The following is a 72,089-nucleotide window of genomic DNA, read 5'->3' as shown; positions in this document are numbered from 1 at the left end:
TCACTCCCTGGACTGAAATGAGGGAAGCCTAAAGGGGACATCTGAGAAGCAGCCATTACCTGGAAGTCGCAAAAACACTTACTTTACAGAGATATTAGAATTATTTGAGACTCATTTCTACACAGCCTTCAAAAAAAAAAAAATGGTTTCAAGAGCAATTGACAAGCACATTCAAAAATAAATAAATAAATAAAACAAGTTCCTGCAAAGAAATAAAATGAGAAAGAAGCAAAGCCAAACGGCAATTTTAAAGTGAGAATATGATAGCAAACATCTCAGTTGGGTGGACCTGAGAAAAGACAGAAAAGATGCATGTAGAGTGTGTAAGGCAATGTAAGTTAGTGGATCCAGGAAAGGAGAAAAAAATACACATGTTGGGAAAAATATGGATCTGGGGGAACCTGTGTGACTGCATAAAGGATGATCTAAAGTTTATATCATAAAAATAAGTTCTCAATGAAGAAGGAAAAAGTATTCAAAGGTACCGAAATAACCAAAACCATATCTGTGAATCAAGAAACTAATGGAGCCATAAACAAAATTAATGCAAAGAAATCCACATCAAGATTCAGCCGGGCGGTGGTGGTGCACACCTTTAATCCCAGCACTCGGGAGGCAGAGGCAGGTGGATCTCTGTGAGTTCGAGGCCAGCCTGGGCTACCAAGTGAGTTCCAGGAAAGGCGCTACACAGAGAAACCCTGTCTCGAAAAACAACAACAACAAAAAAAGATTCATGTGGGCAACTTTCAAAAATGAGAGGCAGAGCAGTGGTCCAAATGTCTTCTTCTGCTCTCCCACTTTTATCCTTGGGCCCAAAGATCGGAACTCAACGCTTGTGGGTCTTCCAACTGCATCAGGCTCAGGGGAAATGAAGGGTGTTTTTTTCTCTTGAAGGATTCATTTCAAGATGGAAATTACACCTTTCCACAAAATTCTAAGTAAACTTTATTTCACTGGGTCAGAATTGGTTCTTTGCCGAGCATTCCTTGGAGTTCTCAGCTTTCGCTGGGATTTTCTAAACCAATCTTTACAGCCAAAAAAAAACAACTTGATTAGTTATTTAAAAAATTAAATTATACTCTGCTGCTCTGGTAAAATAAATTCCTTTCATTTTTTTTTCTTTTAGCAATCAAGTAGCCTGTCCATCAAATATCAGTCCTCCCACTTTGATAATCTGGGTGAGCACCTTGGAAACAAAGCTAGTGTCCCCTCCTTAACTGATGACCAAGTGTTTAAACGGCCTTTTCCTATCAAGTTGACTTTTCTATATAGGCTGCCTATAAGTAAGTTTTCTCATAAAGTACTCAACATGTTTCCTACCGTGTGGATGGAGTTCCAACCTCTGTCTGGCACACTTGTATTCCTTTCTCTGGGTATCAGTTTGCATTATACAACAAACACAATTGTTTTGGGTTAAAAGTCATGTGCCAGGGGATGACGAAATATTTTAGTTTGTAAAGGGTTTGCTAAGCCAGCATTGGGACCTCAATTCAATACCCAGCATACACACACACACACACACACACACACACACACACACACACACACACACAAATGCATGCACACTTGCACACTCACACACAGATAAACAAGCATTTTTTTAAAAAAAATAATGTGCCATTCCTCATTCCCCACACACCCTATTTCCAAAAGGAAACAGCCACAAAAAAAGTATAATTTATCTAACAATACATAAATGGGACAATGCAGATCCATATTGGACTAACTTTAAATTTATGCCTATCTTCACTATACCTCCAAGATTTTTGTCTACCAAAACAAGTTTAGCTCAAATTTGTAAATACATCATAAAAAGTACTTTTACAAATTGAGAACCTCCTTTTAATTCTTCATAAACACAGTAACAAAACAGATTTGCTGCTCACAGGATGCCATGATCACTTGTAGAAAGAGTAGAAGATAGACCTCTGGATCTTATTTATGATGGTGGTTCATAAATTAACCATCAAATGGTCCCCACACATGGTCTTCTGAACCTATGTAATCTTTTAACGAGAAAAGAAGTTTGTGTCTCCTTTGTGCAAACCCCTGGAGCCTGAGATCACTGAAAACGAACCTGAGAACTGATGGGGAACTGATGACCTGGAGGAAACAGTACAGTTTGGGGACCTCTAAGAATAAGCATCTCTTTGAAGGGCATCAGTTAATTCCAGGATAAGAGGTATCTGTCACCACTGAGGCTGGTTCTGAGACACTTCTGCTAGTGGATCACTTGGTTCCTTGGAGCAACTTGCTCTTTGTAGGCATGACGTTTTCAGCAACAAATCCTTGACATTTTCTGTGAGTGGCAGTCATCCAGTGAATTGCTAAAAATGCTTCTAATTCCCCCAGAGCCTTGAGGAGCTGTGTGCCCACCTCAGCAAAAATGTCTCTTTGCCTGCACTAGTAAAAAGCAAGAGAAATATTCCTGATTTGTCTTCGATTTTGTTTTTGTTTTGCTTATTAAACAAGATCTCTACTTATGCTAGCAAGGGCTACATAATAAAAGTATTTAATTACCAAGTACAATCCAAAGCTACTCTGTGGTCTTCTATAAAGTACAGAGAAAAACAAAATGGAGATTTGTATCCCAAAAACATTGCATACAGACACCAAGCAAAAAGTCTAAATCTCTCTGCCCAGGTTGAAATTGGATTTAGATCCGTCTTGAACAACCAATTCTAATGACACCCAGGGAGATATTTAAGGGAGATTTGTGGCAAGCTGTGGAAATCTTTGCCGAAATGTTTAATCTAGATTCAGAGTGACAAATGGTCTATCTACATTTCCCTTAACCACTCATAATGTGTCTAGGAGAAAATACAGCCTCTATAATAGCCAAGGTGCTACACTTGATAGGTGGAAAGGTTCATAACTTCAGCAAATAGTTATACATTATGGAAAAAGCCCGTGGCCTCTGATTAACTTAAGAGTGTTCCAGGGAGCTAGACAAGAGTTATTTATAGAACATTCTTACCGTGTGCTGACAAGATTCCTGTCACTGCAGATAAAAAATAAACAAAATAGGGAATATATCTATCCTTAAGAAATTTATATCCTTATAAATGTGTGGACAGGGCAGCTAATGCACCCAGAAAATAATAAAGTTCATCACTTCAGATATTAGCAAGAGTTATGCTTCACATATGAAAATGTGGTACTGCAGAGTGGTCGATGAAACCCTCTCAGGGGGTTGACATCTAAGGCAAGACCATTCATTAAGGCAGCGGGAGCTGTTAGGGTGGAAGACAAATGTCTAGCAGAGCCTAAGTTTAAACCACGTTTCCCGTTCCAAAACTTAGAGAAAGCATTGCCTTACAGCCTTTGCTGTGTCAGAGAGAAAGGAAAGTAGATGCAAGATTCCTAGGGTCATTGCTGTCAGTCCCGGGAATAAATATAACCTTCAATAATCCCAGCAAAGACAGCAAATCTAGGCACTTGGTTTCTTTAAGAAACTGGCAAGATAAACAAGGATCCAGGCTATGGGGAATGTCCTTTGTTACAAAGAGCAGATAGATTGAATTTCTGACTTGCCAAAGGTAGTCCAGATTTTCTGTAAAGCAAAGCAGAAGGAGAAGAAGGAAATCCAGAGCCTTGACTGCTCACATTTCATGTAACAAGTGAAACATCAGAGTCGAAGAAAATACCAAGGAGCTTGATGCCGTGAGGTTGAGGTCGTCTGCAGTGATACTCTCAGATGGTGACCCACATGGACTGGGCACAGCAGAGGACTGAGCCTGATTTTTTGCTTGAGCTCCAAGTCACCACTCTGAGAATGTGAAATACAGAAAAAAAAATAAGCTAAAGAAGGAGATAACAAAATTTCCAATGCATTAAAAATTGCCATAAATATATCAGGGCACTTAATTAGTTCCAAAGAGAATAATTCTATGGTATTATATTGTTCTATTTAAATAATAAAATTCTACTTTTTATTTTGTATATAAATCCAAAGCAGGTCCTGGAAGGATGTACCTTCTCCTATCAATTAACATCTCTGACATCAGCAGACCTGGCTATCCCATTGGACATTGTGTTTACCTTTAACGTGGAAGTAGGTTGTAAAGATCAAACCTCAAACTCTGGAACCATGGTGCTAAAGACAAAAATTCAGGAGTCTCTAAAAGCATGCTTTAAAATCATTATTATTAAATTTAACATAATGAAATGCAATTTAAGTTTGTTTCTCCAGTAGATATATTTCAAGGAGTCCGTAGCCACAGGTGGGTTGTAGCATCTTCACTGGGATGTACAGAATACAGCATTTCTATCAGTCATCCTAATCTGCAAGGTACCATTGGCCCAAACGGTGCTTGCCTGTTTCATGACAATCCTACCATAACCTTACCACACACATTCTTTCAAAATCTTCTAAACATCTCATTTGTCCAAATCTCATTTTCATTTCTTAGCTTTAATATCAGTCATTATTCATTATAGAATAAGAAGTTTGGTTATATATGTGATTTAACTACATTACTCCAATATCATCATATACAGATGAGGAGATACCAACCATTCAACAAAATTTTCCTTAGTGCCTATCTGTCCATATCAAACTCCAGAGCTTACAGGAGCAGACAACTGGAAAGCTGACAAGAAATGCATAAACCTTGGGAGTTAAATCATTCAGGACAAAAGGACACAAAACAAAGGTAGGAGGAGCCAGTGGCTGTCGCTCCCATAGGGAGGGAGACCAGTCAATCTTCTCTACAAATGTAAGAACCAAAGCAGACCTAGGAAGGTGAGGGAACCAAGGCTGGAGCTAGAGCATTCTAAAAAACACTGCAAATGGCAAGAACAATGGCCATAGGGCTGTATGAAGCTTCCCAGATTGGAGAAAGAAAGAAGAGTTGCTGGAGAAAACTACTCAAATGACAGAAGGCGAAGTCTAAGAAATCGCCAGGACCGGTAGGCCCACGAATTAGTTACCTACTGTTTCATAACAAAAGGCTCCAAAATTCAGTGGCTTTGAAACATTATGTCGCAGTGGTGTAGGTCCTGGTGCAGATGGACTGGGTTACTTAGTTCAGAGGCTCTCCATCTGGTCTGTCTTGACTCATAATTTTTCATTCCCATGCTCTCCTTCATTCTACAGCCAAGGTAAGATCAAAGCTGCCATCATCCAAAAGCACATTTTCTGAGAACTCACCTCCAGGCACTTTCACCTAGTGGTTGTTAAGATTCCAATTCTGTTTCTGAGTTCTTAGTGTGGAGGGCCAAGGGCTGGCTGCCTTCAACTCCTTGTCTTCAACATGGAAATTGGCTTCCTTAGATCAAGCAAAGCATCTTCTAACAAAATGGAAGTGGTAGTCATTTATAACCTGGACATGGAATAACGCCCCACCAGTTCTGTGTTATTCTCCTTGGTAGAGCAAATAACAGCTCAAGACCTACATCAGAAAAGATTGCACAGCAACGTGAGTAAAAGGGACGGACCACTCACTGTGGCCATTAGAGAAATCTAGGTCCCGGCACAGGAGCTAGAGAAGGAATTGGCATTTTATCTTCCGGGTGATCAGCCGGGCCTTGGGAGGCTTCCATTGGCTGGGAAACAGTTATAACACCATCTTTGGTGCAAGAAGCGATGTCCAAAGCCAGTGTGAAAGTAGATAGACTACTACAAGAACCTAGTTCACTTGTTCATCCGTGTCAGGCACTTAGAAAGTGTTTTTGCTAAAGAGCATCAGCTTTTCCTTATAAGGTGACTGGAAGCAGGCCAAGGCCTGACATATCTGCCTCTATTTCTCTCTGTCTCTGGCACTCTGGATTAGACTCTTACTTCTCTCTACATGTAGGCATTTTAACTATTCAAAGAATGTCTGTCTACACACTGGTGATGCTGCTGTCTTAAATCTAAAGGCACAAAGATAAGAACAACTGAGGTATCTTACTATCAGCTTTTACAGTGTTTTGTTTGGGATCTCCAAGAGGCACCTGGACATTTCCAGACATTACCCTAAACGTGCAGTCACCTGGAATCCCAGGAATAGCAGAGTTTGGCAGACACTGTTCCCCAGCAGGAGTAGTCATCTCATCAGACCAGGCTTGTCCCCTCTGGCAATAAGGACTTTCCAAACACTTTGTATAATCAGAACTAAGACAATGATCAACCAGACTGCAGTTTGACCAAGACTGCTGAATCCACATCTCTCTTATCCTGGCTCCAGTCCTTCCTTTGTTTAAACCCAAAGTTCGTGTTAGTATCTAGATGACAAATTTCACATCAGTGGTTCACTGTATCTGTATTTTCCAATGTGGTCACATTAATTAAAATCTCCTTTCTCTTTTCTTTTGATGTTACTCATCTCTTTAGTTGGCAAATTGGGATAAGTAGCTGAGCCTAGTGAGTTGATACTGAGAGAGCTGGACTTTTTTTCCTATAACTTCAGTACCAGTGATGGAGCTATAGAAACTGTATTATGCTGGTTTAATAATTGAACCTACAGTATTTGCTACTAAAGTTAGCTACTGGGGGCAAGGGATATCAACAAGAAAACTTTTCATTCACAGCACAGGAAAGATGTCTTTAAGCTTCTAAAAGGAAGACATTCTGTTTTCTTGCCCTGCCTCTGTCTTCTAACATTCTGATTCTGCTCTGGTCTTCACAAGTAAATTCCTAGATTGATGTCAGAAAAATCCAGAATTTCTACACTTTTCTCAAATTGCAATATGAAGTTTCAGCAGTAAATTGTGTGGGAAAACTGCAACATAAAAAGGAATTGTCTAACTCATTACCAGATATGTAATAATATCATCTTAAATGTGAGTCTGCCATCTTCACCAGGTGATATAGCAGCCTTCACCATTCTTGTTTTTTCACAAAGATGTAAATTTTTCAAATTTTCAAATTTAAAAATTGCTGTTTAGAAGTAATTTCCATGAGGGATCTTTTTTATTTGCAAGCTATTTATAATAATGTCTTAATTTAAACATGCCAATAAAGAAAGAAGATAAATTGATTTGAAGACTATAGGAAGAATGACTGAGTGTGCTTACATTTGAGCTTTCACTGACAAATCACTGTCTTTCCGAAGTCACAGTACATGACCTCCCAGGGTGTGTTTGACTTACAAGCCCTATCTCTTATGAAACCAAGATCCCAACAGACAAACAGAACCAGGCAGTTTGCATATCGATGACCACCTTGGCCCATTCAAAGGCATTCATCATCAAAAGCTAAATTTATGTGCAGCCAAGAAAGAGATGAACAAAACCTAGATAAGTCATGGTAGATAAAGAGCAATAGAGTCTTCCTTCTTGAGTTTTAATAATTAACCCAAATGCTTTAGTGACTAAAGCAACTGATGCCATCTTTGCCCTGAGCAAAATAATGCAATTTCACTTTACAAGTGGCTTCCCTTCCCTTCAGGTCTTTGATCTCCCCACCCACTCCCTGGACACAAGGTTCTTTTTGCATGAGTATTTCTTGTTGGGACTAGGAGTTCAAATAGTCAAGAACCACACACACACACACACACATACACACACACACACACACACACACACACATACACAAACACACAGGCTTACCTAGAGGCAGATTTTATTCAGTATTCATTCTCAATGCTATCACCAGACAGGTAACCCTGCAGGTAGTGAAGGCATAGCATCTCCATGTTATAGGAATTACATATGCCTGTCCATGCCTGAGCCAGTTCCTGAATCTAGTCTATCAACAGTCAATGAATCCCAGTAACATGAAATCTCACACACATCCCAAGAGAATAATGGATAGACATGGAAATGGCAGAGGGGATGCAGCAAGAACAGTCATCTCAGCTTCAGCCTTAAAGAATTAATGAGGCACAAATAATTAGAAGCACACAAACGTTGGAAACACACACACACACACACACACACACACACACATTTAGTCTCAGAATGCTGCTATAGGCAAAGATTTTAAATACAGACAGAGCAAGTGAAATTCCTAAACTGACAGGTATGGTGATATTTTGTTTGTATTAAAATGTTATTTGTATGTTAATAAATAAAGTTGCCCGGGGTCAGAGCTATTAGCAAGCCATAGGAAAGCAGGGCAGTGGTGGCATATGCTTGTAATCCCAGCACTTGGTAGGCAGAGCTAGGTAAGTCTCTGTGTGTTCAGGGATACAGCCATTATTGGATACACATGCCTTTAATCTCAATACCAATCATGGAAAACCTGGAGGTCTATACAGACAGGCAGTTATGTGGTTGGGTTTACAACCAATGAGAAGGCAGAACAGAAATTCGATATAAGGACTTTAACACAGAAAGTAGCTCTGGTTCGGAGAGGTAGGACCACCGCAGGAGGAAGGGTAAGGTTTTAGCTCTTAGCTCTGACCTCTTGGCTTTCTTCTTTGCATTGGTTCTGTGTTTCTTATTTAATAAGAAGGTTGGTTACATCTACAGACAGGAATATTCTGAATAACAGAGGCCTCCTGCCAGCCAGGCTGTGTGTACAGGTTACCTGTTGAGAGGCAGAGCTACCATACAGGGGCCAGTTTAAAGAGCAGGTTGCATCAATGCCAGCCACCCCAATGCTCCTCCCATGGCAAACATCCTTATTTGCAAACTTCTGGAATAAAGGGTTTGATGTGTAAGGAAGGTATGATCCTACTTGGAAGAAATTCAGTTTGCATATAAAAATGAACTTCCTGCCTGTCAGCATCTTTGGTTTAGTTCCCAAGCTGATCAGGTCAAGCCACAGTTCCTCTTGTGACATATTTCTTATCTTTGCATGTTTTCTCCAAAAAGAATACTAATATAATAAGTATAATGACCTATGCAATAGATAGCATGTTAAATCCTTTTTTGTATACTAAGGAAACTCTTCAGGAAGTTCATTTTTATTTGCTATAGGAGAATAAAGTGCCCGAATCCCCTCTCTCTAAATCTGCTTATTTAGTTTATTCACTTTTTTTTGTGTAACAACCCAAAGACACATGAGGGTATGTTTGTTCTTTGTCGGTTTTCAAATCACTTCAGAAAACCGTCATACATCGTGTTTCTTTGTGTGTTGTTGGAAGGCAGCTCCAGAGGCTGGAAAGAGACAAAGACATCCAGTGAACACTGCCATTCCTCAAGGGGAAAGCTTTACCCATCGAACAGCCATTACAGGCTGAAGATACATTACCGCAGGCTGCAATTACCCCATGAATCCCAGTTTGACTGACGTATCACCTCTCAGGGGTGCAATCCTATGATCACATTTCTCTTCCAGGGGACCTAAACCCTCACTCCGACTATTAAGGCTGCTGCAGGCAATCTCAGACCATCAAAGTTCCTCTCCTTTTCTGAGTAAATAAAATTACCTTTAAAAGCAGGCAGTTTGAAACTCACTAAAACAACAACCTACAGGGCTCCCAGCAGGACAATCACAAAAAAAAATCACTAATTATGGCCATATAGTAAAGAAAGATTGTATTTACACATAGGATATTCAAAGCATCCCTTCTGTGTGGCACTGAAAGAGATGTGGAAAGAGTATGCCTGTAGCTTTTCAAACCTGAAGATTTATGAACCAATAATGCCAGTCTTTATGTAGCAACTATTAGTTACTATATTTGTCTCCTGAAATGAATGTTCCCAAGGCCTTAATGCCTTTTGCAATTGAAGGGATGAATTTGTGCTCCCAGATTTTCTGTCTTTACCTGTGGTCTTCATCTGCTTCAAAAAAAGATGACAAAAAATGTTCTCATTAAGAGAGGAAGGAGGGGAAATTGTGATAGATACGTAAAATAAATTTTTAAAAAATTTAAACACACACACACACAAAGTTACCCTGATGAGATAAGGCAGAGTATGAGGGGGGAAACTGTTACTCACACTAAACTAAAAGCAACATGAGGACAGGGATTTTGCCCTACAAAATCCAGGTCTGTGTCCCATAGAATCAGCATAGTTCTCTGAAATTCACAGAACCCACAACCAGCCCTAGAGTGGATAAATGCTGTGTCTTATGCACACACATGAGAATTTTTAAAATATGTGTAGATGGTGTTAGAATAAGTTGAAGTCTTTGACGAGAGAGATATGAAAAATAAAAAGGAGAGAAAGAGCAAAATAACACACAAGAAACCTGCGTTACTTATGATGTGTACCCAACCACATTGTATCCATATCCTTGGACATGATATGAGCATGTGTATCAAGCACAGTCTTTGACATCTTTCTATGAACGTAAATCTACACTAAATAACAAGCATAATATCAGGTACTAACTTCCTTTTTCAGTGCTCTTCTGGGGCTGGAGAAGTGTCTCAGCAGTAAAGAGCGCTTGCTGTACAGTATACCACCTGAGTTTGTTTCCTGTCATTCATGTCAGGGGGCTTCCAACTATCTGTAACTCTAGCTCTAGGGGACTCGACACCTTCTTTTAGGCTATAAAGACAGGCGGTGTGTAGTCATACAGATGGGTACACATACACATAGTTAAAAATAAATCTTTAATTTTTTTGTTTTGTCTATTTCACCTCTTGTACCAAAGGTAAAGCCATTTTTATTGAAATGGATAACGAAATGGCTCTCAAAATTAGATGACTGCAAGTTATCGTCTTTACAAAGGTGACCCCATTGACAGACGCACAGGCAGATGTTCTCCTTTATCCTCACTTTTTGCAGACAGATCATCTGGACACTTACATCTTTTTCCTAGCACCATGGAATCAAGAAGGCATATGCTCATAAAGTCAGCACTTTTCTAATTCATGGACCCTGGCTGAGGTCAGGTGACCAGCTTCTTTGATTCTATGCATCCATGGTCTTGATAACTGGTTTCCCTGGGAACCCATCTTAACACTTCTATCAAGGTGAGAGCTTCAAACTCTCTAACCATGCTATGGAGCACATCAAGATTTATCTGCTACCCACAAGAGACAGCCTCTGCACTCACTGTTTTGTAATCCTAACCCCAGGAAAACTGCAATCCTTTGTGTTCCATTCCACACCCCTGTAGGCTTGAAGACACGTTAGCAACATGTGTCCCTGCTCAAACACATTTTTCTTTCTCTCTTCTCAATTTCTCTCCTCCCTTCCTACTCCTCCTTCTTACCCCTTCCTTTTTCTCTCCCTCTTTCCTTCCCCCTTCTCTCCAAGACAGGGTCTTATGATTCCCAGTCTAACCTCAAATTCACTATTTCCAAGAATGACCTTGAACTTACCATCTTCCTGCCTACACCCTTGAACACTGGGATTATAGATTTGCACACATTTATGTGATCTGGAGGATTAAATCCAGGGCTTTGTGCATACTAAGTAAGATGATATCAACTGAGCCACACCCCAGCCTTTCTCCCCTCACGTCCTGGCCATCTCTTATATACCTGTGAGTCTCAGCATATTTTTTCATTCTGTCTTCATGCTTTTCTATATCCTATCACATACCTAAGAACTTGTACTCAACAACAGATGAGAAACGTATTTTTTTATATCATAAAGCTTAACATTTTCATTTCCATGCTAGGACAGAGCCATCTCAACCTTGATCACCATTATATAAACAATGCCTAGCTTTAGATTTGGAGAATCAGTGACTGTTGGTGCAAAGATATATTGGTGTGTAAGGGAATGAACAGTTGTCCTTAAATCTGTGTGAAATTAAGATGGCTATTTGGGGAAAAAAAATAAAGACTGGGCATGTAAGGACCATTCTATGGCAGCAATACCTCATATTACTAAATTCAGCTTAATTTGATACGGGACAAAGTCATCATAAAAGTTTGTTTGCAACTGAAATTATCTAGCTATGGTTTAAAGAAGAAAGTTTAAAGCATCCATTTTTGCATTTATTTAGTTGTAACAAACATGGGACTCAACCCTCACAGAAGCAAAAACTCATTGTTTTCTCCCTTAAAGAGTTTTGGTATTGGCTGGGGGGTACTATATAATGAAACATTTTAATAGGGGGAAAGAATCTACAGCAAAATAGTGGATTTAGTTGCAGTATTTTCATACCTGTCTGACTTGACCCTATCTGTGTTGTCTTTTAAAAACCATTTTTATAATCAGCCTTAAAAATGGGGACTGAATTTAAGGCATGAGGTGGTACTTAGTCTTACTGCAACTTGATCTGCCATGATAACTGGTACTCATAAGAGACCTGCCCTTTGCTGGATGGAGACAGAAAAGGAGGGAATTGGTGGGGGGGTGGGGTAGGGGAGAGGAACTGGGAATTGAAGAGAGGAGGAAGGGCTGCGGTCCAGATGTAAAATAAATAGATGAATAAAAGGGAAAAAAAGGAAAAATTGGGGCTGAAAAGGTGGCTTGACAGTCCAGAGCACTGGATTCCAAATGACCTGGGTTTGATTCCCATCACCTATACAGAAGCACACAACTGTCTGTAATTCCAGTTCTAGGAGATCGAAGGTCATTTTCCATCCTCTACAGGCACCAGGCATGCCCATGGTTCACAAACATATATGCAGGCACAGCAATATATATATAAACATTTTAAGGTATTTCAAAAATAGTTTGGGCTAGAGAAAACATGAATTTTTAAAGTCTAAATTTAAAAATACCTTAGACACATAATATGTTCAGTCTTACCAATTCTGCAATGATTAAACAATGCATTGCCACCTGAGAAAAGCAGCCAATGTAAGGATAGTATATGTGAGATCTGTGAACTCAAAATGGACTGAGCAAGGCAGGGGGCAGAGCCTACCAGTGGCGTGCCAAGTGCTGCACCCCACCACACCACTGGATGGTGGAGAGCCACACTACAGCGGCAGCAGCATAGACACAGGGAAGCCTAAGAGTCAGCCTTGCGATTTAGGAAGCACAGAGGGATGGTGCTCTCCAGTGGTCAGGACAAAGTCTGAGAGTCACCGGACAACTTAGAGAAAGGGTCCTGTCGTACTGACCACTAAAGAAAGAATGCAGGTCAGCCGGATTGTACAAAGGCGTCGGTCTCATGAAGGAAAGCAGGCATGCTCGAAGGTGCTGGAGGGAGTTATCAAGCAATGTGGCTGCAGCAGAGATGGGAAGAACTGGAAGAGGAGTTTCTTTTAAGTCCCTTTATCTCATCCCAATGTGTGATTAGATTAGAATGATAATAGCTGCTAAATCTGGTTTGTTCCACTTACTGTAATCATCTACAGCCCCATCCATTTTCCTGAATATGCCATGATTTCTTTCTTCTGTGCGAATGAACAAAATTCCATTGTGGACTTAGATGTAAATTTGTGACTGTGTGTATTTGCATGGGTGTGCATTTGCAGGGCATTAAAATAACAAAGGAACTCTGAGGAGGAGAACTAAGGAGGGCAGTGAAATAAAAGAAGCTAGTGGAATACATTTAACATGAAAACAGAGCGTAGGACTGAGACAGAGGAAAATGACCAACAGAGGTGGGAAGAGGGGATGAGAGAAGGCACAGGCAGTGGGAGATGAATAAAGATGAAGTCTGACATATATCTGTGAAAATATCACAATGGAATCTACTACTTTGCATTCTAATTTAAGATTTTTACTTCAAAGTAACACAAAAAAAATGCTGATGTGAGATTGAAAGACTACATTTCATCATCCCGTTTTCTACCACGAAGTAGCTCTTTGTGTTGGAAAAAAGGAGAAACCAGAATTCTACAGGTGACCTCAACTCAGTCTTCATTTCTCTCCTCTTTCTACCCCTCAATCCATCCTTTTAGACTGAATTACTCACTTTCCCAATGTGATTTTGTAGAAAACAATACAAACTTGTGGACTAGCTCATCTTGGCCCAGTAAGGTGCTAGGAAATATATAACAACCCACTTTGTAGGAACAGAACTGCATCAAGAATATGATGTATGGATACATTAGAAGAATAATTGACAACAGATAATAATCATGATCATGAACATAGATAGATGGGTAGATAGATAGATAGATAGATAGATAGATAGGTAGATAGATAGATAGATAGATAGATAGATAGATAGATAGATAGATAGATAGATAGGTAGATAGATGACAGATAGAAAGTATAGATAGGAAAGAAATATAGATAGACAGACGTATAGATAAATAAATAGATGATTGATAGATATAGATAGAAAATAGATAGATAGATGGATAGATAGATAGATAGATACATACATACATACATACATATAGGTAGATGATAGATAATAGATACTTAAATAAGAAATGTAGATAGATTGATAGAGATAGGCAGATAAATAGATAATTGACAGATAGATGATAGAGATAAACAGATGATACATAGATAGAACATAGATACATAGATACATAGATACATAGATAGATATAGATACATAGATAAATGATAGGTAAATATAGATTGATAAAGACAGGTAGACAGATAAATAGATGATAGATGATACATAGATAGACAGATGACAGATGACAGACAGAATAGACAAATTGTAGGTGACAGTGATAGACTGATGAGATAAATAGTTGAAATTTAGCTTATAAATAAATTTTTATAGATTTTACTTAAGTATATGAGATATGTATAATACAAGTACAAAAATAATGAAACATACAACATTCAGTTTATTTTCACAGAATACTCATCTCAATTCTGAAGAACTCTTGTGTTCCCAGGCAGCTATGGTTGAATCAGCAAAACTGATCTCACAAAATTGGGTTATATTTAAAGCATTAGTCTTTAATATTTTCTTCTGTTAATAATTCTTATTTATTCCTTGAGAATTATATACATGTACATATGTTATTTTAACAGATATGCCTATATATTAATCTTTTTCCCTTGCAACTTTTAGTACTCTTTGTTTTGCACTTTTAATGTCATGATTAGTATGAGACATAGGGATTCCTTTTCTGATAGTCTAATGTTCTGTAGGCTTCTTGTGCTGTAATAGCTTCTTTCGTAGGCTAGGGAAATTTTCTTCTATGACTTTTGTTGAAATATTTTCTATACCTTTAACCTGGGTTTATTCTTCTTCCTCTATTACTATTACTAATAGGTTTGATCTTTTCACAGTGTCCCAGATTTCCTGAATGTTTTGTACCTGGTTGTTGTTTTTGTTTGTTTGTTTGTTTTGCTTTGTTTTTTTAGATTTAACATTTTCTTTGGCTGAGCTATCCATTTCTTCTATCTAATACTTTATATTCTTTCTTCCATCTCTCTCTTGTATTCTGTGGTGAGGTTTGCCTCTGAGGTTTTTTTGTTGGAGTTCCTAAACATTTCATTTTCAATTTTACCTCAGTTCGAGGTTTCTTTAGTGATTCCATTTCTTTCATTTCTTGAACTATTTTCTTTGTTTCATTCCATTGTTCATGTAGTCATAGATTTCACTAATGTATTTATTCATATCCTCTTTAATATCTTTTGTTTTGTTTTGGTTTGGTTTTGTTTTGTTTTTTCTTTTTTATTTATTTTTTATAATTAATTTAATTTTACACATCAGCCACAGATTCCCCTGTCCTCCCTCCTCCCAGCCCCCAGCCTTCCCTCCCAATCCCCCCCATTCCCACCTCCTCCAAGGCAAGGTCTCCCCTGGGGAATCTGCCCACCTTGGTAGATTCAGTTGAGGCAGGTCCAGTACCCTCTTCCCTATACCAAGGCTGAGCAAAGTATCTCAGCATAGGCCCTAAGTTCCAAAAAGCCAGTTCATGCACCAAGGACAGGTCCCCTCCCTACACCAAGGCTGAGCAAAGTATCTCAGCATAGGCCCTAGGTTCCAAAAAGCCAGTTCATGCACCAAGGACAGGTCCCAGTTCCACTGCCTGTGGGCCTCTTAAATAGTTCAAGCTAATCAACTGTCTCACTTATCCAGAGGACCTGGTCCAGTTCCATGAAGGCTCTTCAGCTATTGGTTCACAGTTAATGTATTTCCACTAGTTTGGCTATTTGTCCCTGTGCTTTTTCCAATCATGGTCTCAATATCTCTTGCTCATGTAATCCTTCCTCTCTCGCGCCGATTGGACTCCTGGAGCTCCACCTGGGGCTTGGCCATGGATCTCTGCATCTGCTTCCATCAGCCATTGGATGAGAGTTCTATCATGACAGCCAAGGTGTTCGGCCATCCCATCACCAGAGTAGGTCAGCTCAGGCACTCTCTCGACCATTGCCAGTAGTCTACAGTGGAGGTATCTTTGTGGATTTCTGGGGACCTCTCTAGCACTCTGTTTCTTTCTATTCCCTTGGGGTCTTCATTTATCATGGTATCTCCCTCTCCATTCTCTCACTCTGCTCCTGATCCAGCTGGGACCTCCCGCTCCCCTAAGCTCTTTCCCCCAACCCTTGCCCCTCCATTACTCCCCCCACCCCCAGTTTGCTCATGTAGATCTCATCCATTTCTCTGTCATTGGGCAATCCCTGTGTCTTTCTTAGGGTCCTCTTTACTAGGTAACCTCCCTGGAGTTGTGAGTTGCAGTCTGGTTATCCTTTGCTTTATATCTAGTATCCACTTACGAGTGAGTACATACCATGTTTGTCTTTCTGAGTCTGGGTTACCTCACTCAGGATGATTTTTTTCTAGTTCCATCTATTTGCCTGCAAACCTCATGATGTCATTGTCAAAAAATGGCTGGTCACTGCAGGTATGCATAGATAAAACCCTCTTGCCTCCATTTCAGACAACTCTACAGGGCTCCCCCAGCCCCAGAACTACTGGGAGGTCTACTGAGACTTTGTGTCAAGTAGCTCTGTCTTTCAACTTCTGCCTCCACCCACTTCCATTTTCTTAACTCTCTCCATCAACTCAAGCACAAAAATTCTACCTCTGTTCCCTGAGTGTCCCAGTATGTTGGGATGTGCATAGCAACACACATATTTTAATACCATTCTGTGTCCTGAAAAATACTGAAATTTAAAGCAAGAGCTGAACACCAGCAAATAGAAGAGATGAGCAGCAGTGATGGACTATTTCATAGGACTGCCTCAGCTATTAAACTGTGGTCGTTAAATGCAGCTTTATAAAATATACATTCGCTTTAGTAAGAATTTTATAATTTTATATATAAAGAAATCTGTGTAGCCAGGTGGTGGTGCTGCACACTTTTAAGCCCAGCACTTGGGAGGTAGGGCCAGGAGGATCTCTGTGAGTTCGAGGCCAGCCTAGTCTACAGAGCGAGATCCAGGACAGGCACCAAAACTACACAGAGAAACTCTGTCTGGAAAAAAACCAAAGGAAGAAGAAAGAAAGAAAGAAAGAAAGAAAGAAAGAAAGAAAGAAAGAAAGAAAGAAAGAAAGGAGGGAGGGAGGGAGGGAGGGAGGGAGGGAGGGAGGGAGGGAGGGAGGGAGGGAAGGGAAGGAAGGAAGGAAGGAAGGAAGGAAGGAAGGAAGGAAGGAAGGAAGGAAGAAATCTGTTTGTTTTTAGTGTCTATGCTATTGAAGCGAGCATCCATGAATTTAGTTTCCAAGATTGGTCTTACAAGAGACAAAAAATTCTAATGTGAACAGCAGACTGTACTGGGATATTTAGTCATTTGCATTATCAGTGGAGTCTCTGGAAGTTAGACTGGATGGAAATTGGCTATACGAATGAAAAATAGCTCAGTTAACATTAATAATCATTAAAGAATGAAAGTGACCTTAATTTCTTAATAGGAAGGGCATATTTAATGACACTGTATTAGCTGACTGTCTTATACAGCTATAGAGAAAGCTCTGGATGCAGACAATACTCAGTGTGGCTGAGCAATGGCCAATCTTGGGTGAGCAGCACTTTATGTGTACAGTCCCTTCACCGAAATAGGTTTTTAACTCTAAGACAGGAAAAGACAAAGCTAGAAATGGCTCTCTTAAAACTCCACCAAATTAGCCATGCAGGTGGCTCAATGACCTTGAGACATAAACTAATCAATTCCATGGTATTGACACAATTCTTAACACACACACAAAAGGAGAGAACAAGTGACCTACAACCAAGTCATAGATCACTTAATTAAGGCTAACCCCTACCAGAGTAGGTTCAAGGAAACACACTTGAATTTTTGAAGATATGAGAAATTATGTTCACATCAAGGCCAAATTTGAAACATTAGTATGCCTAAGTAAATGTAATACAGACTGAGTAATTTAAGATAATGGTTCTCATTACTTTTTCCATACTTGACATAATTTATAAAATAAGCTCTTTTAAACTGTTTCTGACAATTAAAACTTAGGGTTTTCGCCGGGCAGTGGTGGCGCACGCCTTTAATCCCAGCACTCGGGAGGCAGAGCCAGGCGGATCTCTGTGAGTTCGAGGCCAGCCTGGGCTACCAAGTGAGTCCCAGGAAAGGCGCAAAGCTACACAGAGAAACCCTGTCTCGGAAAAAAAAAAAAAAAAAAAAAAAAAAAAACTTAGGGTTTTCCCATCCATCTGGAAAACAGTGATTTCAAATGCAGACACACCAAAGGGAATCTTTTCTAGCAAATTAGTAACTTTAATGAAGTTTTTTTTATGGCAGATGAATATATATATAATCAGTGTCCAACGATGCTTTTTGCTTTTATACATTCTAAATACATTTTCTACCTGGCTAAAATAAGAAATAGCTCCCAAATAAAGCCACATATGCTACAAATAAACAGGAATCCTGCAATGTCAATGTCATATGCTGCAACTCACCACATCCTCAACACGAATGACTTTGCATTTCCTTTTCAAGCACAAAATGGAGACAAGAATAAAATTGCGTTTCTTCTTGAGGGTCAGCATAGCCTAGAAGTTTGCCTACCAGGTCTGTCTGGGTTGTTGCTTAGATTAGAAGTTTTGCTCCAGAATTAGAACCCTAAAATCAAGGAAACATGAGTATAAAATTGCAGGAAGCCAGGCTGGAAGCTCTTTGCGGGTTCCTTTGCAGCATAGAAAGGCAGTCCTTTGTCCTTAGCTTCTGCGTCTCCATATGGCCACCCCCTTTTCACTTTCATGTTATACTTGCAGGGCTAACCCTGAATAAACAGGAAAATATAAACCTTAAAGAAAGGTGTGCCTGACGGGATCTGCCAAGTCCGAAATGGAAAGGTTTCATTCTGAGCATCTCCAACTGGCCCTCCAGACTTAGTGGCCACTGTCTCACATTACAGGGCTCTCTTGCCATTTTTATGCACTGGCTGCACTGAACAAAATATCCTTCTCGACTCCCTTCATCTCCTTTTCCTGGATTTTCCAATTTGGGAGTACAGTATGTTATTAAATGCTATCCTCTTCCTACTTCATCAAAACCCATCCAGAAGGAAATACTAAATAATTAGCCTCGGCACACATCTATTTTGAAGAGAGATGTAATGTAAACCATCCCTTTAGGATTTGCAGATATTGACAAAACAGACACAAACTGGTCTTTTTAGCACTAGCTGAAGCCACTTCAGAACCTTAGCCTAAAAATGACTGACGTCTAAGAATTCTTCAGAGTGAGTTGTCAGTCAGCTACAATGACTCCCACGAACAGCTCTGAGGGAAAGGAGGCAGTGCTTCTCCTTCACTGCAAGCTAAGGGAGCGATGTTTAGGGAGACACATGACAATTGAAACCTAGGAAGAATAGATGGGTCACCTGAGTGAAGCAGCATTTTCTCCTCCCAGAGAAGTTTCTCTAAGTCCACAAATGAATTCTCCTGAAGATCGAACCTTAAAATAGGTCCCATGGAAGTGTCTACTGGAAGAGAAGAAAGGGTAGCTATAGAAGGGTGGGTGGGCAGAGGAGGGCAGAGTCATATACTTGAAAAAAAGATAGATAGATAGATAGATAGATAGATAGATAGATAGATAGATAGATAGATAGATGGATAGGTGGATGGATGGGTGGGTGGGTGAGTGGATGGATGGATGGATGGATGGATGGATGGATGGATGGATGGATGGATGGATGGATGGATGGATAGAGGAGAGAGACAGAATCACAGTTGGACAACCCAGGCAGGGTACTGTCTTCACAGGTGAGCATCAGCTAAGAAGTCTCCAGGAAAAACACAGTTATGGCATCCAGCGATGACTACATCAGGGAAAAGGAATCTTCTGGGATGGCTTGCTTCACCCAGTAGCAGGTACCCACAGAGATCATCACTGAACCCCTTGCTGGTAACAGCCCTATTGAGAACCTACCCAGAAACAAAAGGTGAGGCCCACTCAAGAGAAGTACTAGGGAGCTTTGGGGCCCAGGTTAACTTGTACTGGGGGAGGAAAACAGTGAAGAAAGTCTTGCCATTTAGGTTCTCCTGGGATTGGGTGCCATCACACTGGGCTGGTTGCTTTCACGCTAAATGCCTGCAGAGGTGGATAGTGTTTAGTTTAGTCCTGAAATTTATCATGTGGGGCTTCTCTTCCATTTGAAAACACAAGTTCGTGGTTTCCAAATCCGAAGTGGAGCCTGAGCAGAGGACTACAGAATGGTGCTCCAGGAACAACGTCCTCTTTGGAGAAGTGAGATGAGCTTTCAAACTTCAATGATTCTATTGCACACATCCTGCCCTACAAAGAGGTAAAGCTACTATTGAAGAGCACGGTTTACTAAAAGCCTGATTACATCATGAAGATATGAAGTTGTCTATTACATATGTGAATAGGATAATAAATCCTATATATATTTCATGTGTATTTATGACCTCAGTTGTACATAGACAAATTTTTTTCATTGATCCTTTGTTTATTATTTATTATTATTATTATTATTATTATTATTATTATTATTATTTACATACAAACCTCAGTTTCTCCTACCTCCTCTCCTCCCAGTCCCTGCCCCTACCTCCCCTCTGGCCCCCCTATCCACTCCTCCTCTGTTTCTCTTCAGAAAAGGACAAGCCTCACATAGATATCAACCAAATACGGCACATCAAGTTACAATAAGACTAGTCACCACCACCCCCCGCCCCGTATTTAGACTGGACAAAGCAACCCAGTATGAAGAAAGGGTCCCAAAGGCTGAGAAAGAGTCAGAGACAACCCCTGTTCCCACTGCCAGGTGTCCCACAAGAAGACCAAGCTATGTAACTATAACATATACAAAGTGCCTCGGTCAGTCCCACGCAGGCTCTCTGGTTGTTGGTTCAGTCTCTGTGAGCCCCTATAAGCCTAGGTTAGTTAAATCCAGACACAATAAACCTGACAGATGAGAAAGTGGGAAATAACCTTGAACGCATTGGCACAGGAGACAACTTCCTGAACAGAGCACCAGTAGTGCAAGCCCTAAGATTGGCAATTAACAAATGGGACCTCATGAAACTGAAAAGCTTCTGTGAGGCAAAGGACGTGGTCAGTAGGACCAAACGGCAGCCTACAGAACGGGAAAAGATCTCCACCAACTCCACATCTGACAGAGGGTTAATTTCCAAAATACATAAAGAACTCAAGAAACTAGATATCAAAAAATCAATACAATTTAAAAATGAGGCACAGACCTAAATAGAGAATTCTCAAAAGAGAAATCTTAAATGTCCAAAAAACACTTATGGAAATGTTCAGCATCCTTAGGCATCAGGGAAACACAAATTATAACAACTCTGAGATTTCATCTTACACCTGTCAGAATGACTAAGATCAAAAACAAAAAATTTAATAATTGTGGCTTTTACATAACAAGTTCACTATACTTAACACTTTAAGTCATCTTAATTTTTTTTTAATTTATTTTAATTAATTTTGCAATACAATTCAGTTCTACATATCAGCCACGGATTCCCTTGTTCTCCCCCCTCCCGTCCCCCTCACCTTCCCCCCAACGCCCCCCCCCCCCATTCCCATCTCCTCCAGGGCAAAGCCTTCCCCACAGACTGAGGTCAACCTGGTAGACTCAGTCCAGGTAGGTCTAGTCCCCTCCTCCCAGGCCGAGCCAAACAATCCTGCATAGGCCCCAGGTTTCAAACAGCCAACTCATGCAATGAGCACAAGATCTGGTCCCACTGCCTGGATGCCTCCCAAATAGATCAAGCCAATCAACTGTCTCACCCATTCGGAGGGCCTGATCCAGTGGGGACCCCTCAGCCATTGGTTCATAGTTCATGTGTTTCCATTCATTTGGCTATTTGTCCCTGTGCTTTATCCAACCTTGGTCTCAACAATTCTCACTCATATAAACCCTCCTCATTCTCGTTAATTGGACTCCCAGAGATCCACCCAGGGCCTAGTCATGGATCTCTGCATCCAGATCCCTCAGTAGTTGGATGAGGTTTCTAGCACAACAATTAGGGTGTTTGGCCATCCCATCACCAGAGTAGGTCAGTTCGGGCTGTCTCTCAACCATTGCCGGCAGTCTGTTGTGTGGGTATCTTTGTGGATTTCTGTGGGCCTCTCTAGCACTTAGCTTCTTCCTGTTCTCATGTGGTCTTCATTTACCATGGTCTCCTATTCCTTGTTCTCCCTCTCTGTTGTTGATCCAGCTGGGATCTCCCGCTCCCCCAAGCTCTCTTTCCCTCGACCCTCGCTTTTCATTACCCCCACTCATGTCCAGGCTGTTCATGTAGATCTCATTCCATTTCTCTGTCATTGGGCGATCCCTGTGTCTTTCTTGGGGTCCTGTTTTCTGGGTAGCCTCCCTGGTGATGTGAGTAGCAGACAATTCATCCTTGTTTCATGTCTAGTATCCTGCTATGAGTGAGTACATACCATGTTTGTCTTTCTGAGTCTGGGTTACCTCACTCAGGATGATTTTTTCTAGATCCATCCATTTGTCTGCAAACCTCATGATGCCATTGTTTTTTTCTGCTGAGTAGTATTCCATTGTGTATATGTACCACATTTTGTTTATCCATTCTTCAGTTGAAGGGCATCTGGGTTGTTTCCATGTTCTGGCTATTACAAACAATGCTGATATGAACATAGCTGAACAAGTGCTCTTATGGTGTGGTTGAGCATTTCTTGGGTATATGCCCAAGAGTGGTATAGCTGGATCTTGGGGGAGATTGATTCCCAATTTTCTAAGAAAGCGCCATATTGATTTCCAAAGTGGTTGTACAAGCTTGCATTCCCACCAGCAGTGGAGGAGAGTTCCCCTAGCTCCACATCCTCTCCAGCATAAGGTGTCTTCAGTGTTTTTGATCTTAGCCATTCTGACAGGCGTAAGGTGGTATCTCAGAGTTGTTTTGATTTGCATTTCCCTGATGATTAGGGATGATGAGCAATTCCTTAAATGTCTTTCGGCCATTTGAGTTTCCTCTGTTGAGAATTCTCTGTTTAGTTCTATAGCCCATTTCTTAATTGGACTGTTGGGCATTTTGATGTCTAATTTCTTGAGTTCCTTATATATTCTGGATATCAGTCCTCTGTCAGATGTGGGGTTGGTGAAGATCTTTTCCCATTCTGTAGGCTGTCGCTTTGCCTTGTTGACCGTATCCTTTGCTCTACAAAAGCTTCTCAGTTTCAAAAGGTCCCATTGATTGATTGTTTCTCTCAGAGTCTGTGCTACTGGTGTTCTATTTAGGAAGTAGTCTCCAATGCCAATGCGTTCAAGACTACTTCCTACTTTCTCTTCTAGCAGGTTCAGAGTAGCTGGATTTATGTTGAGGTCCTTGATCCACTTGGACTTAAGTTTTGTGCACGGTGATAGATATGGATCTATTTGCAGCCTTCTACATGTTGATATCCAGTTTTGCCAGCACCATTTGTTGAAGATGCTTTCTTTTTTCCATTGTGCACTTTTGGCTTCTTTGTCAAAAATTATATGTTCATAGGTGTGCGGATTAATGTCAGGGTCTTCAATTCGATTCCATTGGTCCACATGTCGGTTTCTATGCCAGTACCAAGCTGTTTTTATTACTGTAGCTCTATAGTAGAGCTTGAAGTCAGGGATCGTGATGCCTCCAGAAGTTGTGTTATTGTACAGGATTCCTTTGGCTATCCTGGGTTTTTTGTTTTTCCATATGAATTTGAGTATTATTCTTTCCAGGTCTGTGAAGAATTGTGTTGGTATTTTGATGGGGATTGCATTGAATCTGTAGATTGCTTTTGGTAAGATTGCCATTTTTACTATGTTAGTCCTGCCTATCCATGAGCATGGGAGATCTTTCCATTTTCTGACATCTTCTTCAATTTCTTTTTTCAGGGACTTAAAGTTCTTGTCATATAGGTCCTTCACTTGCTTGGTTAGTGTTACCCCAAGGTATTTTATGTCATTTGTGGCTATAGTAAAGGGTGATGTATCTCTGATTTCCTTCTCCACTTCTTTGTCCATTGTATATAGGAGGGCTACTGATTTTTTTGAGTTGATCTTGTATCCTGCTATGTTGCTGAAGGTGTTTATAAGCTGTATCAGTTCCTTGGTGGAATCTTTGGGGTCGCTCAAGTATACTATCATGTCATCTGCAAATAGGGAAAGCTTGACTTCTTCCTTTCCAATTTGTATCCCCTTAATCTCCTTATGTTGTCTTATTGCTCTGGCTAGAACTTCAAGTACTATATTGAATAAGTATGGGGAGAGTGGACAGCCTTGCCTCGTTCCTGATTTTAGTGGAATTGCTTTGAGTTTCTCTCCATTTAATTTGATGTTGGCTGTTGGCTTGCTGTAAATTGCCTTTATTATGTTTAGGTATGTTCCCTGTATTCCTGATCGCTCTAATACCTTTATCATGAAGGGGTGTTGGATTTTGTCAAATGCCTTTTCTGCATCCAGTGAGATGATCATATGGTTTTTTTCTTTGAGTTTGTTTATATGGTGTATTATATTGACGGACTTTCGTATGTTGAACCACCCTTGCATCCCTGGAATGAATCCTACTTGATCATGGTGGATAATTGTTTTGATGTGTTCTTGGAGTCTGTTTGCCAGTATTTTATTGAGTATTTTTGCATCAATGTTCATGAGGGAGATTGGTCTGTAGTTCTCTTTCTTTGTTGTATCCTTGTTTGGTTTAGGAATTAGGGTAATTGTAGCCTCGTAGAAGGAGTTTGGTAATGTTCCTTCTGTTTCTATTGTGTGGAACAATTTAGAGAGTATTGGTATTAACTCTTCTTTGAAGATCTGGTAGAATTCTGCGCTGAAACCATCTGGTCCTGGGCTTTTTTTGGTTGGGAGACTTTTAATGACTGTTTCTATTTCGTTAGGGGTTATTGGACTATTTAAATAGTTTATCTGGTCTTGATTTAACTTAGGTATGTGGTACCTATCCAGAAAGTTATCCATTTCTTTTAGGTTTTCCAGTTTTGTCGAATAGAGGTTTTTGAAGTATGACCTGATGATTCTCTGGATTTCCTCAATGTCTGTTGTTATGTCCCCCTTTTCATTTCTGATTTTGTTGATTTGGATGCTCTCTCTCTGTCTTTTGGTTAGTTTGGATAAGGGCTTGTCTATCTTGTTGATTTTCTCAAAGAACCAACTCTTTGTTTCATTAATTTTTTGTATTGTTCTCTTTGTTTCTATTTTATTGATTTCAGCTCTCACTTTGATAATTTCCTGGCGTCTATTTTTCCTGGGAGACTGTGCTTCTTCTTGTTCTAGAGCTTTCAGGTATGCTGTTAAGTCTCTAGTGTGAGATTTCTCCAACTTATTTATGTGGGCATTTAGTGCTATGAATTTCCCTCTTAGTACTGCTTTCATAGTGTCCCATAAATTTGGATATGTGGTGTCTTCATTTTCATTGATCTCTAGGAAGTCTTTAATTTCTTTCTTTATTTCTTCCTTAACCCATTGGTGATTCAGTTGGGTATTATTCAGTTTCCATGAGATTGCAGGTTTTCTGTAGTTTTTGTTGTTGTTGAAATCCAACTTTAGACCATGGTGGTCTGATAGAACACAGGAGGTTATTCCAATTCTTTTGTATCTGTTTAGATTTGTTTTGTGGCCAAGTATGTGGTCAATTTTAGAGAAGGTTCCATGGGGTGCTGAGAAGAAGGTATATTCTTTTTTGTTAGGATGGAATGTTCTGTAGATATCGATTAAGTCCATTTGAGTCATGACATCAGTTAAGTCCTTTATTTCTCTGTTAAGTTTCAATTTGGGAGATCTGTCCAGTGGTGAAAGTGGGGTGTTGAGGTCTCCCACTATTAATGTGTGGGGTTTTATATGTGATTTAAGCTTTAGTAATGTTTCTTTTACATATGTGGGTGCCCTTGTGTTTGGGGCATAAATATTCAGAATTGAGACTTCATCTTGGTGGATCTTTCCTGTGATGAGTATGTAATGCCCTTCTTGATCTCTTTTGATTGATTTTAGTTTGAAGTCTATTTTGCTGGATATCAGGATGGCTACAGCCGCTTGTTTCTTAAGACCGTTTGATTGGAAAGTCTTTTCCCAGCCTTTTATTTTTAGGTAGTGTCTATCTTCGAATTTGAGATGTGTTTCTTGTATGCAGCAGAAAGATGGGTCCTGCTTTCGTATCCATTCTGTAAGCCTATGTCTTTTTATAGGTGAATTAAGTCCATTGATATTGAGGGAAATTAATGACCAGTGATTGTTCATTCCTGTTATTTTTTGGTGGTGATGTGTGGGTACTTCTATACGTTGGGGTTTACTGGTGTGGCTTTATCTGTTGCCTGTGTTTTCGAGGGTGTATCTGACTTCCTTAGGTTGGAATTTTCCTTCTAGTGCTTTCTGTAGGGCTGGGTTTGTGGATAAGTATTGTTTAAATCTGGCTTTGTCATGGAATGTCTTGTTCACTCCATTTATGGTGATTGAAAGTTTTGCTGGGTATATTAGTCTAGGCTGACATCCATGGTCTCTTAGTGTCTGCATTACATCTGTCCAGGTTCTTCTGGTTTTCAAAGTCTCCATTGAGAAATCGGGTGTTATTCTGATGGGTTTGCCTTTATATGTCACTTGGCCTTTTTCCTTTGCTGCTCTTAATATTCTTTCTTTATTCTGTACGTTTAGTTGTTTAACTATTATGTGGCGAGGGGACTTTTTTTGGGGGTCTAGTCTGTTTGGTGTTCTATAAGCTTCTTGTATCTTCATAGGCATTTCCTTCTTTAAGTTGGGAAAGTTTTCTTCTATGATCTTGTTGAATATATTTTCTGTGCCCTTGAGTTGGTATTCTTCTCCTTCTTCGACCCCTATTATTCTTAGGTTTGGTCTTTTCATGGTGTCCCAAATTTCTTGGACATTTTGGTTCATGACTTTGTTGTCTTTAGTGTTTTCTTTGACTGATGAATGTATTTCTTCTACTGTATCTTCAACGGTAGAGATCCTCTCTTCCATCTCTTGCATTCTGTTGATTATACTTGCATCTGAAGTTCCCAATCGTTTTCTCAGATTTTCTATTTCCAGCATTCCCTCTGTTTGTGTCTTCTTCATTTTTTCTATTTCCCTTTTCAGGTCTTGGACTGTTTCCTTCATTTGTTTCATTGATTTTTCTTGATTTTCTCTCAGTATTTTATTGTTTTCTTCCAGGACTTTATTGATTTCTTCTAATTTGTTTGCCCTTTCCTCTAGTTGTTTACAGCGTTCTTCACATTTTTTTGTCTTTTCCTCTACACAAGCCTCTAGCTTCTTCATGATGTCATTCATAAGGCTGTTTTCTTCTGCTTCTTCCAATTTCTGATGTTCAGGTCTAGGTGTTGGAGGAGGGCTAGGGCCTGGTGATGCTGTATTGCTATTCATTTTGTTGTATATGTTTCTGCCTTGACGTCTGCCCATCTCCTTGTGCTTCGTTACTGGCCTTATCCGCACACTTGGTTCAGCCAGACCAGTGTTCCAAAAGGGAAGTCCGGAGCAAGATGGGAGCTGGGGGCCGGCCTCTAAGTCTCAGGAAGAGGCTTGGGGCTCAGGTGGATGGGCGTGGGGGCAGGGCGTGGAGACTGCAGGGCCTGCCAGGGGTCTTGGAGAAGGGGATCCTTCCCAGTGGGGCTAGCAGGGAACCTGCCCGGTGGCCAGAACCTGGGGCCAAGTTGGGTAGGTCTTCCCTGGAGTGGCTGGTGCCCAGGGATGGGGTCTGGGGCAAGGAAGGGTACTCACCAGTTTTCCAAAAGGGAAGTCCGGAGCAAGATGGGAGCTGGGGGCCAGCCTCTAAGTCTCAGGAAGAGGCTTGGGGCTCAGGGGGATGGGAGTGGGGGCAGGGCGTGGAGACTGCAGGGTCTGCCAGGGGTCTTGGAGAAGGGGATCCTTCCCGGTGGGGCTAGCAGGGAACCTGCCCGGTGGCCAGAACCTGGGGCCAAGTTGGGCAGGTCTTCCCTGGAGTGGCTGGTGCCCAGGGATGGGGTCTGGGGCGAGGAAGGGTACTCACCAGTTTTCCAAAAGGGAAGTCCGGAGCAAGATGGGAGCTGGGGGCCGGCCTCTAAGTCTCAGGAAGAGGCTTGGGGCTCAGGCGGATGGGCGTGGGGGCAGGGCGTGGAGACTGCAGGGCCTGCCAGGGGTCTTGGAGAAGGGGATCCTTCCCGGTGGGGCTAGCAGGGAACCTGCCCGGTGGCCAGAACCTGGGGCCAAGTTGGGCAGGTTTTCCCTGGAGTGGCTGGTGCCCAGGGATGGGGTCCGGGGCAAGGAAGGGCACTCACCCAATTTTTTCACTTAAAAACCTCCAGTAATCATTAATAAGCAAATAATTCTAGTCTGTAACATTTAATTTTTGATGACTACAAGACCTGCTTTGTTTGATCCCTATTCTTCATGTCATTTGAAACATCTTTAAGAATCTCCTAATCCTTATTGCCTTCCTGGTTGAGTAGCTTCCTAAATTCCCTAAAGAATCATAAATTCTGCTCTTTGTTGTTGTTTCCTTTTCCCTGATATAGTCATCGTTGGGTGCCATAACTGTGTTTTTCCTGGAGACTTCTTAGCTGATGCTCACCTGTGAAGACAGCACCCTGCCTGGGTTGTCCAACTGTGATTCTGTCTCTCTCCTTCTCTATCTATCTATCTATCTATCTATCTATCTATCTATCTATCTAAATAATGGCCTGAGAGAACTTTTTAAAAAATGCAGTGTTCACTGTAAAGTAATGAGACCTCTGCCACTGTATCAGAATGAGGTCTGAGGACTCCTTTAGTTCCATACCATGTCCTTCCAGCAGACAAAACAGTAAGCAATTCAGCAGTGGAGAAAGAGTGACATTATTTATTGACATTTTCTTTCTTAAACAACAGTTATATTTCTCTCATTTTTAAACCACTTGTCCATACTGCAGGCAGGCAAGGAGACATAAAGACATTTTCCTGAAGTGTAGTCATTAATCATTCAAACTGCAAGCAGAATTTTTTTTTCTTAAGGCTTAAAAATGTGAAAGATAAAGCAGAGGCGGGGGGGGGGGGGCAAGCCTTGCATGATTACCTAGTAGAGAGTAATGAGACGCTTGGCATAGGTCTCTACACGCATACGCGAACACATTCATGTGTTCAAACACACCCATGCAAAAGAAAAAGAGAAAGAACTAAATGTGGGGTGTTCTGTTTCCTTATGAAAAAGTAGAAAAACAAACAGGAAACATTAAAACTTAATCCACACCCATGTATCTGTGATTTCAATAACTCCATTTTCTGTAGTATCAATTTCTCACTTTTGTCTAAGATAAACGTTTGCTTCTGTGATCAGCTAGTATTTACTAATTTCTATCTCCCTCTTCTTTACTTCCTGGATCATGTTCTATAGCCTACTATTTCCTTTCCTTTCATTACCTCTTATTACCACTCCTTAATACTAATTACTAACTCTGGTCCCCAATTGTCACAACCACTACTACTACCACGACCCCATGCATGTGCCCTCCCATCCTAGCCTTTCTGTGTCACACCAGCTTACTTTACATTTGTTCCTGTATGGCTGACCAGACATATAGAGTAAAACAAAACAACACCACTTAATTGCATTATCATTACTGCAAAATGAGCCCTTATTATCTCAAGAGTCATGATGATCCTCGAGAGTCCCCAAGACTGAATGTTAAGGGGCCCAAGCAAATTTCAGGTATTTCTCAAGATAAAGTGTCATGTTAATACAGTATTTATTTCTTAACACTTAACATGTACAGTCTATTTTACCCTGTCCCTTCCACTCAATTTCTTCCTTTATGTCAGTGACCTCACTTTCACTATCTCTGAACAGCTATTTTTTTCCCAGAAGATTTGTCTATTATGTGACTTAAAATGTTAGAGTAACTTACAGCAGCATCTCTTTCTTATTATAGCTGAGCTGTCTTTCCTTGTGCTTTTTGTTTCTTTCTTTCTTTAAAACAGAGTCTCTCTATGTAGATCTGGCTGGCCTGCAGCTACAGCAATCCTCCTGCCTCTGCTTCCCATGTGTTAGGATGGAAGATATCCAACAACACACAGCTCTTTATACTTTTCCTGTTTGCTGGGAATTTTATTGGTTGATACCAGAGTTCATAGGGTACCTCTATAGGGATGTCCCCAAACAAAGAACTGAGCAGAGACATATAGGTGCAGCAGAAGCAGAAATGGTTTATCAAGAAAAGCTATATTTCCAAAGGAAAAGACAGCCAAAGCAAAGAAAGGATTTTAGCATCTCAGGGGTCCAAACACACGAAGAGCTGGACTTTCAGAGCCAGAACTTTGGGGCTCATTTACAAGCACATGTTTGTCTGAATATGTTCTGTAACGGATGGCTCTATATACAATTTCACGTGTCACTTGTTTCCCAGGGGCGTGGTTTTACTATTATAAACCACAGGATACTCTCAGGCACTCTAGTGCAGTTTCAGCTGGCCTCAGTGTGAGGAGAGGGATGTGGTCACCTTCCTCTTTACCAACATTTTTTTTAATGTGCTAATTGTTTGAAGCTTTGCATCTGGCCTTCTGGATCTCACATTATAGCAAGGCTCTAACTCAGCCCTGAATGTCATTGTGGTTTTCATTGTCAAAGTAATAACACCACTACCACCTCACCTTTATCTCCAGAAGAATGAATCTATACTATAAATAGGAATGTGGAAGGGGGAGTGGACTGAAGCCACAAAATGAAGCTATTAAAATCAGTTCAATGCGACTTATGTGGAGTTGAACAACTTGATTCACTTTGTGCTTGGTGACAAAAACAGAGCTATTTGCAAATATCCTATCCTTATGTACTCACAAAATTAGTTCCCACTGTTACTTATTACATCACCCAAAATTATCAAAGGATTATATTCAGAATATACAAATGTTCAGAATATACAAAACTCAAAAAATAAAGTCAAGGGAAAATATGACCCAACTAAAAGTGGGTTAGGGATCTAAACAGAGAGTTCTCAACAGAAAAGATAAATAAGATTGGCTAAGAAATACCACCATTACCATTCACATCATTGTTTAAAAAAAAATTGTTACTTTTTTGTCTTTGGGGGGAAAAAAGAACTTAACTGAACAACTAGTTTCTGACCATCTTTTTCCCTAAAGACTTCAACAATGATTTGGTCTTAATTTTCAAGGCAATCAGATATGGCTGCAAGGCAAGATTCAGGTTGGATGCTGAAGTCTCCCCAAAGCTGACTGCATGATCCCTGAAGATTCCCTTTGTGGGGTGGTAGTGCTGAAGGTTATTTTTAGGGGGACAAGGAACATGCAACTAAATGAATACATCTTTGTCCTCTTGACCAGGATCCAAGTGGATCAAAAACCTCAGTTTGAAAGCCAAAACACTAAAACGGCTAGAAGAAAAACATAGGTAGTACCCTACAAGATAAAAGTATGGGAAAGTTCTCTCTGAACATAACCCCATTTGCCAAGGAATTAAGGCCATCAATTGACAACTGTGACTTAATAAAACTGAAAAGATTCTGTACAGCTAAGGAAACAATCAGGTGAGTAAGGGGGGAAAAGCCCACAGAATGGGAAAGAATCTTTGATAGCTACACATTTGACAAAGGATTAATATTCAGAATATACAAAACTCAAAAAATAAAGTCAAGGGAAAATATGACCCAACTAAAAGTGGGTTAGGGATCTAAACAGAGAGTTCTCAACAGAAGAGATAAATAAGATTGGCTAAGAAATACCACCCAAAAAAAAAACTGTTCATCATCCTTAGCAATTAGGGAAATGTAAGTTAAAATAACACTGAGACTTAGATAGCTTAGATCAACAAAACAACTGATAAAAAAATGCTGAGAAGGTTGTGGAGAAAAAGCAACCCTTATTCACCTCTGGTAGGAATGAAAATTGGTACAGTCACCCTAGAAATCAGTTTGGAGAATTCTCAAAAACCAAAAAGTATATCTACCATATGATGCAAATATACCACTCTTTGGCAAATGCCCAAAGGACTGGACATCCCACTCCACAGATACTTGCTCAGCAAAAAATGCTCATAGATGCCCTAGGGTCTAATAGTCAGTAGAGGGAAACAATCTAAATGTCCTTCAACAGATGAGTGGAAAATAAAATGTGATACATAGACACAACCGAATACTATTCAGCTGTAAAGAAAAATGAGATCATGAAATTGACAAGTAAACAAATAGACCTACAAAAGATTATATTGAATGAGGTTAAATCAGGTCCAGAAAGACAGATATTTCATATTCTTTCTCATTTGTGGTCCCTAGCTCCAAATCCTCATGTTTGAGTATACGGCAGGAAGTAACCATAGAAAGCAAAGAAAGGGTTAACTGAGAAAAGCAGGACACGGTGATGTGAAATGGGAGACATAATAACGGGGAAAAGTTTCCAACTAAGGAGGAGGAAGGGAGGTCAATACATGAGGAGAACGATGGACAAGGAACAAATAACACCAAGACCATTTAATAAAGCCTCAATGAATAATATTACTTTATATTTACCTAAAATTATATACAATATGTATAAGTTTATGTTTATAAACACACATGGGTGTGTGTGATAGAGAGATAGAGGAAGAGAAAGAGTCAGAGAGAGAGAGAAAGAGAGAGAGAGAGAGAGAGAGAGAGAGAGAGAGAGAGAGAGAGTTGACCCACTTGGGCTGATAGTACTTTCCACAAGAACAATGTACTAATAAAACCCCAGTCCCAAGCACGGGAAACTCTCCTTTCAGATGGTTCACCACATTAATAAATGACTCCCAAAGCAATCTAGGTTATTGCTGTAGCTACTGGTTGCCTCCCAGGAACTGAGGACAGGGTCCTATTAAAGACACTGAACACTTAGGTCACAGGGCTCAGGCTGTGTGAGCTGCATCTGACCTGAAAGTCTCTCTCCTGTGGTCTGAATTCTAAATAGCTTTAATTCTAAGTAGTTTCACTATTCACTCCCTGACTCAGCCAGAAAAGAGGGGCAGATTTATCTCATGTATCTTGCAGGCTTCTAATTGACTGCAAGGATCATTGGTTCCAATGTCTGCCTTTACTTTAATTTTAGTTGGTAATTAAGGTTGTTAATTTATTGCCCAACTGCCTCATCGTCCATGGCTCTTTATCTAAACAGACACAGCCTCAGTTATGCCCGAGCCAGATCCAAGTATTTTACTCTTATCACAACCAGCAGGCTAAAATGGAACTGGATTGGTATGGGGTGTCTCGTCCCTCTCTTAAGAGCTGACGTTCCTCCTCTGCTGGAATAATGTCTGTCTCATGACTGTCTTCACAGCAGTGCGAGGTTGAAAACATTTTCAAAATTACAACTGATTCAAAATGTAAGATTAAATGAGAGAAATGGAAATAATTTCCACATTTAGTCCTGAAAAGCAAGTTACAGGCAAGTAAAGCTTAGCAAAATGTAGATTCCTCCTCCAAACCATGGGTAACATCCTTATTGTGACTGAATTTGCTGCCTATACATATCACTAAATGACCAAATTTACAGACTCAAAGAAATTATCAGACTTACTCTCTATCTCTGCCTTTATGTTCAGAATGTAATCACTGGGAGTATGAATGATTGGATCGCTGTCCTTGGTCCTGAGCATCGCTTTCTCCCACGCCCCCCAATGCTAGTGCTGGGTTCATGTCTTTCAGCCTTGCCACGCTCCTGCTATGCTGACATCAGCCCATTACTTCTGAGTCCTCATACCTAGAACAGTTCCTAACATTGATAAAAATAAGTTCATATCAAACTTAGGTAAACATTTCTGGCACAAACTTCAATAAAATATCCCTTCTTGCAATCTGTAAGCCTTATGTATGTGCCAAGTAAGCACTGACATAATGGGAAGCTATAACAAATGAACAGGTGACTAATAGTTGCCTTCCCTATACTTCCATATCAAAATAAGGACTGAAATTGTCTAACAATTGCCTTGAGAGAAACATCAAGTATTCTTGAAGAAATAAATACTAACACTAGCAAAAGATAAAGAAAATATAGACTCTCGCCAATGGCCAGGTCTGCCAGACAGAAACTTAACAGAGAAATAAGGGATCTAACAGATGTTATGACTCAAATGGACTTAATAGAACCTTATTCTCAGACCCCATAAAAACTTTTCTAAAATCAGCCACATACTCAATCACAAAACAAGTCTCATCCAATTAAAAAAAATGGAATAACTGCCTGTATTCTATCAGACCACCATGACTTAAAGTTATATTTCAACAACAAGAAAAATTACAGAAAGCCTACAATCTTATGGAAGCTGAATAATACTCAACTGAATAACCAATGGGTCAAATAAGAAATAAGAAAGAAATTAAAGATTTCCTAGAGATCAAGGAAAATGAATATACAGCATACCCAAACTTATGGGACACTATGAAAGCAGTGCTAAGAGAAAAATTAATAGCACTAGATACCCACATAAAGAAGTTGGAGAAATTTTACACTAACAATTAACAGCACACCTGAAAGCTCTAGAACAAAAAGAAGCAAACTCACCCAGGAAGAATAGACCCCAGGAAATAATCAAATTGAAGGTTGAAGTCAATAAAATAGAAACAAAGAGAGCAATATAAATAATCAATGAAACAAAGAGTTGGTTCTTTGAGAAAATCAACAAGATAGACAAGCCCTAATCCAGAATAACAAAAGGCAAAAAGAGAACATCCAAATTAACAAAATCAAAAATGAAAAGGGAGACATAACAACAGACAATGAGGAAATCCAGAGAATCATCACATCATACTTCAAAAACCCATACTCCATGAAACTGGAAAATCTAAAAGAAATGGACAATTTTCTGGATAAGTACCACATACCAAAATTAAATCAAGAACAGATAAACAATTTAACTAGACCTATAATCCCTAAGGAAATAGAAACAGTCATTAAAAGTCTCCCAAACCAAAAAAAAAGCCCAGGACCAGATGGTTTCAACACAGAATTCTACCAGAATTTCAAAGAACAGCTAATACCAATACTCAGTATAGAGGTTCTCAGAAAATTGGGAATCTATCTACCTCAAGACCCAATGATACCACTCTTGGGCATATACCCAAGGAATGCTCAATCATACCACAAGGACACTTACTCAGCTATGTTCATAGCAGCATTATTCGTAATAGCAGAGTCTGGAAACAACCCAGATACCCCTTAACTGCAGAATGGATAAAAAAATATATAGTACATATACACAATGAAGTAACACAATGAAGTACTACTCAGTAGTAAAAAAACAATGGCATCCTGAAATTTGCAAGCAAATGGATGGAACTAGAAAATATCATCCTGAGTGAGGTAACCCAGACTCAGAAAGACAAACGTGGTATGTACTCACTCATAAGTGGATACTAGATGTAAAGCAAAGGGATAACCAGACTACAAGCCACAGCTCCAGAGAAGCTAGATAACAAGGGGGACCCTAAGAGGCATGCTTGGTCTCCTGGGAAGGGTAAATAGATGAGATCTCTTGAGTAAACTGGGGATGGGGGGCAATGGAGGGTACGGGATAGGGGATGGGAGCATGGGGGAATGGGATGACTGAGTTGGAACAGGAACAGAGTGGTGGAGCAATGAGGAAGATATCTTGATAGAGGGAGACATCACGGGGATAGGGAGAAACCTGGTGTAAGTAAAGTTCCCGGGAATCCACAGGGATGACCCCAGCTTAGACTACTAGCAGTGGTGGAGGGGGTGCCTGAACTGGCTTACCCTGGTAGCCAGATTGGTGAATGCCCTAACTGTCATCATAGAGCCTTTTTCCAGTAACTGATGGAAACAGATTCAGGGAGCCAAGCACCAGGCTGCGCTCCAGACATCCAGTAGAAGAGAGGGAAGTGGGATTCTATGAGCAAGGGGCATCAAGACCACGATGGGGAAACTTACAGGAACAACTGAACCAAGCCAGAGGGAACTCATGAACTTTGGACCAACAGCTGTAGAGCCTGCACGGGACTAGACTGGGCCCTCTGCATGGGCAAGACAGTTATGTAACTTGGTCTGTTTGAGGGGTCCTTGACAGTGGGAATAGGATCTATCTCTGGGGCATGAACTGGCTTTTTGGAGGCCATTACCTATGGTGGGACACCTTGCACAACCTTGATACAGGGAGAGGTCCTTGGACCTGCCTTAGCTGAATGTGCAGGGCTTTGCTAACTCCCCATGGGAGGCCATACCTTTTCAGAGGAGGGGATGGGGGATGGGCTGGGGGGGAAAGGCTGAAGGGGAGCGGGAGGAGGGATGAGGGGGGATCTGTGGTTGGTATATGAACTGAATAAAAAGTTTCTTAGTTAAAAAAATTAAAATAATTCATAAAACAAAAAAATATAGTTTACATATTTCAAATCTTGTTTTAAAGCAATGTTGCCAAGCTTTTTAAATTAAACTTCACAAGTTTGTAACCAAATATCAACTCTCACATTATTGCCCCTAGCTCTGTGAAATTGTTCTGTGGAATAATTAGCTCTTTAGCTATGAACATGAGTTCTATGTTCATACTGTGTAGTTCTTAGTTCCATCTCTGCTATTTATTAGTCATGTGGTCTTGAGGTGTCCCTTAAGCATCTGCATCTTCGTTGTTTAATCTGAAAAGTGAGCACAATATTAATAGCTCACAGGGTTGCTGTAGGGATCCAATGTAGTCATTCATAAGTGATTACTAGCAGACCCATCACCTTTACTAACTCTAAACACTTTTATTGTCCTAATACTAGCACTCACATTACTGTTTTCCAGTTGGGCATCTTACTCTATTGACAGACCTATCCCTCATCTAATGGTGACCTTTCCTTGGGAGGTCATATTCTTTGGACTTTGCAGTCTGTATACAATGATTGTGATAGCAATCCTCATCTCCAGGCAAACAGGACATTAATCCAAATTGGAACATGAGACTATGCTATGCTTTTTAAATTTTCCTACATATGAACAACATCAAGTATCAATAATTACTAGGCTGAACTGGTGTTCATGCCCAAATTCAGTCTCACCCACACTCCTGTCAACAACTCCACTTCATAAACTTTTATCAGTGTTCTCACAACAGACCTAAGCACTCACCTCACTGAATCTACTTCGGACACATCTTCATATAACAGTGTCAAATCAAATTTACTCTGAGCCCCATAGACATGCTTTACCCTATTCCTGTCAGTGTCACTCAGAGTCCTTGAGAATGGTCTAGTCAGAGGTCTTACTATTACAAAAGCAGGCTTGAATACAATTTGTAATCGTGCTTCATCTACTTTAGTGCTGGGAGAATAGACATATACTATCATGATCTAGAATGATGGAATCATACAGCCTCACTGAAGGGATCTATGCTCTATACTCCCACCTCTCCCTATGGAACATGAGGGACTGCATCACTGTACAAACAGAACCTTTACAAATTGGAGCAACCAGTGTAAATAAATTTTCTGTTGGTGGTTGGTTGGTTGGTTGGTTGGTTGGTTGGTTGGTTGGTTGGTTGGTTAGTTGATTGTTGGTTGGTTGATTTGTCAGTTGTTTGTTTGAAACAGGTTATCTCTAGGTAGCCCTGGCTGTTCTGGAGCTCTGTATATAGACCTCAAACTCACAAAGCTCCTTCTGCCTCTGGCTACCTAATGCTGGGATTAAAGGTATAGGACACTATGTTCAGCTGTTAAATGGCTTTAAAGTAACAGAGACAAACAGTACCCTGTGTAAAGCCTCTGCGCTGTGGGATGGTCTTTCTGTACACTGTGAATATGTGTTGCTACTATTGGTTAATAAAGAAGCTGTTCTGGCCTATGGCAACAAAGGATATAGCCAGGCAGGAAATCCAAGAGAGATACAAGAAGAAGAAAGGCAGAGTCAGACAGAGGCCATCCAGCCACCCAAGGAACAAAATGCCAGCAGACCAGTAATGCCACGGCTACATGACAAGATATAGATTAATAGAAATGGGTTAGTTTAAGATGTAAGAACTAGCTAGCAATAAGACTGAGCCATAGACCAAACAGTTTTGTTTTTGGGTTTTGTTTGTTTGTTTGTTTGTTTTGGTTTTTGGTTTTTTGAGACAGGGTTTCTCTATGTAGCTTTGCCCCTTTCCTAGAACTCACTTGGTAGTCCAGGCGGTCCTTAACTCACAGAGATCCGCTTGGCTCTGCCTCCCGAGTGCTGGGATTAAAGGTGTGCATCACCACCGCCCGGGGACCAAACAGTTTTTAATTAATAAAAAAAAAAACAATATATTCTATCAAAGCCTTATTTTCCAACTTAGGATATAATAATGTATAAAAATTAAATAATTACTTAGAATAATGATATAGTAATAACTTCAAATAAAATTATGTGATGATCCTGCTATGAAAGAAGGTATTCCTAAATTTTGAAATTTTTATTATATGGCAGTTGAAATTTGAGACTGGTAGAGATCTGACTGCACGAGTTCACTGTCCCACTACCTAAGAATGCCACTGTTTATCTAAGCTCACTTTTAGAACTCTCACTATCCTCGCTTAAGCTGAACATACTTCAATAGCATTGAAACTACATGTACTTATCACTTAATAGAGCTTCAAGTTGGTGTTTGTTTGGATTCTGTATTACCTTCTTATCTACGGCCTCCCACTAAGGAAATTCAGATTTATCTCATGAAGTTGGAATACTCCAATATCAAACCTGAAAAGGTACACCAAAAAGTTGTACAGGAGATACTTTTTTTAAATCCTTCATTTTTTTATTCCTTCATTACACCAGCATAATTTTGCCACCTCCATACAGATAAAATGCTAAAGATCATCAGATATATTATGATTATTAATTTCTTGGGAATATGATTTTTTAATTTAAGGGGATAAAGATTAAAACTCTTCATGACATCTGAAGCCAAAACATTCATTATTTAAATTTTTAAATTCATTTTATTTTTAGACTATATTTTTTGTCAATTTCTTTAAAAATTAGAGCTTGGTTTTTGCTTTTCTTTGTATTCTTTAGTATCACTATAGAAATGTCTTAATTTATCAGTAAGTATGGAAATGCCCCCTTTCATACAGAGTAGAAAAAAAAGGCATGCATACAGATAATTCTTAAATAATGGTTTTGGTGGTTAAGTGGTAGAACTAATGTGCATTCATGTATCCACAAGGCACAGCCACAGGGTGTGAATAATTAGTACCAGACCCTGAAAACCTTCTGCTCTCCCATGAGGCAAATGGCTATTAGGACTCAGTCCCCGGAGCAGGCGGGTAGATTGGCCAGCTGAGATGCAGTGAGTCAGTTGGGAAGTAAAGATTCAGATCCCAGGGAAGGAACATAAACCATGCAGACCAGATGCTTGCACAGATGGAGGGATAGGGGACAGGCAGGGGCCGGAGGATTTGGAGCTCTCTTAAGTTTCTGAGCACAATAAACTCATTGAACAAAATGTCGGGAAAGGCGCAACAGGAAAAGTGTGAGGCCTTGGGCATGGCACCTCAGAAACAGCATGAGCCAGTTAGAATAGGCGGATGGCAAGACTCCCCCTAGTGCTAAAATTTGATCACTTTACACAAGTCACCTCTTTTTACTAACTCACCGCAGAAAACGCTGGCAATGTTGGTTAGGAGATGGAAGTGGTGAGATACAGAGATACAAAGGAGTAACGTGTAATGATATTTGACTGTCACAGTGGGCACATTGAGGACAGAAACCTCGCTTCATACTTTACCTGTGCAATGTCTTATTGGCAATTTTACTGAAGGGTTCAATTTTAAAAGATAGAAGGTTATTCGCGGGGGTGGGGAGAGGCAGTAGGAGAAACTCGAAAGAATAAATTTTGCTTCATCACAGTCTTCTCATGGAACATTATAACAATCCTTGAACCACGAGATGCTTTATCTCTGGAGCCACTGGCCTTCAAATGTTGCCCATTCTGTTCTAATAAAACATTTCACCCAGTTATGCATCTGCCACTATTTTTTTCCCATTATCATTTCATTAGCAGAAAAAGAGAATGAGAGACAGTACCTAAAAAGGCTTTGTGTGAAAAGGAGCCTGTAAGATGTTCTATTTCTCCTCATTTCAGCCTCAGGATAATGGTTTCAAGATCATAAAAGTATAACTAAAAATGACACTGATTTAGAAGAAAATTATCAAACTAGATTCATTTATTTAAGCTGGATGATCATTTGAGTAATATTTGATTGGTCTGGCTGATTTTTTTTTATCCCAGAGGTACAGAACTCACTTTAAGTTACACTGTTTAATGAACAGACAGTTTTTCTTTCTTTTTTTTTAAATTATGATTCCTGTGGAATGACAATGTCCCCCCTACACCCGAGTCACAATTTGCTACAAATTATTCAAAGCAACTTGGATTTCACAAACTGTTGGTTTTTATTGCCTGTATCTGAGCTGGTCATGTGGAGCCCAGCTTCCTGGAGTACTTATTGTAAAAAGCATCATCTTCTTCCTATCATTTGATGGAAATTTGCGTATTCCTGCTGGAATCACTTTGACATTGTTCTTCGTATCATTTAAACTCACACAGTTTGGCATGTGGCCTTCTTCTGGACTCCTTACTGGTTGTACTACTTCATTTCTATGAATGTCAGGACGCCACCACTAGTTAAAGGAAATTTCATTCTTATTACCTACTTCCAATAAATGAAGTGCTTGTAAATGTATTATGTGCAAGCTATAAGAACAGATATGATCCATTTTCTGGAAGTAATGAAAACACACAGTGATAAGTCACTTCTTCCCTCGTATGGGTCCGTGAGCACTTAAGCAATGGGAAGAATTTCTAAAGCCAGTTATTTCCCAGAAACTTGCCATGCTCCTCATTAAATGTAAGCAGAAGGGTCAGGGGTCTGATACACATTTCAATGAAACAATTTTCTTCTGCTCTCTTTTTAGTGGCTTTATTACTTAAATGAGTTTGTTTTCCTTGCCTTTCACTAGTGTCCTATAGTGTCAATCTGCAAGCAACATGTTTTCATTTGCATCTGAAAAATGATATTTTACTTTATCATCAAATAAATGTCTAGCAAGCGTACCTCTTCTAGGCAGGGCGTTTTATAGATGTGGGTTTTGAATGTGTCCTTTCCATAGGTGTAGGAATCACCCTTCTCATGCTCTGCTTGACCTCTGCTTCAACACCAGCTGTCTCCCCCAGAAAACGACTTTTATCATCTGCAAATGTTTCTTTTAATCATTGCAACAGAATTCTCTTTTTAAAATACCCTTCTCTGACATTGCTCTTAGGGAAAAGAGAAAAAAAAGCATCATTGTAGATAAGGCATAAAAAGGGGAAATTCTTTTGAAAATTCTTCAAACACTAAATATGTTTTAGAGGTCTATCTACTAAGAGTAGAAAAAAAATAATTAGGAATATACCACATCGTATTATCCAGTCATCATTCTCTTAATTTGCAAAGTCTTTCCCCTTGTATGTGACTGAAGGAAAAAACACCATGAAGAATTTGTTGTCATAGCAGACACACTGGTGGGAAGCCCTTTATGAACATCAGATTTTTCTCCCTGGATAGATAATGGTGTTACCAATAAAACCAGGGAGGTGAGGGCTTCTGGGTTTCTCTCTCACAATTTTAAAGTCATGAGATGTTTTACAATGAAAGAATGGATTTGACAAACTGAATTCAACTATGCACATACAAAGGAAAAATAAACACATTCCATGTACAGTCACATGTACACGTTCTGAAAACAAACCAAGTCTTCACGATTTGACTGGCATGCAGTGACCGCTTCACCTCATCTGTTCATTTGGAATACGTTGGACAACATCTAAACAATGGGACTCAGCTAACAGGCTAACAAGACCCAAACAGCAAAATTCTCTGTCTGGTAAAGCTGTCCTCAAAACTAACCAGAATCCCATACTACAGTGCAATCCAGAAGGGCTATTAGGCATTTCTGTCTTTGACCCCAATCATCACAGATCACAGATGGATAATCACAGTATTTTAAGGCATTCTACAAGACTTGAACACTGCTTATTTTACTCGTACCCACTATACAACTTTTGTGACTGTGTGGGGTTGACTGGAGAAATATTAGCTGCCACCTTTTTATCAACCACCTCTGGATGCTTAATGAGTTTTAGCTTTTCAAATGTTAACCAGCCTCTTCTAAGGTACACATTCTTTATCAAAGCACTACAAATGTTTGTAGATACTACAAGATAGACAAGCCAAAATCAACAGTCAAGCTATAATCAGCATGGTCACTTTTAGGGAAGATCTGGCTTCATTGTTTTAAAGGGTACATAAGAACAGTGGACTTTTCCTGAGTTAATTGAATTGATTCAAATGAAACTTGGTTTTCTCACATTCCTGTAGGTGTTAACTAAGCAACCACACTGGAGACTGATTGCTTGTTACAATAGCTCACCATCAAGACCCCAGGCCTGGGACTGGGGGATGGCTTAGTAGGGAAAGGGTTTGCCCTGCAAGCATGAGAACCAGAGTTCAGATAACCAGAATCCATTTAAAAGCGGGATGGGGTTGGTGAGCCACCTGTCCCAGCACTTGGGAAGAAGACAGGGGGTTCCCCAGCAAGCTGATTAAGTCTAGCCAAAAGGTGAGCTCCTGATTCAGTGAGAAATCCTGATCCTTATACAAGGTAGAAAGCCTTCGCACATAGTACACACATAAACACATGTGCCCACATGCACACAAAAACTCACGTTCACGCATGATCACACCTACACACGTGAGCTCACAGGCACACCTATGCCCCCTCATTCACACCTGTGCCTTCACATAGAGAACATATGGACAAAAACATATACACAAAAAAGACCCTAGGATCCCAATGTCAGGTTAAACTATCTCTTAGTTAATGTTCTATTGCTGTGAAGAGACACGATGACCATAGAACTCTTATAAAGGAACACATTTAATTGGGGCTGGCTTATAGTTTTGGAGGTTTAGTTCATTTTCATCATGGTGGAAAGCATAGCAGCATGCAGGCAGATATGACACTGGAAAAGTGTCTGAGAGTTCTACATCTGGATCAGCAGCCAGAAGGAAGACATAGAGACACCAGACCTGGCTTGAGCATTGGAAACCCAAAGCCCACCCCCAATGACACCCATCTTCCAACAAAGGCATACCCACATCAATAAGACAGCACCTCCTAATCCCTGTCAAGTAGTGTCACTCCCTGATGACCAAGTCTTCAAACACATCTGGGGCCATTCTTATCCAAACCACCACAAAATGGGAACTATGCTTTCTCAACTGACTATGAGTAAAGCCTTTAACCCAAACTTCAATTTTCTTTTAAATAGGATTCTAGTTTTTTAAGTCTATCAAATATTTTATGATCATAGACCTTAAAATGCCAGGCATTTCCTTGTTTTTTTTTTTATTTTCTGTGAGAACAATTTTCATTTGAAATAACTACAGCTGTACTCACATATTTATGTGTGCATATATATGCTTGTGTGTGTGTGTGTGTGTACACACATATATGTAATTTGTGAGACATGAGGAATTACTCATACATAATAGATTTCTTTGCTGTAATGATGGACAGGAATCTGAAGCACCCTCCTTCCAAAGCTCTTCTACTTTACTTCTGGTTATGAACCCTCACTGTTTGGCTTCATGGAACATTCTGCTGGTTCCCCAGGTACACAACTGTTGGGAAGTCTTCCAAGCATGAGTGTTCCCAGCCAGAACTAATCCATCTCACAACTTACTTCAACTGGTCCTCATGTCTAATTATTGAGAAGGGTCAAAGTTGGGAACTGGAGTTTCCTTAGTTGCTTATATTTAGAAGGAAAAGAGAAAAAATTCACTCCTTTCTCTTGGACTTAGCAGACAAAGCAACTTTAGCAATCAAAGATATTAAAATACTGGTGTCCAGTGGATGTTTAGATACAAGCTGAGAAATAGCTAAGGTATGCTGTGAACCTTCAGCCACAGTCCTGCCCTGTGCTGCCAAGAGCTTCTTTCTTACCTTGCTTGAACAGGTCTTTAACCCCCACTTCAGTTTACATAATTATCTATGCATAGCACCAGCATTAAATAGCAGCATTGAAGCTGTAATAACAACTAAGAGAAAATATGGGAATTAAGTTTTTATGAACAACACCAACTAAGAAAACTGTAGGCATGTCAAATGCTCAGTTAAATTTGAATTTCAAATGAGAAGTGGGGTTTTCCAGTATAAGTTTGTCCCAAATGTTCCATAAGATGTGCTCATATTGAAATAGTACTTGATACTTGTCTAGGGTTCAGATTTAATTAGACATTATTATTATTTTTGCTTGCTAAATGTAGCAATCTTATCTGGATATCAACTATATCTGAATTTCTAAGTACATGCAAAAATCTGATGGAGCTTATCATAAAATTAAAGTGACTGGACCCAATGCAGTAAAGGCCTGACTTAGCACGTTTAAATTTCTGGGTTCAATCTCCAACACTTCTTAAAAATAATCTTACCCAGAATGAGCCCATCAACTGCTTATCCAATTGAATCAGCCCTGAAAACACACATACAAGTAAGACTGTACAGTCAGGCAGGTTGTATGTATGTATTTAGAATATATATGCATCTACATATACATTTATGTGAGTAACAACAATAAATGGAAGATAGAGGCCATAAATCTGAAGGAGATCAGAAAGGGTATATGGGAGGGTTTGGGGGGAGGGAAGGGTGAAATGATTCAACTATATTATAATCTCAAAGAATAGAAATGTTTTAAAAGGGAAGAGAAGTGGAGAGGAGGAAGGGAGAGGAAAGAATTTGTGAGGGGGAGAGGTGAGAAGCAAAGAGAAGGCTAAGTGGGGTGTCACGTACCTTAATCCCAACACTCAAAACAGATACAAGAGGATCATGAATTCAACTCACAGCTTGTACCACTTACGGAATTTCAGGACAGCCGAGGCTACATGGTAAGACACTCTGAAAATTCAAACGTGAAAATAAAATAGAAGAGGGAGAAGACGGAGGAGGAGAAAAAAAGGGAAAAATTATGTCAAATTCCTCCACTCTGATTTATGTTCAAAGGCTGATATACATTCCCAGGCCACTGCAGCGAAGACAGAAACATTACCAGTTTGTGTGTTTTTGAATTCAGGACAACAAAGTACACTAGAACAGTAGTCAGTCCTCCTCTCCCTCCAGAGTATGAATTCTTCATGTGTGTCTCCCATGCTGTTTATAGCGAATCAGCACTTGCCAATATAAAGTTACATCCTGAAGTTGCAGGAAAATGAACAGGATGAAGTGAGTCAGATATTGGGCACAAAGCTAACAACACTTAACTGATCTATTTTGATATTCTTAGTTTTCATTTTAGATTCACAGCATCATTGAGGTGGAAGTACAGAGATTGTTTGTACCCCGATGAAAGCACCCTGAGAACCTGAGAAGTGGTGAGTTGGTTGTCTCCAATGAAGGATCCCTAATACATCAAGAGCACCCAAAGTCCCCTGTGCACATTAAAGTTCACCTTTGGTGCTGCACATTCTAGGGATATGGACAAATTTGTATGTACCCAAACCCACTACTATGTGATGAAGCACAATAGTTTCATTGACCTAAAAATTCCCCTCACTCTGGTTGCTCACCTTTCCTTTCCTTAGCGCCTGGCAACCAGGCATCTTTCACTGTCTGCATGGCTTCGCCTTTGCCAGAAAGTCATGCTTTTGAAATCTGCAGTCTGGCTTCCTTCTTTTCATGATATGCACTGATGTTTCCCCACATATTTTCATGACATTATGGTTCACTTCTTTTTCTTTTGTTTTTTTGTTTGTTTGTTTGTTTTGTTTTTGTTTTTCGAGACAGGGTTTCTCTGTGTAGCTTTGGAGCCTGTCCTAGAACTCACTATGTAGCCCAGGCTGGCCTCGAACTCACAGAGATCCGCCTGCCTCCTGCCTCCCGAGTGCTGGGATTAAAGGCATGTGCCACCACTGCCCGGCAAGATTTATTTACTATGTTTATAACATGTATGACTGCAGGCCAGAAGAGGGCACCAGATCTCATTACAGATGGTTGTGAGCCACCATGTGGTTGCTGGGAATTGAACTCAGGACCTCTGGAAGAGCAGCCAGTGCTCTTAACTGCCGAACCATCTCTCCAGCCTGGTTCACTTCTTTTTAACAGTGAAAATCATTCAGTTGTCTGCATCTTCCATTCATGTCTTAAGGACATCTGGCATGCTTCCAGATTTAGGTAACTGTGAATCAAGATGCTGTAGACATCCATGTGCAGATTTTTGTGTGGACATACATTTCCAGCTCCTCTTAATAAAAACTAAACATTTCATATTTTTCAATCCCATTTAATGCAAAAATATGTTAAGCAATAAATAAAAAATAGAAGTAAAGAGATGTGTACCGGCATTTGTGTGACTAAGGCTCACTTGCCTTTCCCCAGTCCCAGCCCTGGTTGTTCACTTCTTCATTTCAAAGCTTGTCTGCCCATTCCACTAATAATGATTCATTCTTGCTCAGCCCCTAGAGTCTAGTCCCTGTGTAGGGCTGTCTCTAAAACCTGGGTTAAGAACCCCTGACATCCGCCAGAACCACTATTCACATGCATCTACTTAGTGTCCACTTTAGGGTGCATCTACAGACACACTATTTCCATTGCAGCCATCACAGAATAGGACAATTTTTTTAATGCATGGAAATCAAGTTTTTCATAAAGGAAGTCATTTTTCTAATTTACCTTTCCTGGTTTGATAATTGCAAATTTAGATTGAATGTCTTTTTTTTTCCTATGCCTTGCTGAAATGTTATATTCTCTTCTAAGTTTAGCTAGGCCTTCATTATTTTTCCATTATGCTTTTGACATAATGAAATACCTGCACAAGTTCCTCTATGGGTGTTTTTGATAGCATCACTTCCTCTTCATAATTTTATCTTTTGGTCATAATCAAATCCATTTATGTCAGTAATTCTCATTCACTCAGTTCCTTTGGTGCACGGTGGACCTGGTGGGCAGTTGGTGGTCTACGTGCACATTTTCTCAGGTACTCATTTTATACAGGCCATTGCTTTCCATGCAAGCTTTGTGCTAGCCTTATCATTTTTTGTTCTCTGTTGGGTTTTTTATCTTTATTAGCCAATTTCCTCTTACGATTATCTAGTTTTGTGAAATGTCACATAAGTTTATTACTGAAAACACAGAGGCCTCTCAGTCGCAGGCTGTGTGTGATCTGAATAAGCAACACACCAATCACCAATAACCAACAAATGTTTCTAAGATCTGATGTGATTGGTTGCTCAGCATGATTCTTAAAGGCTATGTACAGGTTGCATTGTGGCCTGAAGGGCAACAGTGAAGTTCACACTCTCTGCTCTATGTAGACAGTTAACACATCATAGTAACTGAAATTTGAGCTATATTCTGAGTGTTATTTGACTAGATTGTGCTAGCTGAATTTCATACATATAAAATTATGCAAAGTGAGTTCTGCCTGCATTCTAATCTCTGTCTTAATACTTATTCCAGCATTAAAATAGAATTGGCTGAATATAAACTAAATTATATCATTGAAGTATTTCTCATGCAAATATATTGTACTCAAAGTGTATGTTCCTGTTCTTCTTTCAATAACTCCTCATAGCTTAATAAACTCATCCCATGTCAACATGCTGGTGGCCTTGTCTAATTTCCCAGCAACCATGCTGACATCAGCATGAAGAGCAAATGCTAAAATATGTCACTGTGAATTTTTTAGTCTCTCCTGAAGTGAGGATTCTTATGTCCCCTGCTTCCTGCCTGCTAAGCAGATGCACCTCTTCTTGAAGGTACACCTCCCCCTGCACTGAGACACTAAGTCATCATTGAGAACCCTGGGCTCCCGGTGATCTCCACTCCAGCAGAACTGCTTTCCTAAGGCTAAATCTAAAGATTCCTGAGTGCCTAGAAGCAGACAAGTGAATGCACAGTGAATCCACTGGAAGAGTCCAAAGTTGTGGTTCACAATAGTTATCTGACAGCCCCAAAATTCCCATAAAGCAGCCTTATGCACAGCAGTGAGTCTCATGCCTCCCTGACTAGCTAAAGTGGAAACGATTAGGGATAGTGAGCTAAATAAAATATAAAAAAATAGCCGGGCGGTGGTGGCGCACGCCTTTAATCCCAGCACTCGGGAGGCAGAGCCAGGCGGATCTCTGTGAGTTCGAGGCCAGCCTGGACTACCAAGTGAGTTCCAGGAAAGGTGCAAAGCTACACAGAGAAACCCTGTCTCGAAAAACCAAAAAAAAAATATATATATATATAAAAAATAATACATTTTTAAACATTATTTGTGTGTGTATTTACGCGTGTATGTGTGTGTGTATGTGTTCAAGCCTGTGAGTGTGTATATACCACAGTGCAAATGTAGAGTCCAGAGGACAATCTCAGGTGTTGATCCTTCCCATCTACCTTGTTTGAGACATGGTCTCCTGTCTGCCCCTGTGTATTCCAGGCTAGCTAGTTCAAGAGGTCCCAGGGACTCTCCTGTCTACGGCTCCCTTCTTGACATAGGAGCTCTGGGAATTATAGACCATGATACCTTGTCCAATTTTGTGTGAGCTCTAGGGATCTAGACTCGGGTCCTCACATTTGTACAATAAGGGTACTCCAGCCCTTTACCCACACTTGAACAGCGGCTGCCTCTGAATCTGAGCCTATCTTTGGACTCTGGGGCTCTATTCTTCAACCTATACAATAAGGAATGTGATCTGAATAGTCTAACTGGTTTCTTTTTGTGATTTGTAATTTAAAAATTGCACGTTCCAAAGCCAAAAAGAACGTCATTGTGATTATAACCTCTATATAAGACTCTAGGGAATGAAACAGGAGCCATGCAAATAGAAGCTTTCAGTTCTCTTCAGGATTTCTGAAGAATGAAATGTCCTATGTTATAAATTTAATCACGTTCTCTTTTTCATAGTATGCATCTGCTAAATATGTTGTTATTAAGATTTGTTTAGGGATAATGTGCATCCAACATTCCCAAAGCTGAAGGCACACACTCCCATTCTTACAGCCCTGGGAGGTGTTGTCTATGCCAGTGCTTATGCGCACACTCCCATTCTTACAATTCTGTGAGACGTCATCTTACTTTGGCAGGTGCTGAGAAAGAATGACTAACTTGATTCAGAAAATAAAACTACTGAGTCCATTTGCTGCATATCCTCTGTAGCCAACCTTGGTCACAGCCATTTAAATTCAAGGAGAGCAGGGGCTTTGGTTTTCTAGCTTCCGGTTGCTGGAAAGTGTTCTGTTTTGTTTGGGTTTGTCCACTTTTTTCTGGAGGAGACACTACTTTTTCACTACCGTTCAACTTGTCTTCACATATATCTTTGATTTTTTCATTTTTTATGTGTATGGGTATTTTGCCTGTGTGTGTGTCTGTACACCACATGTATGCAATGCCTGTGAAGGCCAGAGGAAGAGTGACAGATCCCTTGAAAGAGAGTTACAGACAGTTGTGAGCTACCATGTGGTTGCTGGGAATCAAACCCAGGTCCTCTGCAAGAGCAGCCAGTGAACTTAACCACTGAGCCATCCCTCCAGCTCCTCACAAAGATCATTTATTTGCTTGAACTTTTAATGAAAAACGAAGTTGTGTAGACATCCTCAAAAGTGTGTTTTTCCCTTAACTATTATAAGAAGATAAATTAATTCAAAATAAAAATAACAAAAATTAGTCAATCAAAACTTGACAAGGTAACAAGTTTAATGTCCCAGTAACAAATGTGTCCCAGCAGGTAACAAATAAATTATATGTGAGAAGAAAAAAAATAAACACTAGGGTGATGGTTCAGTCTATAAAGTGTTTGCCTTGCAAGAACAAAAACCTGAGTTCGACTCCCACATTTAAAAGGAGTTGCTGTTGTGGCCCATTTGTAATCCCAGTACTAGGGAGACAGGGAAAGGGGAGAAACTGAGGCTGCTGGCCAGCCAGCTATATATTTGTCTAGCTTCAAGACAGAGAGACATTGTCTCAGAAAAATAAAAAGGTGGAGAGACACTTAAGTATAACACCGAAAGTGGTCCTCTGGTACACACACACACACACACACACACACACACACACACACACACACATGCACGCATGCACACATGCACACACACGCACACTCACACGCACACACATGCGCACTCACACGCACATGCACACGCACACACACACACACAAAGAGAAAGACAGAAAGAAAGGCAGAGAGACAGAGACAGACACAGAGACAGAGACACAGAGAATCTTTTCTTTCACCTAACACAAACTCTTTTGTCCTGCTGGGACCTGACCTTTTTTTAAACTCTGAAGGGTTACTGTTCTGGAGAAAAAGCACATAGTCACTCCTAAAACTAGACCTACAAATCAAAAATTCTTATGGGTCAAGACACTGACAACTGCATTAAAATGACTGAGATTTAGATCTGATCATGAAATGGAGCTTTCTAAATGCTCATATTTTTAAAGTGAACAGTGTTGATGGAATTACCAAACCTGATTTCAAGTTATACTACCCAAGCATAGTAACAGACACAGCATGTCACTAGCACAAGCCCAGGTGTGTAGATCAATAGGTGTGTAATAAGCACAAGCCCAGGTGTGTAGATCAATAGGTGTGTAATAAGAGGACCAAATTAAACCCACACAGCTCCATCCACCTGATGTTTTGTAAAGGGACAAAAGGACACTTTGGCGAAAAGACATCTTCTTCACTGAATAGTACTGGGAAAGCTGGATAGCCACATGAAGAATGAAGCTAAATTACAACCCCCACTCCGTACAAAACGATTTTTAAAAAATCAATTCAAAATGAACCAAAAGCCTCAACATAAGACCTGAAATTCTAAAATTGTTAAGGTAAAACATAGGAGAAGACAATTTGAAGATGTATCCATAAGCAAGAACTTTCTAAAAAGGACTCTAGTAGCTCAGAAAATAATCCCAAGAACTGACACACTGTATCACATGAAGTTAACTTTTTTTCCTATACAGCAAAGGAAACAATTATGTGGGGGAAAAAAAGTATAGAATGGGAGAAAATCTTCACTAACCACATTTCATAGAAGATTAATATCTAGACTATTTAAGGAACTCTGAACCAAGTAATAAGTCAAACAGTCCAATTAATAGATGGCTAATGAAATGGACAGACACCACAAAGTGACAAGGTGTAAATGACCACCAAACATGAAAAAACGTGTAGCCGCCAGGGAACTACATTGAGATTCCATCTTATCCCAGTCAGAGTGTGAGTCAAAAACAAGTACTTGGAAGGAAGCAGGGAAAGGGGAATCCTAGACACTGCTGGTGGAAATGTAAATGAGTCCACTCCCTGTGGAAATCAGTGTGTAGATCCTTAAAAACCGAAAATCAACCATAGGACACAGCTATACCACTGCGGGTGGTATATCCAAAGGACCCTAGAGCAACATACCACAGAGATATGCTCACACCAATATTAACTGTGGCAGTAGTCACAAGAACCATGTTACAGAAAAGTCCTATCTGTATGTCAACAGGTGGGTGGATTTAAAAACTGTGGTGCATACACAAAGTGATCTTTATTTCAGCTGCAAATCTGTAATGAAGGATACAGTTACATCATTTGTAAGAAAATAAATGCAACTGGAAATCCTCATATTAAGTGAATTAAGTCATACTCAAACAAATATTACCATTTTCTCTCATTTTTGAATCCTAGATTTTTATACAAACAAAATAATTTAAGTGTATATAATACATATATACATACGTATATATATGAAATGAAAGTAGGAGCAAATCTGAGGAAATGAGGAGACTAGTGGGAGGAAATAGAAAAAGGAATAAATTATACTGAATATGGTCAAAATATATGATATACTTTAGGAAATGTCTTTATAAAACCTAGGAATATATACAATGCATATGGGCCAATAAAAAATTTTAAGTCATGGGAATTAATCACTGGCAAACAGAAATATAGTGATTTATTTATAATGAAAACTCTGCAATACTTTAAGAATTCAAATTTGGGGAATAAATTTCTTCAGAACACAGAAAGATGGACCTGAGAGAGCCTGTCTTTTAAAGCATCCATCTTCAGAAATGCATCAGAGTCTGAGAATACGGAGGTTTGCTTTCCTTTTCCCATTCCTAACCTCCTTTGTTACCCTGACGTCCTGCATTTGCCAAGCCCAGAGAGGCTGAAATTAATGTAAACAGGCAGCTATGGGCAGCGTTGGTTGTAAATATAGAAACTAATACCTTGGAGCAACATCTGAATTTCATTCGCTTGGCAGTGATGTAGAAGTCCAGACAGCGCTAACTTCTACTGGAAGGTCTGACTATAAATAAGATGTTCCCACCGAGAAAGTGAGACTGGATGCTTCCCTCCGCTCTGCTCATCAGAGCAGAGCTGACTGTCCCCAATCTTTAGGTGAGAGACATTTAGCAGGCTAGTTAAAACCTGGGATGAAACTCCTCCATATCAGTGTGTGCTGAGATGTTGTATAAGTAGACATCTACTAGACATCATTTAGTTGGCATTAGGAAGACCTCAGTACCATAAGCCGATCCTCTGTCAGCCAGCATTCTCCTTCACCTACTGATGTGAAATCAGACCAGTGCCCTGTTTTGTGCTACAGCACTTTTTCTATGTCCCGTGGAAATAGTTGTTTAGATCCGTTTTCCCTGGACTAAAAGCTGACATAGAAAACTGATCATTTTGAGGGACTTCTCTAATTGAAAGAAGTTATGATCCCAAATAGATCATTACTGTACAGCAATGCAAGGGGGAGAAACCGATCTCCTTCAACGCAAAGGTCAGTGAGCCATGTACTTTAAAAACCAGCAGACAGAGACCCCCACACAAACATTAGGCGGAGCTCGGGGTCGATGACACCATGAGAACACAGCCCACAGAATCAACTAAGCAGGGCTCACAGGGGCTCACGGAGACTGAAGTGGCAACCACGGAGGCTGCATGGGTCTGTGCTGGGCCCTCTGCATACATGCTGCTGTTGCTTAGCTTGGGGTGTTTGTGGGACTCCTAACAGTGGGAAAGGGGCATCCCTGACTCTTTTGTTTGCCTGTTGGACCCTTTGCCTCTTATTGGGTCGCCTATGTCCAGCCTTGATGGGAGGATATGTGCCTGATCTTACTGCATCGGGTCATGCCATGTTCGGTTGATATCATTAGGAGGCCTGCTCTTTTCTGAAGGGAAATGGGGGAGCAGTGGATATGGGGGAGAAAAAAGGGGATGGACTGGAGGAGTGGAAGGACGGGAGGCTGCAGTCTGGATATATTGTATGAGAGAAGAATACGTTTTTTAAATTTAAAAAGAAGAAGAAGAAGAGTTAGTAGACAAGAGAGTGGGAAGTTTTAACAGAAGACATAGCGGAGTAAGCAGAGGAGTCCGAAGATGAAACAAGAGCGAGAGCGTGCACCATCTAGCGCAGGAGGACAGCGCAGTGAGCTAGAGGAAATGAGGAAGTTGACGGAGATAGAGGGCCCTTGCCCTGCCCTTCCCCCTGAGGGCTCTCCAGTACGTGACCTTCAGAGAGTACTGCACCCACAGCTGTCTCTCAGCTCTCAGAATACCTTCTTTACTGACTATGAGACATATTTCAAACTACACAAATCAAAACTAAAATATACCCCACGATCATCTTCTACTATGGAATAGTCAGTGGAATTGTCCCTCCAGGTGGCCGAAGCTGTTTGTTTAATTACCGGCTGAGTTCTTGCAATAGAGCAGGAAATGCAGATCAGATGAAAAAGTCTGATGAAAGGTCCTTGGTCTTGTTGCTATCCAAACAAATGTGATGTCATTGACTACCCACTTAGAAACCCCACCTCCTTCGTGTTGCCTTGAGGACAGATATCAAACCTGAGGCCACGTATTCAAGCAGGCAGCCCTCCAAAGGTCGTCTTCACATACCACTTCAAGGTCTTTTTCCACCACCCACATCTTTCTCGCAAGATCTCAGTTCCGGTTCTACCTTAAATGTCCAGCTGTTCTCCTGAGGGCTTTTCTGAACTGTGTACTGCATCTGTACAAGAAGCTGCTTTCCTCTTATGGCAAACGTTCATTTCTGTTGAGACTTCCAAAATCCTAAACAAGGCAGTCACCCTCCACCTGCGTTCAAGACATTCTGTTTCCCCATGATTCTTGACAGAATCCCATTAAAAATTGGGCTTTCTACTCATTTTTGTTTTCACAAATAAATATTCAGTGATACCCGTAGAATAATAAGTAAGAAATCAATCAGAGCAGATATCCATAAGGAGAAAGGTGTGTCTAAGGGAGGGAGAGGGATGTGAGACTGTGTGCAAACATATCGACACACTTATAAGCACACTGCTCCTCAGCTAAAATCAAAGCAGTTCTGAGAAAAAAACAGAAATGTGTTACAGCTGTGTATGTTTTTGAGCCAACAGTGTTTTATAAAACTGTTGGTCTTTTATTTATTTTTTTCTTTTAGCAAGCCCGTGACACTGTGTATCTATTGCCAATTAAGTACTCGGCAGTTTTTAACTTGCATCATCATCACAGCTGTCCTTATGAGGAAGATACCATTATTATCAGCCCATTTTACAGATAGGTAAGATGAGGAAACAGAGGTACAATCCCCTAAGACCTCAGAAATAGCAAGTAAGAAGCTTACATTAAAAGGCGCACAGGTGATTTCTCCGCCTAGCATTAGCCATCAGACTGCTGACTAGATGGTTATGTTGTCAAACAACTGAAGAAATAGAGAAGCTCAGAGTGGATCTTCCCAAGGAAAGGACAATGATACCACAGCCAGTTGAGAGCAGAGTTCAAATTGGCTTCCATAAACCCTGACATTCCATGTTCAAGATCTTCACATCCCTTGTACAAGGTTTTTCTGATAAATGTAGAAGGAAGTCGTAGGGGTAAAGATGCCACATTCCCTGCCCTGGACTCCCTGAGAGGTTTGTACATAAGTGGTTAGTAATTCCCAGACAATTATGGCTCTCTAAAAGTTCACTCAATAAGTTGCTACAGATCAAAGTTGAGTGCATTGGCATGTCATTATAGAGACCAGAGAAGTCACACATAAAGACCCTGAATTTGAGGAGAGCCAGGAAGCACAATGCCTATCAGAACTGGTTCAAGGAATGGCAGGAAGTGTTGGGAAACCGGAGTCCTTTGATTTTCCTGGAGCATGAGAAACTTGGGAAGATTGGACAGCTCAGTGTGAAAGAGTTTCCTGTGGACCACCCTCAAGCATTCCCCAAAGAAATTTATGTCTTGTTTCCATGACAACCAAAACCCTTCAGGCTTTGGTGCAAAATCAGATTCAGAGCTTTGCTAAATTCAGTCAAAGGTCCCTCAACGATTTCAGGGATCCAGAAACATCCGTGGTCATTTATAAAAGCAGGAGAAAAGCAATGTAAGCAGTAAACTGTGCTGCTTGGCCAGCGTGGATTTCAGTCTCACAAGAATGATTCTCCCAAGGAGATTCTTTAAAAAGCAGGAGAGTATTAAGAAAATTAAGACATCTTAAATCATGCATGCATATTTGAATTAAAGCAAGAAGTCTTTACTACATTAGAGTCATGCAGGCTGTCTGTGAATTGGGATAATTTTAAAAGTTAAGTAAAAAAGTTATCAAACCAATTAACAGCAATTGAAGCAACTTAGCACTGTGGAACTTTTTCTATTTCCAGACTTCGGCTGGAAACCAAGCCTGGGGAACCTTGTTTATGGTGTTTAGCCTGAATCCAAATTGTTTATCACCAAATTTCTGCTTTAATCATTCCATCATTAAACACATATTCAAAACAAGGGCTCCACTTAATACTTTACTATATTTCGGTTATGCCAAAGCTTAAAGAAAACATTTAAAAACTTCCTCAAAAGGCTGGCCTAATTTTCTAACCTATATGGTATTGCATGCAGCAAATAGGAACTGAGAAAACAGACTATGTGAAAAGATAAACAGGGGCCTAAGGAATGGCTTAGTCAGTGATGTGTTTGCTGTGAAAGCATGAGGAATCTGAGCGTAGATACTCAGAACCTATGAAGAAGCTGGAAGTGATCGTGTCAGTCTGTTCCTTGATTCCTGCATGGCAGAGAGTGGCAGATCCCCAGAACTAATGGGTCATCCAGACTAGCCCATTGGTGAGCTTTGGGTTCAGTGAGAAACCTTGTCTCAAAAGATGAAGTGGGAAAGGACAATGGAAGACCTGTAACATACAACTCTGGCCTCCATACACATGAGAACACATGACTATGCACCCGAACACACAGGTATACATACACAGACATACAGAGACAAGGAAAACAGAAGCCTGAAGGAATTATCAGGATGTCTTAGTAGCCAGGAAACACTAATTTTGCAAGTCATAAACCAATGATTTACTGATACTCAATTAGACTCATTTAGTGACAGGTTTGTGAAAGGTGGTGTATTTTTACACTCAATTAATTACACTTCAAACCTCAGCCAAACTACTTCTAGCAGGAACCAGAGCTGCTTACGTTCGTGACAAATCTGGATATAAACCTAGTGCTAGGTCAGCTCTTTTAAATTATAAACTTGATTTCTGCTATCTGCAGGGAGAAAACAATTTTATTAAATCATTTCCTCAAAACAAAGCAACAATTATACAAACATGTTTTCCCCCTAGTTCCAGAAATATGTTAATCCTAATCCATGATTAGAAGGGAAGCTGTTAAACCTAGCAAGTTTCTCAGATGATGCCACAGCAAATTGTTCCTTGAAAAGCAACCAGTGAGAAAGGGCTAGGCATCTGCTCAGGGCCTCACGCGTGCTCCAGTGCCATTAACTCAAGAAGGATTCTCAGAACGTATCCTAGGAAACACGCACTCACAGCACTCACACATAGATAGATATATATATACACACAAACCATATAAATAGGCACTAAATCACACACTCCGATTTTAAAGAGGTCCCGCGCCACCGAAACGGCCCAAAACGGAAAATTTTAATAGTGTTTCTGCAAAGGGTCTTTTTGATGCAGTGCTTGCAATGTCTGCTGGCTCCATCACTCCAAGATTCTGATCAAAGCAGTCCCCCAGTGAGCTGCTCAACATGAAATCCTGCAGACATAGCAAGCTGAATGAAAAATATTGACTGAGTTCTACGCGCATCACTTTAAACAGTGGCTGCTTTTAATTATAAACAGTGCACAAAACAGTTGCGTATGGCTCTGATGTGACTGGATGATTCCTCATGCCAGGGTCAGCATAAAGTGGAATGAGAACACATCACCTCAGGGCACTCCTCTCCTTCCCACAGCTGTCTACTTCACTGCTTCTTTTGTCCTTCATTTCTTCATGCCAAGCACATCACTTCTTCTTTTTGTTGAATCAATATTCTCACCATATGCGGTTACTGTGTCTGAAAAAACGCTCAAAGCCTGATTCTTAAAAATGTGTGTGCTCTGCTTCAACACCGAGAGCTCTTGCCTTCCGCTTCTGCTCCTTTCCATAGCCGGTTTTGGCTTTTGTTTTCTGTTCTAATTACAACAATTAAAGCAGTGATTCTCAACCTGTGGGTCGTAACCCCTTTCCCAGGGATCACCTCAGACCATAGGAGAACACAGATATTTACATGACAGTTCATAGCAGTAGCAGAATTACAGTTATGAAGTGGCAACAAAAATAATTTTATGGTTGGGGTCACCACAACATGAGGAACTGTATTAAAGGGTCGCAGCAGCCTTAGGAAGGTTGAGAACCACTGGATTATAAAGAATCTGTGCAGTGCTGGAGCGAGGGAAGGTATGACAATCCTGGGGAACCTCCTTGGAATGCTGATGTCTTCTTCTGTTGCCTCCTGGTAGGCCTTCAAGGGCTGCATCCTGCGTTTTTTTTATATCTTTCGGAGTAGCCATGAAGAGACATTTCCAATGATTAAAGCTGTTTTCTTCCTCTCCAGGTACAGGTTCTAGAGTTACTAAAGGTGTTGAGCCTACTTCATGGGATGTTTTTGTTTCAAATTTTCAGACCCATTATGTACAGGTTAAATTACTTTCTTTGGAAAATGTTTGCAAGCCTAGAATTGGCACAGTATCGGAGAGATAGGTTTGTTACTTTTCCAGACACACTACACTATATTTCTCAAACAATCATTATGCCTTAAGCAACAAGAGCATATAACTGAATGGGAAGTGATACAAAGAAATACTGGATAAAATCTGTGCCCACATGAAATAGATAATCTATTTAGGGGGACAAAAAACACTTCCCAAGCAGATAAAGAATGTGCCAGTAAAAGCTTCAGCCATGTGTCTACTCGGAGCTTCACAAAGCGCCATCCTACACTCTATTGTAGTTAATTCTCAAACATTTACTCCTAAGATAACAGCCAGAAATTACAAAACAAAAGACTGATTCTCAGAAATGTAGTTAGTTACTCAATGATGTAATCACTGGCAAAGCTGGGATCGTGAGGACACGGGGGGGTGGGGAGGAGGTGAAACAGGGTCTCTCTACGTAGCCCTGGCTGTCCTGAAACTCACCATACAGACCATGCTGGTCTTGAACTCACAGAGATCTTCCTACCTCTGCCTCCTGAGTACTGGGATTAAAGACATGTACCACCGTGCCCAGCTTTCTGTTATTTTTTTTTAATTCTTTTGATCCTAAATACAGTTTGTTGTGTTTTTCGTTGTTGTTGTTGTTTGTCTTTTTTTAATACTATTTCTCTACCAGTTACTCTAGCCAAGGAAAAGAAGGTGTGCCAGGAAGTCTCACAGAGGAATGTGGCTGGGGAATGTAATTGCAAAGGTGTTTCCAGAGTTTACTGGCCTCAGGGGAAATGGCATGCCAAAGATTTCAGGAGTTGGTATCAGCTGCAGAGCTGGAAGCAAGGGAGAGGGTGTGGTGATGATGTTGCACAGCGCGGGAGGGGGTGTGGTGATGATGTTGCACAGCGCGGGAGAGGGTGTGGTGATGATGTTGCCAGTGATGATGTTGCCACAGCTCCTGCCGCCTGAGGCCTGCTGGAGGGAGGGAGTGCTGGAGTGGAAGCACGTAGCAGAAACATCAGGCAGGAAACCTGAGCTAACACAGAGTGAAGATTCCAGGGAACAAGTCTCAGGGGGAAAAAATAGGGAGCTTTTTAATGTGGGAAACAATCTCTCTGTGTATTAGAAAATCAGAATTTCCAAGAGCTAAGGATTGGGTGGTGAGCTGAGCTGAACAATCAGCAAATGGAAAAGCTCTGGGAAGAACATTTCAGTATTTGCAGGAAGACATCACCTTTGCACACACAGAACTAGGATGAGGATGCCCCAGTTACACTGGCTGTGAATATGAGATGCCAGATTTGGGAGGACAGGGCATATGTGAATATCTCAACAGAATGAAAATGTTCTCCCATGTGAGCGAGCTACAGAACCATGGGGGGTGGGGGTAGAGTCCATTGTTTCATCCTTAAACTTTGTACACTCTGCCTTATGTCTCCTAATGGGTCAATGCAGAAGAGAATCATTGTCCAGAAAACTTGGCAAGTGCACTTTGCAAAGACCAGGGCTCTGGGATACAGAGAACAGCAGAGATGAACAGGACATGTATGAGTGAGGGAGCAAGCAAAAGATTGCTGTAGTTCTCTGGAACAAAAGAAAACTGCAAAGCCTTTGTTGTTTATAGATAGAAAAATTCACTTTCTCCAAGGGGAAAATTCCTAATTGAAGATAGCCTTCTTTATGAATCTTCAGTGAGAGAGAGACAGAAAGAGAGAGAGAGAGAGAGAGAGAGAGAGAGAGAGAGAGAGAGAGAGAGAGAGAGAGAGTTTGTGAATGATGAACAGTCCAAGTCAATGAGTAAAGAAGTTGACAGAAATATCAAGAGCAATTGGGAAAAGAATGCAATTCCCTTGTAGAAAGACTCAAGCAGAGGCAGATGTGAACTCTGTGACATCAGGAATTCTGACCATCTGGAAGGAAAATGAGGTAGAAGTACCAAGAAGCCTAGACAAGCTACTTAAACAAGCAAAACTTCACTATTCGTGTCACCTGCTCTCTGCCCTGGTCCGTGCCTCACAGCCAATACTCTGCCATCATCTAGCTTATCATATTTATGACTAGTCTCCTCATGGCTTCTCTCATCTACTATCAATGTTCTATCCACAGATAAATATACATTTTTTAAAGCTGAACCCAGTCTCTCTTCTCATTGAAGTGATTCACTGGTCCTCTGTTGTGTGTAAGAGCAGAATGGTCAGCATTCCCTATAACACATCCCAAGGAAGGAAATGACAGTTACCCTCTCCTCCTCCCACTTATCCTCCAGCTCACCCAGTCTCTCTCATGTTGGAGTTCTTTAAGTCTTCAACCCCGCCGCCAGGCTCCAGGTGTATGTTCTATCTGCCGAGAACATTTTCCACTTTCTCCACTGTCCTAGTTAACATCAACTGTCAACTTAGCCTAGAATCACCTGAAAATAGGTTCTCCCTTGAATAATTGTCTTTATTCCATCCATCTATAGGCATGTCTTAATTGTTACTTAATATTGTAGGGCCCCACCCACTGTGGGCAATATCATTCTCCGGGGATGTGTGTATATGGAATATATACACTAGGCCGTATAGAGAATCTGGTTGAACATGGCCCTCTGAACAAGCCAGCAAGCAGCATTCTTCCATGACTTTTGCCTCAAGTTCCTGCTTGAGTGCCTGCCTTGACTTTCCTCCGTAATGGACTGTGACCTGGATGTGGAAGCTTAAATAAACCACTTCTTCCCCTAAGCTGTTTTGAGTGAGAGTTTTTTGTCACAGAATCTGAATGTAATTAGAAAATCCATGCTCCTACCTGTCCTCGGGAACCCGATTCTTCTAACTTCAGCTCAAAAGTCATTTCCTCAAAGAAGCCTTATTTGGCCACCCAGGTGACCTAAATCCTCCTGGTTGTGTATGTTTATGATACCTTCATAAAGAGTCCCACAGCTGAAAATGTATGGTACATGAAGGAGTACAGCAGAAAATAGGAAATGGAAAGCCACTGTCACCTTCAGGATGGTATAATAATTATATGATAGGAAAGAAAGAATGAAAAAGATACAGGGTAGGGGGTGGGAGGGAGGGAGGAAGGGATGGAGGGAAGAAAGAAGAAATCTAACAAGGAAAGTCAAGAGTTAAGGATAGGACATGTGAAATCCCAGGTGTCTCTGTGATAAGCAGATACAGTTGTCAAGTAAGAGATTTAATATCCTGTTTTGGACTGCAGCATGGTAAGTAGATCGTGAATGACATCTTCATATCCAAGCCAGTCACACTTAGGCTGGGGCATACTCATCTTTTAGCAATGCCCACAAACTATGATATGAGTTCTCTTGACATCCATTGCTATTTCCTTCCTCTGGAATGACTCCTCCTCTCCAACCTTGTCTTCACATTTCATGTGGGCAAAGAAACTTCTGAACTTCATACCACAGCCTGAGCATTGAGATTTCAAGGAAAATACCAAATACAGGGAGTGGTTGTATATTGAAACACACTGAAGAGGATGAAATATATTTTAATAACAAGATAGGAAATTCCAAGTCAAACTTTCAATTAATAACTGAGTAGCAATAATAACAACTATAGATTACATTGAAAGGACCAAGCAGATGCCATAACAGGCTGCTCAGTCTTCTTTCAGAGATCAGGCCTCAATTTCAGTTTCCTGAGACTTGAGTAAGCAGTTTCTGAGAGGACCATGAACAAAAGACATAGTCCTTGCAGTAGCTCCCTTTCTGCACATACACTGACCGCTCAAGGTTCAGCCAATTGTTTACTGTCTGGGACCCCTCATCAACTTAGAGCTACGTGCATGAGTCAAGGAGAGAGCCTGGACCACTGAGTCAGCTCCCACAGTAAGTACATGCTAGGCATGATAGCCACTCACATAAACCAAACCTGAGTCTGTTCTTATGTAGTCTGTAGACCTCAAGCCCCTTTTGTTTTAAAAACCCTGCCCCATTGCTACTCGGGGTCTCTCCTGCTCTGCTGTTGCATCAGACAGAGTCCCAAGTTAACTCATAATACAAGGACTCTTTGCTTTTGCATCGGATTTGGTCTCTTGGTGGTCTTTGGGGGACTCTGGGTACAGCAACATATTATGAATAAGTATTCTTATACTTTAAATTATAATACATAATGTGAAGAAAATTAGGAGAGAAAATTTTAAGTGCTATCCTTCTGGCTTTAGCTGCTATAGGTCAAGGAAAGCCTTTTGAAATTACAGTGAGCCTGAGGCGCTAAAAGGGACATATTTTTAAGGGTGATATGCTAAGACAAGAGCAAAAAGGAAGTAGGACAAAAAGAAAAATATTTTGCTGTGGGATAATGCTTTTGTACACTGGTTTAATAAAATGCTGATTGGCCAGTAGCCAGGCAGGAATATAGGTGGGATAAGCAGACCAGGAGAATTCTGGGAAGAGGAAGGCTGAGTCAGGAGACCCCAGCCTGCTGTCCAGTGAGCAATGTGTAATGGCACACAGGTAAAGCCATGGAACACATGGCGACATATAGATTAACAGAAATGGGCTGAGTTTAAGTGTAAGAGGTAGTCAGTGGTAAGCCTGAGCTAATGGCCGAGCAGTTTTAATTATTATAAGCCTCTGTGTGTTTACTTGGGTCTGAGCGGCTGCGGACTGGGTGGGGCACAGGAAAACTTCAGCTACAATATTTCCAACAGAAATGCAGCTTTGAAGGCTCTAGGGAAAGAGGATCATGATGGGCTTTAAAGACTGAAAAGGTAGCTGCATGCCACAGACCTGTGACTCATGCCAAGGCTGAGGAAAGGAGCAAGGATGAAGTGTTGAGGGTCTTCTATACTTACCATCACCAGAAAGCCACTTGCAGTTTCATCTAGATGACCCTTCACAATCTACTTCTACCTTTCCTCTGTGGGCCTATCAACTGTCTTTCCTTAGGTAGATATATACATTATATTAGAAAAAATTGTAATTAATTCTTCATCTCTAACTCTTTGTATAAGACTAAGATTTTGTATTTTTCTTAGCTGAGAGAAACCTGTGTTTTCTGTTGGTCACTATTTTAAAATAAGTAATAAAGGCTCTCATGAATTCAGTTTGGGTCTTTGGAACATTAGTGTAAATGTTTTGCCTCTTTGATGCCTACTGCCAAGTTCCCTCTAACACAGTCATCCACTGAGTTGCCATTTCATTATTAGGGCATTACCCAGAACACAGGGGCACAGCGGTAGCCATAGAGACAAAAGGCAAGTACAAACTGCATTTGTCTGCTCCCTCCATCCTTCTCAAACTGTATGGAAACTTCCATCACTCAAATTCTCATAAAAAAAATTGCCTCTCTTTCCATACAGTATCACCTCTCCACAGGTAACAGATATAGCTACCAAGTGTCCTGACCAATGAAATGGGAGCCATCCCTGGAGACCATCTGGATGAAACTCAGAGTAGTAGCAAGGACACAGGAAGAAGCACAACCTACCAGTCCAAAACAAGTGTCTGTCATATCAGGAAATCCTGAAGGAAAGTTATTTAACATACAGGCTTTTCCTGAATGCTTGTGAATGTCACAATCAAACATGTATTATGAGCTAATTTTGGTTCAAAGACAAAGTAGGGGACTATTTATTGCTAATTTGACTAAGCAAGGTAAGTCTCCAAGTACAATCCATACACCAAGGACCTTCCCCAAGTCAACATCCATCCAGTTCTCCATCATACACTACAAGAAATGTCTTCTCTAGTCTCCTAGAAAATCATACTCTGGAGAATAATTCTATTCCTTCCCCAGTCTATCACTGCAGCACAAACAATGCATCTTGTCTCCTTTGGGACTTTCCTTAAGTTTTCCAAGAGCATTTCTTCTCTCAACAAAATTGGATGGACATAGAATTGATTCTGTTCATGCAATTCCATTGTAACAGTCACAACCAAAGTCCACACCTCCTCAGCACGAGGAAGAAGCACCCACCAGGACATGCTGAGGAGAAAAACAGTGATCCATGAGATCACTGAGCTTATCTCCCTCTGTGTGTGAGTGTTCAGCCTTACTTAACTACCTTCCAAATTGAGATGGGATCTACATTTTCTACTTCACAGAACTGTGACTACTGCAGTGAAAATATGTATGGGAGATACTCACTAGGCATGGATTCAAATCTTAAATAGAAACTGGAAATCCTGTATACTTAGAAAAATAAAATCCTTGAAGTTTTCTTAAATTGTCAACAAATGAATAGCACACAGTGTCTTATGTTTAAACTCTCCCACTGCCATTCTTAGGGATGCTGAATTCGAGAAGTACTGGGCGAGGCAGAAATGAGAGCAACAACTGTATACACATTTTCAGACAATCAAGTCATCCCATATCTAAGAAAAACAACAACCTCACAAAATGACTTGAAAACATGTGGAGAATCTTAAATGTCTTCTTTTTCCTTCCAGGTTTAATCCATTCCAATCACTGCTAGGCCACTACATTATTAGTATATTTCTTCAAATTTTAAAGATTAAAGAAAATAGTACCCAAGCCACTTTCTCTTGTGGCCACAAATACCAGATGATATCTTTACAGCCTATTAGTACAATGTCACAACATCAGCCTAAAAACTGTATTTAGACCCAAACTTGTTACCTGGGACTACTGTAAACTTCTCAGTCTTGAAAACATCTCTTACCATCCAGATAATAACTTCAATCACTTAACGTTTCACTTTTGAGATGTAATTTCTTTTAGACTCAGACACCAATGATTCACCCATGATTTAAGTTCCAGACAAATAGTGAGAGCATGTGAGAGCTCCATACCACAAGGACAAAACTGACAGGAATTTCTTCTAATCACAGCCATCTGACACGTTCAACCTGCAGAATGTCCTGGTACCTTGTCTCTGGAATTTTTATGCAGACAAATGTAGGAGAGTTGGAGGTAAGACCTTCCTGAGAAATTTAGCAAGAGCCCTGGCCTGACCTTTCAAACTTGAACTCTTTTCATTGCAGAGGGAAAAGATGGAGTTCTATGCCCTGCATTGGAAATTTGCCGCTCCTCTCTCATGCCATGTAAGCAATGATCCAGCTTGTACAAGCCAACGTTTTTTTCCTTCACCTTAGGGGCACCAAAATTCAGTGCAGATTCTGTGGCCATCAAAAACTTGAGTCTGTAAAGTCCTATACCTTTACATTTCTCCTTAGTCGGGATAGGAATGGTCTGGGCTCTGAGTGGCAAAGAGATGTAACATTTTCAAAAACAGTTTAAAATTCAGGGAGAGCAAAGACAGAAGAATATGCTACTGAAAGGGTCGAGAACAGGTACGAAAAATAACATGCCTCATATTATATCCCAAGACATTCCAACCAAAATAAGTCACATATATTTACAAAATTGACTAAGTTAAGCAAATGAAACCACAATCAGAATTGTGTGTTTTCTGTTTTATATGGGGGGGAAAAAAAGACTTGAATGTATAAAGGAATAAGAACCAGGCCAGTAGAAAGATGATACGAGGGTGATTACAGATAATAAGGGATGAATATGATCAAAGTATATGATACATATGCATGAAAGATGACATATTGAAACACATTACTTTGTAGAATTGATATACATTAATTTAAAAATGCTCAGACCTGCACCACACATTGAGAGAGTAGGACAGTTGAAGTAAGACTTTGCATAATGATGAGACTCAAACCGAGATAACTCTTTTTCATAAATTCTCTTACTTAATTTTATCCTTAAATCAGCATACATTCAATGAAGGAAAAGTCAGAAAATACAATTAAACCCAAAATAAATAAATACAAACACCAATAAAACCCCAAATGGGAAGGTGAGAATTCTATTGGTAAACCCTTTGTGATTATATGAAATGTAACCGTGAGTATAATATTACATCCTAAGAAATACCTTGCTGGGTAGCAATTGAGACAGAAAATAATACAGTCCTTATTTCAATAAAATTACTTTCCAAGCATCACCCCAGTAAATGAATATAGAAACTCTGCTAGAGTAAGAAAAAAAAATAATGTGAGATCATTGTGTGTTGTTATGGGGAAAGCAATTACAGGTAGCTATGGCATGTGCCTTTATGAACTCACTGAAAAAAAAAATAGACCAAATGCCCCTGGTATGCTGGTGATTCAACAGAATTAGCATCTCAAACTTGTGCTTCCAGGAATCTCACCAGCTAATCAATGAGGCTAGAAGTGGAGTCGTTCAGAAGCGAAGGGAACAAACCGTCAAAACCTCTCACTTGCAGTCTTCAAGAGATACCCAATTTTGGACACATAATTTACAATTGCAGTTCTGTTTTTAAAAAGATGATTGGTCCAAGTCTTGAGAATAAGGCTGACAACTCAGCCCTATAAGGGACATTTTTATCCAAACATTATCCCCCAGGACTCAGGGAATATAGAAGAGAGAGCAACGTGTTAAGAGCTGAGGTCAGGAAGAAAGACAGGGAAATGCTGTCTTCTGACAAGCATGGCTATCACATGCAGATGTGGTAGTTACCTGCACAAAACCTGTACAAGACCAAGCCAGCCAAAATCCCCCCAATGCCACACCCTCTAATGAGGAACTGTTGGCAGTTAAAAGTGTCTGGGAGAGAGAGCCATTTTTATTATTATTTGAATTTTTGAGAATTTCATACACAAATACTTTATTTATATCACTTTCATTCTGCCTTCTCCCTGCCTTCTTTCCTTTTTAATTCATGACCTTCTTTTCTACAATTATTACTACACACACACACACACACACACACACACACACACACACACACACGCACGCACGCACACGCACACACACAAACACAGAGACAGAGAAAGAGAGAGAGAGAGATTCAGATACAAGGTATGCCTGTATGTCTAGCTCTAGCTGTGTAAGCATCTTGATTCTTTATTCATTATCATACATAGTGGGAAAAATTTTCAATCTCATGTTGAAAGTAAGTAATAAAATTAATATTCGCATAAGCTTTAATTGATTTTTACATCTCCTAGTGTAAGCAAGAAGTAGAAATGGTTGGGCTCTAAACACAACTTAATATATATTCATTTAATATATAGATGTGTACCACAAACCAACTAACACTCTTTATCTTTCCATAATAAGAAGCTGAGATACCATGCTATAAGTAAGTGGTCTTTTTTCCCCTACTGATTTTCATTTGTAAAATGTTATTGCCTTCTGTGAAATGTTGTTGATATCACAGCTATATTTCTTCTATGTTCCAGAGTCCTAATATATTTCTAAACCTGTTTCTACATAATATTATTTTCCATTTCAACATCTTTTACACTGAGACCTATTCGGGATCAGTCTGTGTTGCTAGAATAAATTAATCAAAACAATGTCTACCAGACTCACAGCTCCAGAACTGTGAATTACTTCAATGATACCTACAAGAGTCGAACAGTAGGAATAAGAAGAGGAAAGACAGAGTGAGAAATGTGAATACTAAAATCACTGTAAGATCAGTCTTGTTTTTCACTTCCTTCCATCCATGTAACACAGCATCAAATTTTGTACAGTCTCTTCTGGAAAAACCACCAAGTGGACATCAGCATCTTAATGTCTGAGTTCCTCCAGGTTATTAAGAATTTCCAAGTCATGAAAATCCTGTCTGTTAATAAAAATTTCTATTCTCTGAGAATTTTCTTGTGTTCCTATGAGATATCTCTTTTTAGTTAAAAGTACATAATGAGCTAAGGACATAGCTCAGTGATAGAGAACTTGTCTAGCATTTGTGAATTCCTGGGTTTAATCACCAGCATTTCAAAACAAATTTTTTTAAAGAATAACATATTTTATATGAATGCCAATGATGATACAATTGTTCTATAAATGTAATAAGAGTATTAGACATGTACAACATAAATGCTTAAAAGGATATTATATCTCTCTAAGATAAAAATTCAGTGCGAAAGTCATTATTCTCCTACCCCAAGATCAACATAATCTCTAATAGTTAGAAAAATAAAACAAGATTATTTTAATTATCACAGTATTTATATCAACAATTTTAAATAGATTATAAATGGTTATAGTATATATAAACATTAAATGTAAAAAGTTAAAGAGGTAGCAACCAGAAATTGTTAATCTAGGGGTTTAGAGAAACAAGAAATTAAAGTGCTGACCGGAAAAAACCTAAAGATTGCAACTAAGAAAATTGTTAACTGAAACTGAGAAGAATGTGATGCTTATAGAATGAGGAAACAGAAAAGAGAATCAGTTCAGCAAGGTAGAGTTGAATGAGTTTTCTGACCTCAGGAAAAAAAATGCATCTTTCATAATAAAGCCCCAGAATAAAAATTACCTTCCATGGCCAATTTATCTTATGCCATTAAAAGACCTTTGTTGGTTCTCTATTTCTCTGTTATTCTAGATGTGGGAAATTTGGATGTGTGAAGGTAAGAGGGCAGCTTTCATAGATAAGTCCACTTTCTCCACCCACCGTGTGGATTTGGGGGACTGAACTCAGATCACTGGGGTTGCCAATAAGCACCTTTACCCACTGAGTCATCTCACCAGCCCTCAAGGTGTGGACTTTAGACTACAGATAAAATTCACGAGTCAGGTTAAGAATGAGGAGTCCTGCTATAAAATCACCCCATCTCCTGGATCAGAACTAAAATTGTGGAGATTGTTGATTAATTTATATGGATGTTAGAGTTTAGGGAGCACAGATAGATCCTACAATCTCAACACTACCAAAGCACAGCTCAGGGCAGCTGGGATCTACTACACTGCCCTGCATGATTTCTAGTCATTGAACAGCAATTATTTTGACAGGATTTATAAATACTAAAATTACATGGCTGAGATGCAGCTTGTGCATAATACATGGAGTCAGGCACTAACAGAGGTCATGTACAAGGTTACTTGCTTATTTGAAACCTTAAGTACAGAAAACATGAAGAATACGGAAACAAAATATGCTTCAAATTAAGTACTGAGTCTTAATAAGAAACTACAGCCACTAACAGCAAAGCACTGACATTTTCAGATAGAAAAGTGAATTCTTAGCTCTAACAGCATCATGAGCACATGAGGTTATAATTAGTATATACTAAATGTCAGAAGATTAACCTTTTAGTTCCTATGGAAGTGATTGCCTAATTACCAAGAATTATTCTTAGTATGTTAGACTGTAGCTACATAAACTCCATACCAGGCCTTCTAGGCCCTTTTCTACATGATGCTCTACATTCTGACAGATTTTTCTGGGACTTTTATCTATTCATTTATTCTTTTTTTTTTTCAGCGCTGAGGACCGAACCCAGGGCCTTGTGCTTGCTAGGCAAGCACTCTACCACTGAGTTAAATCCCCAACCCCCATTCTTTTATTCTTACCTAACTATTCTGAATGATATTGATCTGTTATAAGCTCAAAATGTTACTAGAAAGCTAACTTAATTAGACACCAATGCAGTGAAATGGTCCAGCCACTATGAAAAAATAGGATGGATAGTTCTACAGAATTACATAGAATGTACTCTAATTGCTGTATATTCAAATGGATGGGAAAGAGTCTTGAAGAGCTATTTCTACACTCATGTACTTAACAGTATTACTCAAAATAACTAAAGGGTAGAAACAACTCAGGAGTCCCCTGAACCAAAGAGAAATAAAAGTCATGCATAATAAATGTGCTCAATGGAGTATTAATCAACTTTTAAAAGGACTGAAATTCTAAAACATGCTGCAACATACATGAAACTTGAGACAGAAGAATGCAATAAAATGGTCACAAAAAGAAAGAGGCTGTGGGAGTCCATTATTATGGGATGTCTAGAGTATCTACATTCAGAGAACATAGAATGGACACCAGGACATGGAAAGAGGAGGAAAGGAAGAATTGTTGCTCAGTGGGTGTAACCTAGTTTAATTTCGGTTGCTGTGACAAATATTCTGGTTAGAAGCAACTTAGGGGAAGAAAGGGTTTATTTGGTGTTCAGTTCCAGGCTACAGTCCATCACTGAGGAAGAGCCAAGGCAGGAACTCAAGCACCAGTCACAGATACCCACAGTGAAGAGCAAAGAGAAATAAGCCCCACATGCTCACTTGCTTGCTTGCTTGCTTGTTTGCTTGCTTGCTCACTGCTTGCTTGCTTAAGACCAAAATTCTCCTGTCATATATGGTTTAGGACCCCCCTGCCTAGAGAATGGTGTCCCCCATTATTTTTGCCAAAGCCATCTTAAGTCCTTTGGTATGTGGCTATTACAGTGACTCTCTAGAATAGAATAACACATGCCACTTACAATTACCTTTCGGGAAGAAAGTACTAACTTTTGTTAGTATCATTCTTGCTAAATCTTGTCCCCAAATTGATTTCACACAACAGAAACAAGGAGACATTTAGTTGAATTATAACTTTGCTTTAGCCTTCAGAAAGGAATGGATTGGAAAGCAGGGAGAAATTTTACTTTTGGCTATTTGTTCTTGAGCTTACCAACTTATGACCTCACATTTCTTATTTTATCATACAGACTATGTTCATTATGTAAAATTAGATGTTATCTCAGTCAAGTATTTAATCTATCTGTATGAATATAAAAATGTCACCCAGCAGTTACTGACTAATATCATGCCGGTACATTGTGTTCATCTGTAAGTTTCAAATTATCTACAAACTAATCTTCTTAATGCTACTTTATGTTAACGTCTGTTTTATGTCCCTTCATTATGTAGAAAGTGTTGGTATCAACTTGTAACCATTAATATAATGGGAAAGTCCACAAAACAAGTCAATCAAGACTACAACAGAGCACTGCTACCAGCCAATCATGAGTGCTGGGGCAGACATCAGTGTTTAGAACTGACATGAGATTTATTCCGCTTCTATGCTAAGGCATTTCTGCGTGGGCTATGAGAAAACAGGAGATCTCCTCAACTTGTTTATAAACTGTTAAGAAACAGAAGATAGTACCTGAAATATCCTTAAGGGAATGAGAATAAAAAGGAAGATTTTACAACCTAACTGAAAGGATAGTTTCTACTAATAAGGAACTCTCTTAAAGGTTTAACAAGCATTAAATTTAAAAGCTCTTAATTCTGTACTTCTAAAGAAGTTAAGCTCGCTTTTAAGATTACTGGGTTACTGCCAAGGTATGCATACTACTGCTGTACTCTTAATGTTATCCTGCCATTTGGTTGTTTTTGAGGATCACGGGCATCATAGCTGTTAGGTATGTTGGTTGCTCCTCTCCTACAGAAACTCAAATGGCACTTCTGCTCCCATGAAGGCAAGTCCACAGGGAGGAAGCTTTCAGGCCAGTGCCGTCAGGGGCTTCTGAGCTCTACACTTGACATGTGTGGTATCTTCAGCAATAGGGACTTAAGACCCACTAAACAAGAAGGAAATCAGGCTTGGTACTTGAAACCCATCCAACTACCCAAGGCTTCTGAGCTCTACACTTGACATGTGTGGTGTCTTCAGCAATAGGGACTTAAGACCCACTAAACAAGAAGGAAATCAGGCTTGGTACTTGAAACCCATCCAGCTACCCAAGGCTAATGAACTTGTGCCTCTTAGATGAGAACCTACAACCACCACTTTCCTAAACCAGCATAGTCCCTAAGAACATCCTAAATCTTTGTCCTTATACCCACAGATAAGCATAGTCCTAACCCCTCATCAAGGCAACTTCTCTTTGCAACAGACAAAGACCATTACAGAAAACCACAACGAATCAAAAAGTAGAGTCATGGAGCCCCATCCCAGTGGATACGTCTTACAAAACAAACTCTGGCACCTAAGGTTCAAGGAATATTGCAGAAGAGGGGACAGAGGGATTTTAATAGCCTGAAGAACAGGGAGTTTGCTGTGAGACTGTGTCTCTAGTAACATCAGAAGCAGCACCCATAAAGTCTCACCGATATGAGCTGAATAAAGACAACACCAACAGACATGTCAAAGTGACCTGGGAAAAGCCCAAGAGGCCTCAACCCTACATAATGAACTACAGGTAACTACAGAATTCTGACAGTGGGATTAACAGTCTTCCCCAGGGAAGAACACACCAATTGGTTACCCAGTGGTCAGCCCTGAAAACACACACATGAATAACATTATACAGACTGAGAAGTTTGTATTTAGGAATACATATCTATATGTATATACATATATGGGAGGGTTTGATGGGAGGATCAAGGA

The sequence above is a fragment of the Peromyscus californicus genome, unplaced genomic scaffold (genome assembly GCF_007827085.1).
Source record: "Peromyscus californicus insignis strain IS unplaced genomic scaffold, ASM782708v3 Scaffold_18__1_contigs__length_77618521, whole genome shotgun sequence".
Classification (NCBI taxonomy): Eukaryota; Metazoa; Chordata; class Mammalia; order Rodentia; family Cricetidae; genus Peromyscus; species Peromyscus californicus.
This window is presented reverse-complemented; position numbering follows the sequence as displayed.